Genomic DNA, 70,561 nt, shown 5'->3' on the forward strand with positions numbered 1-70,561 from the left:
ATGGCCCGCCCTGCATGCTGCAGTGTGGACATGAGGGCCTCCAGGTGGAGGTGGCAGATGGCCCGCCCTGCATGCTGCAGTGTGGACATGAGGGTCTCCAGGTGGAGGTGGCAGATGGCCCGCCCTGCATGCTGCAGTGTGGACATGAGGGCCTCCAGGTGGAGGTGGCAGATGGCCCGCCCTGCATGCTGCAGTGTAGACATGAGGGCCTCCAGGTGGAGGTGGCAGATGGCCTGCCCTGCATGCTGCAGTGTGGACATGAGGCAAGGTGGATGAGACGAGACACGAATGTCAGGAAGATCCTTCAAGAACCCAAACATTTTCCAGGGAGCAACAGGGAGCCCCCCAGAATATGCCAGCAAGGAGGCAGCTTGTATTCTAGAGGGTTCCTTTGGGCTGTGGGTGGAAGGTGGCAGGTAGGTGAGGAGGCTGCGTGGAAGAACAACGAAGGAAGTGACTGGTTTCTGAGGAGGTCAAAGTATGAACCTGCCTTGCCTGGAGGACAGACAGGGGATAGTGGACATTATTACCACATTTCCACTTTCTTGGCAAGGGCCCCCCACAGGTGGCATCCAGCTGCTTGTAAGCCTGGCTCCACACCGGGGCAGAGCATAGGTAGAGGTGGTCTGGGTGGCCTGACGGAGAGATTGACAGAGAGGAGCCCTGCTGAGCGCGGGTCTTCTGCAAGAAGGCCAGCCCAGAGAGAGGGCAGTGTTCTCCTCCTGATGGGAAACAAGCTAATGCTTGCCTCCGCCTCTCCTCTCTGTACCTCAGATCTGTCTTCCCTAAACCAGGGACCTGCCGCTGTTGTGTCTGTCCACTGAGCTGAGACTGGAGTCTTGGGTATCTACCTGCACGTGGGCTGTTGGTCTACGTTTGGACAGCTGAATGAAAAGAGCTGTGGCCTCAAGGAAAAAGGAGAGGTCACACCAGTGGCCAGCCCAGCCTAGCCTGTGGCACTACTGAATAAAAAGAACTTAGGGAGGGGGCGTGATGCTACAGGAAGCCAGTGCAAGCTGACTGCCTTGAGTTGAGGCTGGAGGTTATGGTGGCACCAGCCTGTATTTCACTGTAGACTCAGAGACGGCTCCACTGCTCACATCAGCACCCCAGAAAGACAAAGGATGCCTTCCACACGTCTGGGCTGGGTGGGTCCTCTGACCCAGGCTGCCAAGTGTCATTAAGAGCTGGAAGTATCAGAGGACAGTCGGCTCTGTCTCTCTGGTCCCTCCTCTGACCGGCCCAGCCCTGTGTATGGTCTCTGGGGGACCCAGCCTTCCAAGAAGAGGAAAAAACAAGCGCTGTTAGTGAGCTTCAGGGTCAGCTTGAGGAGTGTCTGCAAGAAGAAAGGAGGCAGAGTCTGAAACCTGGACAGTGCAAAGCAGACGGGACACTGGCCGTGGGCAGGAGTGGACACGCGGAGTGACTGGCAAATACACTCTACGCAAAACCGAACTGGTAGCTATTTCAAAGTGAGCAGTTCAGGGGCATTAAGTCTACATATAATCCTCCATGTTTGGTTCTAGAACTTTCTATCAGCTCTAATAGAACCCCTCACAAGCTACCACCGATTGAGGACCTCCTGTGTGCCAGGTGCTGTCTTCGGTGCTTTACCCTCACAGCCCAGTTAGCCCTCCCCAGAGCTGTGAAGGACTGCTGCTTCACACACAAGAGGAGTTAGGGATATGTCTGGATTTGTCCAACTTAGGAGGGTCCAAAGGCTCATGGTCTCAGAGGCGACAGCCCACAGGTGGCTGGCTGGCCCCAATGTCATGGTCCACGTAAGGCTACTTCCTGGTGAGACCATGTGGCAGAGGACATCTATTCCCATGGTGGCCAGAAAACAGAGAGAAGGGAGTGACTGAGACCTCAGCATCTCTTTTAAGGGCAAGTCCCAGTCACCTAGGCTTCCTTCCACTGAGTCCTGCCTCCTCAAGGTTCTTTTATCTCTCGGGCTTGTCACTGGACGTAAACACGTGAGACTTTGGGGAACATTCGTCCAGATTGAGGTGTGAAGGATGTTGGCCATGTGGCACTGTTTCTAGCTACTCACTGTAGAGGCATCTGGACCAATTCACATACAGACCCCGAAGACATGGGTGGGTACATGAGGAGCTCTGACATACCAAGGAGCCACCTGATTGGCCAAAGGGGATCTATATAGAGACAGGGCTCTGCCGTCAGAGCCAAGGAAGGGATGGCGTGGTGCCAGGGTCCTTGATTAACTAAGGATGTCCCTGATGAGGTGCTGGCCTTTGTCTTGTCCTTAGGGGGCAGTCCCAGTTGGAGTTCAGCAAATGACAAACAGGAATCCGGAAAATCTGCTGGCCAAGGGTGTGGAGGTGGAAAGCCAGGGTCAGGAGGGCCTATGTGGTCAGCCAAGGAGCCACGAATGGCTGCCAGGAACACCAGAAGAAGGCCAGGCCTGGCTCTGCAGCTAGTCCCGTTCTAGCAGGGGTTTGAGTCCAAAGGGGGAAGTGTTCAAGGCTCTGGGGTTCTAATGACACTAGTGGACTGACACAGAACCATTGGGGTGGCACCAGCAAGCCATCACTGCCCAATAGGAAGACAAGGAAATGCTGCCCCTTTTTCACTGTGCACATCTGGACAGCCTACACTCATGGAAAACGGGACCCTCTGATATGGCTTTCTCGGGCAGCTGTCTTGTCTGTCTGCCCAGAAACATCACTGAAAGCTCTCAAATTGTTCCACAGGCCAGCCTTCCCAGACAGGATACAGCACTGCCTTGTGTGGCTATGTCTCTATGGATGTGACCCAGTGGGCCTCGTCTAGAAGAATCTAGTTACGTTTTGATGGTCCTAATCCAGGGGAATAGAAGTTAGGGGTGCTGGTGGGCACCTAGTGAAGAGTTTTCTAGCATATCAACTCCCCTGCCAACGTGTAGCATTTAGGCCGTATCTAGCGACAAAACCCTTTGCTATCATAAGGTTGCCATTGGGTGATGGTTTATTGGTGTTAACTGCCAACCTGACAGAGTCTTGAGTCACCTAGGAGACAGGCCTGCGGGGATGTCTTGGGAGTCTATTGCTGTGAAAAGACACCGTGACCACGGCAACTCTTATAGAGGATAACATTTAACTGGGGACTGGCTTACAGCTTCAGAGGTTTTAGCCCATTGTCACATGGCGGGAGGCTTGGCAGCGTTTAGCCAGACTTGGTACTGGAGGAGCTGAGAGTTCTCCATCTTCACCCACAGGCCACTGTAGAAGGAGACTGTGTGCCACACTGGGCACAGCTTGAGCATAGGAGATCTCGAAGTCTGACCCCCACAGTGACACACCTTCTCCAACAGGGCCACACCTCCTCATAGTGCCACTCCCTATGGGCTAAGCATTCAAACACACGAGTCTGTGGGGGCCATCCCTACTCAAACCACCACACAGGGATGATCTCGATTAGTTGATATGGGAGGACTATGTATGGGTGGGACTATCCCATGGGCTGGGATCCTGCCTTGAAAGACATGGAGAAAGCAAGCGGAGCCCAAGCAAGCGAGAGTGTGTTTGCCATGCTCTGCTTCTGTGTGGCCAGCTTGCTCCCCAGGAGGCACACAGCTGGAGTCCCGTGAGCCTTTGATCAGATCTACAGGTAGCCTTTATGGCACGCCTATTTAAAGAGCTTATTCCGAGTCAGTGAGGTGACTCAGTGGTCCTGAGCCCTGGTCACACGTCTTATGATCTGAATTCAGTCGCGGGAACCCGTGATGGAAGGAGGGAACTGACTCCTGGAAAATGTCCTCTGATTTCCACATGCCCATCATAGCATGCATGTGGCTAACCATACACACATCATGATGATGATGATGATGATGATGATGATGAAGAATGTAAGAGATTATTTAATGTAAGTACTGCCTCCCTTTCTCTCCCTTTCCCTTCCTCTCTTCCTTCCTGTCACCTTTCTCCTTTCCTTTTCTGTTCTCTTTTTCTGCCCCTTTTCCATCCAGGCAGCCTGCCTTAGCCTCCCCACACTGGGAGTCCAGGTATTTGCTACCCAATCCTGCCAAGCCACCTTGAAGTTTTCTTTTCAGGACGGCCGAGCTGCAGCCACAGGCGAAGGCAGGTGGCTAGGGTGAATCTCAAAGCATCGTTCAGACATTGCCTCATGGAGGCTTGATGTAAAGCATTAGACAGAATCATTAGAACAAAGGTCCCTATTGTTGTCCCTTCAAAAAGGATTCATTGAAGTCTTCTTGGCTGTGATTGTTCCCTCAGAGGGACCTCTGTGCTAGATGCCCTGAGAGAAGACTATTTTGCCGGCGTTTATTCTGAACGTCTTACCAGCTCAGGCTTCCCTGAGCTGCTTCTGGGGGCCAGCCTTTACTACACTGTGTGCTTTTTTTTTTTTTTTGTAACTGTTGTTTGCTGATTTGGTGTGCGTGTGCGTGTGCGTGTGCGTGTGCGTGTGCGTGTGTGTGTGTGTGTGTGTGTGTGTGTGTGTGCTGCTCTGGCTAAATTCCAAAGCATTTGGTTCCTGAATCTACACACTTTCTTGCTCGCCCTTCAGGTTGTCTGGCGGTACTGACACTAGCCCTGTGGCAGTGGACTTCGCGGTCTCCTGGGCAGGACTCTATGGTTTGCCATCTTGTTCCTTACTCCTTCTCTGTCTGCTGTCTGGAGCTTCATCCGTGCTTGTCAGTGTGCTCAGCTGATCACTTCCATGAGGGAGGACTTACCTACCGGGCCTGTGCTTGAAGCAGTTGCCAACAACACATACAGTTCTCACAGAAGCCCAGTTCTGGGTTTGACTGACAAATTGGCAGTCTAGCGGCCCTGGCCTGTTTCTACAGGATCATGACAGGTCTGTCCCTCTAGGCGCAGTCTCCCTGGGAGCCTTTCTTACATCTTCCTCCATTTGCCTTCGTAGACTTTGAATTTTCAGTTCCTGCTTTGGCTCTGGTTGTTTTGCTTGTGTGTTGGGGTGCCCAACCACATGTCCTGAAGGAATGGTGGGACTGGGCATGGCTTTGCACTGTCGTCGGCCCTCCCCATGTCTGCTGTGGCTAGCCTGCTCACGTTCTCTACTCTGTTTTTACTGGATTGCCCTCAGCTCTCTCTAGCCCTTTAAAGCTAGAAGAAGAGAGGAAACGCTTCCCTGCTCGGAGTCAGCCTGTGTGGACAGAAGGCAAATATCTGTCACCTCTTGCCTTCTGGAAGGCTTCTGACGTTGCATGAGCCCAGATTCATGGGGCAGGAGTGACAGGTGGGCAGCCATTAGCCATATTTGGATAGGGCTTGGGCCAGAACTGAGCCACAGACAAAGCAGAATCCTGGGGAAGTGCTATTTTCAGCCAACCTCCCATCCTTTGATGCACACGCCGCTTTACAGCCAAAGGAGACTTCTTCAGGCACAGAAAGCTGCACGGGACAAACGGATTTAGGTCTCTACCTAGCTCTGTTATCACCTCGCTGTGTGGTGCCTGGGTAGGTGACTTCACCTCTCTGAGCTTTCCCCCCCCTCCTCCATACTGCCTCAGGATCTTCCGAATGCTAGCAGGACTATGTGCACTCATGGGTTCAAAAATGAAAGAGGAGCCTAGCAGCAGAGTGCTCGCCGAGCATGTGTGAGGCCTCGGGTTCGAGCCCCAGCAGGCAGAGGGAGGGGAAGGTAAGGGAGGAGAAATGGAGATGGGGAGAGAAGAAGAGTCAGAACCTAGAGAAATGAGTTCTGTGATACAATCCCAACTCGGATGCTCACTATCTCTCTTCCTCAGTTTCCCCATTTGGAATGAAGGGCTAGGATGCTCCAAGCTATGAAGGTCTCATCTCTGGCAGGGTTAGGATACAAAACGCCTTCTGCTGAATTCTCTGCACTGTGGTTAGCCAGTCACACTCCAGTATGAGTTTGGAGGGGTTTACCACACTGAGCCAGGGCCGCGGTGTCCTCGGGTTGCAAAGACACAAGTGTCGACGCATCGGAAGCTCTTGGCTGAGGCAACCGGTCCTGGCCCCCGCATGGCAGTTCACCAGCTTGCAGCCAGCAGGGAGCTCGCTGTCTTGGCACAGCGTCCTTGTCTACAGACTGACGGCGATGGTGTCTGTGTCCCTGACGCCTGGCATGTACTGGTGATTCGGCTGTGTTCCCCTCCGTGACGCGCTAGCTGGTGTGTGGAACTGACGGGGAGCGGCTCCACACAGGTTACATAGCAACTTGGTCCCGCTTCCCTGGGCAGCTAGCTGCCTTCAGAGCAGGCCTTCCTCTGACTGTGTGACCCAGAGCAGTGCCCAGGGAGCTGTCCCCCAATCTCCCAGGCAGTGTTGTGGGTGGCTCTTCCACTCCTATGGCCTGCGGGAAGCTCCTGTTCTGAAAGAGGATAGCACCGTGCCTTGGGGTGAGGTGGCTTTTCCTCACCAGCGCAGCAAGCTGGACCAGTCAGGACCATTGTGTGGCCTTGGAGGTTCTTCACTGCATAAATCCCCCTGGGTGGGAGGTAACAGGATTGAAATCCAGCCTGCACAATTTCTGCCTAAGAGGCAATGTGCCATCAACACAGATGACACTGGGGCTTTAGGGCCTGGCCACTGTCCTCTCACCTTCTCTTCTGACAAGAAGGAAGGAGGGAAATGGTCTCCTTAGGGAAGTGGGCAGGCCTGGGGGGACTTACCCAGAAATCCTGGGGGCCAGGAAAAGAGTCGCCTAGAGGACACCGCTGTATGACCAGAGAGCACATCTGGGGAGGTTGTAAAGGCCTCCCTGTCCTCTATGCCAAGCACACCTATGAGACATGCCACACACTGCCCCTGTCTCCGATCTGAGCTGGTCTCTCAGGCTTTGCAGACACCTGTGGCACAGCCTAGAAGAGGACGTACGTGGGGCTGGCTGGTCCTCATGTGTTGTTTACTCATTTGTGCTCCTTAGGATCTGACCGTCTCCTCAGGGTGGTGGTGGTGGCATGTGGGGCCGTTCAGGGTTAGTGGATCAAGTCATTACCGATGGGCTAGGGACTAACGAGAGGATTTGTCATTGTGTGTGACTGCTGAGTGTCTGTATGTGTCTCTTTTAATGAGTGTGTGTGTGTCTGTGTGTGTGTCTGTGTGTGTATGTCTTCTTCTATGCCTGTGTTTGTGTGTGTTCTCTGTGTGTGTGTTCTGTATGTGTGTCTCTCTGTGGTATATTTGTTTGTCTCTGTGTGTATATCTGTGTGTGTTCTGTGTGTATGTGTGTGTGTATATGCAGCTTTCTGTGTGTGTTCTGTGTGTATGTGTCTGTGTGTTTGTCTGTGATATGTGTGTATGTATGTATGTATACACGTATGTGTGTTCCAATACTGTTCTTGACCATGTGGTGACACAGCAGACACAGCAGGCCTCACTAGACATGGCCTACGGCTCTTCTCAACCTCCAGAACAGGGATAAGTAAATGTCCTTCCTGAGTTCTGCAGCGTCGGCTCCTGTATCACAGCATTGCATTGCGGACTGAGGCAGCTGCCCTCAGACCCCTGTGAGAAAAGGCCGAGTGAAGCAAAGGGGCCCCAGAGAGCTCTGGGCTCATGGTCACATGGAGCAGGGGCCAGCCAGGCAAGGTGGGGAGAGCGGCAGGATGCGAGCATATGCCAGGTTGTCCCTTCCTGAAGCCCAGGAAGAGTTGCAGGGTGGGGGGGTGGGGGACCAGAGACAGCTCATCACCCCTGCTCCCTCTCCCCTCTCCAGGCACCACAGACGGATGGACTCATCCTGTTGATAAGCCTTCCCCTAATCAGAGGGCTCAAAAGCCTGCGTCGTGCCCTCACAGCTCAGAGTGGGCTGTGACGAGAAGGGAGTCTAAAGGGCAAGCAGACACTCCAGCCCAGTTACCAGCCTGTCCCTCGAGGCACCACTGAGGCTGGAAGGGCAAAGCCTCACACTCAAGGTCGCCAGTGGAACCACTGGTGCAAGGATGGAAACCTTAGGCTGGAGGCATTTGCCCACCCGCTGGGGGTCCAAGAGCTGCTTGCTTAACTCACTCTGCACGTCTGGTCTCAAGATTTCAGGAGCAGAAGCGAGATGCCGGGACCGGAGCAGGGACTTGTGGGAAGGTTGCAAGAGAGAAGCTTTGAATGCAGTTGCTGAGGGCAGGTCGGGGAGAACCTAAGTAGTGAGGTGGTGGGAAGGAAGACAGAGAGCCAGGGAAGAGCTCAGAGAAGCTCTGTGCTTGCACAGCACACAGCAGATCTGGATAGAACCTGGTGGGGGTAGAAGTTCCCCCCTGGCCAGTGGTGTGTGTGTGTGTGTGTGTGTGTGTGTGTGTGTGTGTGTGTGTGTGTGTGTGTCCATCATCAGGGGAGTGAGGAAACAGGGGACACTTCTTAGTGGACTATAAAGGATAAAGGAAGATCAAAATGGGCCTGTGACAGAGAAACTCCCAATATAGTAAGCGCAGAGTCAGCCTGCTAATTAAAAAGTGAGACTCTGCTTCTCTTCATCTGGGATGAGGGTGTCCCAGAGGTCAGAGGACAATTGCGGGGGTGGGGGTGGGGGAGTTGCTAGAGAAAGGATGCTGAGCAAGGCAGGCGAGGAAGCAGCAGGGCAGTCCCTCAGCAGCCGCACAACCCAGTCAGTCCACTCCTAGGTATAAGTCTAGGAGAAAGAAAAAGGAAAGGAAAGTGTAAAATTAAATGTAATTTTTAAAAAAATAGAAAAGCAAATGTCCACATGACAGTTGCTCATTGGCAATGTGGAATCACCCTAACATTTAAAATGTGGTCCTTCCACACAATGGAATACTATTCAGCCATGAAAAGGAATGTAGTGTTGATACACAACAGCGCATAGGAAGGTCCTGGAGAATGTTAGGAAGTGAAGCCCATTCGTGAACGGTCATGGGTGTCCTCTGAGGTGTCTGGGAACTCTACAGAGACAGGAAGCAGGCAGACAGCGGCCTCCAAGTGGAGACCGTGGTGAGAGTGGGAGTTGCCTGCTAGAATCCTGTTTTCGTTTTGAGGTTCTAAGACTGATGGCGGTGACAGTTATGAACCTGACGAGACTGACAGCCAACAAATTGCGCGCGCTTCGAATGGGTGGGCTCACGATACACAAACTGTACATCAACACATCTGGCTTTTAAAAATTGAGCTGCAGAAAGATGAGTGGTGACTGCGTGCAGACCCTGGGACACCTGGGAAGATATCACCCACATCTGTCTGCCGTGGTGACACCGTCTGCAGCTGCCTGCTGTGGTTCTCTCAGGGACTCTGCCTCCCACTGTAAAGGGCAGAGAGCCAAGTTCTCACTGCAACAGGACAGAGAAGTTGCGTCTGCAAACAGCCCTTTTCCCTGGGTTAGCCCTCCATTAAGAGGCAGGCTTTGCTCCGGTGGGGCCGTGGCACAAGGGTTCAGGGGCTCCGCTTACAAACTTAGAGACAAGTATCAGAGCACAACACCATGGGCAAGTCAAGGGGGGGGTGGCTGGTCTTCTGGAACAATACGAGAGGCAGCACTGTTAGAAAGGCAGCCATCTTGCCTGTCTCCCCTCAGCGAATGGTATGAGGACTGGCAGCATCATGTGTAAAGGAAGGGGGACATGGACATGGTCACTGAAGCTTCCATGGCTGAGGCTACTGCCTGACCCTCCCACACTACCTGTCAGTCACAGACTTCTGAGAAAACAGAACTAGGTGAGGCAATACAGGCTCAAGAGCAATGGTTCTCAACCTGTGGGTCGTGACCCTCTTGGGGGTCAAACAACCAACTCTTTTGGTGGAGTCAAACAACCCTTTCACAGGGATCACCTATCAGAGATTTACAATTCCTAGCAGTAGCAAATTCACAGTTATGAAGTAGCAACAAAAATAATTTATGGTTGGGGGGGGGGTCACCACAACATGAGGAGCTGTATTAAAGGGTGGCATCATTAGGAGGATTGAGAACCACTGATCAAGTGTCTGAGATAGGACTGGGAGTTTAAGCCAGCCTGGGCTACACAGCAAGACCCTGCCTCAAAAAATAAAAATAACGACCCAAATCAGGCAAGCGCAGGCATCTGGTGAAGTTGGATCGAGGCTCTGCTCCCCTCCTCAGCTGTGCTCAGGACGGCTCTCCCTCCTGTGCCCACACCAAGTGTTCCACATGTGGTCCCGTGGCTTCTGGCATCTGTCAAGGAGACTGTGGCCTGAGTACCTCCAGTGGGAGAGCGAGTGTGGTTGCTGCAGTGCTGCCAACAGACCCCACACTCCATGGCTGGGGCCCTCCATGCTGCCCACTCCTTGGAGCAAAGCGCCATGGCCAGGAGTCCAGGCCTGAAGAGCCCAGAACTAAGTCCAGAGATGAGAGGACGTTGGCTTTGGGTGTAATGGAGGACGGGAAGTAATAACAGGTTGCTAGACACAGGGATTTTGTAGAGATACCAAGAGCAGCACAGCAGGACAGGCTATGCTACAATGGCGAGAACTCACAAGCCCAGTGCCAGGGGTGGGGGTAGCAGGGGCTGCTACCCACTGCTCTTAGCGAATGGTTTAATACAATTCCTAGCACACTGGGCTAGATAAAAAGGCTTCTGTGCTCCTAACTACAAAATGAAAAACAGACCAGGCATCTCTAGAGACCTTTCTGTATAGGACTATACCTGCGTGGCTAGACTGATGGAAGCCTGTGTGCTAGCCTCTATTTTCCCTGATCTACCTCAATGCCCTCTGACCTCCCCAGTCCCTTGGGGCCCAGCCACCTGACTGCGATGACCACCATCACCAAATGGGGACAGAGCCTGCACCCAAGGGACGCAGCCTTCCCCCAAACCTCTCCTGTTCCAGGTGGTCTGGGACAGGGAATGGTCACCAGCCACATGCTGAGCCTCACTCCCTGGGGTCACGGAGTAAAGGATGGTGACAGGCCAGGGTGGGGCTCCACCATGCTCAGCTAATGGTTTCTCCTTCAGCTCTCTCGGCTCACCACCACCTCCTTGAGCTCCCTAGATAGCCTCATCCTGTTCCCACTCCACTCTGCCCAGCAGCCCTTCACGGGCCAGGCCAGCCCCATCAGTCTGCCCAGCCAGGGGGCTTCCACTTGAACCAAGGGACTGTGAACCATCTCTGCCAGCACCTTAGAAAGTAATAGGAGAGAGGGCACAGGGAGGGGACAGAGAGGCCAGGCGGGCAGTTTCCATGAGCAGCTCCCTGCTACTCCCCAAAATAACCACCGTGTATATCCATGGCCTCACGCTGTAGAGGCTTAGGATAAACCCTCGTAAATCTGTGTCCAGACCAGAAAGCCAGAGGCCAGACCCTCAAAGCGTGCCTCCCCTCCCCCCTCTCTCTCCTTCTCCCTCTCCCCTATCCTCTCTTACTCAGCCTGCCTCCTCTGTCTGTCTGTCTGTCTGCCTCCCTCCCTCCCCACTACATCTCTTTGGTGCTTTCCTCATCACTGAGCCGTGAGGCCCCAGCCCAGCTCACGCCCACGGACCACATATTTTAATGCGCCTTCACAGTCTTCCAGAAAAACAGCTACAGCATCTACGGGCATTCTTCCTCCTCCTTGGAACAGCAGTGAGGGATGGGCCTGGGGGAGGAGGGCCTGGGAGACGTGGGGGAGGAAGAAGCCAGCTTCCTGCCCTCCTCCCCTGAGGAACCAGAGAGAGCCAGGCTCCTGCCTCTTTCCAGGCCCCAGGAATCTAGAAAAGCACCCAGAGGGCAAAGGTAGCACAGAATACGTGGGGGGCATCCTTATGAAAACATTACGGGGTGGGGGGCGGGGCTCAAATTCGGGGTGACCAGGATGCCTACCTAGTTCTGCTCTTTTGGTCCAAGTGAACCCAGATTACCCTCAAGCATTCTTTTACTTGAAACTCAGTCATTCGTTTACTATGTGTGCCTAGGATTGGAAAAGGGGCCATACCACTGAGTAGAGTCACAGACCACAACGGAATGTGTAAAACTGACCCTCGGGTGACCACTCAGGTGACCTTCAGGTGGCCCTTGGCGGGGGTGGGGGTGGGCGATGAGACAGTTCTCAAGAACTTCGCTGAACAGGGCTGGGAGGAGGAGCCCAAGGATTTGAGTCCCCTGCCGGAACTACAGCCCGGCACGCAGGAAGCTGAAGGTGCTCACAGGACGGAAGGCCCATGAGGGTCATAGGCTAGAACCTTCAACCAGAGTTCCCATGGCAAGTCCCCCCCATTCCCAGATGTAGAGTATCTGGGAGGAAAGTGGACAGCTGTCTTTCTAATTGCCTTGCTCATGATTCCTCTCGGTGGCTGCATTAGTCAAACATCGCCTTAGTCGCTCAACGAATCCACCTTCAGGTCACACCCTGAAGGCAGCCTGCATACCAGACAGTGAAAAGATGCTCATTGGAAAGGTCCAGGGCCAACCTGCCCCACCCAGGGGGAGTTCTAGTCGAGTGTAGGTGGAAGAGAAGTGATGCCCGCGAGGTGGCCAGGGGCCAGAGCCTGCGGGAAAGGACATGGAAAGCTGTGCCCAGCATGCAGGTTAATTTCCTTCTTGTTAGCCTCCCCGGAAAGTACCGTGATTTTCAGTGACTGTTGGTGAGAGCCGACCTGAGTCATCAGTTTGTTAAAAGGATGGACGCGTGAATGGATGGGCAAGATGGATGGATGACGGGGTGAATAGATGATGGCTGAGTGAGGAGGGGATGGGTGGATGACTGGGTGACTGGGCAGTGGATGGACGGGTGGTAGATGGGTGGTGGGTAGGTGACGAGTGGGTGCTGGGTGGATAGGTGGTGGATGAGTGGGTGGTGAATAGGTGCTGAGTGGTGGACAGGTAATAGATAACGTATGACGGATGGATGAATAGAAAAGGTTATATGCTGAAAGCCTTAAGAAGCAGCCCAGGCCAAAGTTACTGACTGGAGGCAGGACAGGAGTCAGGTGCCCTATCACAATGCTGTACCACACACACACAGGGCAGAAGAGACCAGGATGTTGGAGAAAACCTGTAACAGTGCTCTGAAACGAATTGTTGCATTTGGTCAGATGGATGCTCTGAAGTGAGCGTGGTGACCAGTGCATTCTCAGGAAGATTGTTCGGAGCTAGCTGCGTGAGGTTTGTGGTGCCCACGCTGATCTAAATCATAAGGCTTGCAGGACACCTGGAAGATCAGGTGCCAGGGACGTTGGGCTCAGGACACTCCCACAGTGGGATGGACGTCATTAGTCGCATACCCACTGTGTACCACCAGACCCTGGGTCAATCGCTGAGAGCTCACTTGCTCTCCCACAGACTGTGCTGTCAGGGGCCCTGCCTGTTCCCATTTTGTAGACGAAGGCAATGAGGCTCAGGCAGATGATCTAACTTGTCCACAGCTGCTGAGAGCTGAGAAGCCTCCCCTAGGCCATGCGGTGCATGGACACCAGCACAGTGTGTGCGCATGCTCGTGTGGAGGTGTACATGTATGACTGCAAGCAGGCGTGTGGAAGCCAGAGGTCAGATGCCTTTTCCTATGACTCTCTAGCTTTTTGCTTTGTTCTGTTTTTGAGACACGAAACTGAACCTCATTGAGTCCACTAAGTTGGCCAGCCGATGAGTAACAGGACTCCTCCTGCCTCCCCGCCCCCCTCCACCACCCCAGCACTGCAACACATAGCCGTGGCCAGCTACTGGGAAGTATACGGGTACTGGGGATTTGAACTCAGGGCTTTATATTTGTATGACAAGCGCTTTGCTGACTGTAGTATCTCCCCAGCCCTCATCCTTCCGTTTTGCAGCTGCCCTGGCTACACCTCTCTCACCTGACTCTCAGGCAGTACAATTTCCCACCGCATGCCAAGTGGCTGCAGTGGCACTGCCAGGCAGCTTTGCCTGAAACAAAGGTAGGAGGTTGGTGATGGAACAGAGGGTGGGGTGACCATGACAATATGGACTTGAGAGAGACAGCCAGGTGTCTTCTGGGAAAAGCCAGGCACTGTATGAGGAAAGAGCAGCTCTCAGGTTTGTTCTTATCAATGAGTGAAGCAGGGTTACCCTCCCAAATCCCTCCTGAACAGTGACCTCAGGGGCCCCATGGCCGGAAGGCTCCAGATGGCCTTTTGCCGTGGCTTAAGACTTGATGCTGTCTGCTCAGAGCGCAGCAAATGAACACAGCAAGGAGGACCGCTGATGGAGGACAAAAGGAGAGCTGGCTCGTTGGAGGTGGGGCGAGGCGAGCAGCTGTCACTCCCTGCAGGCTGATGGTGTGATAGGTGATAGTACCCTCTGAAGCTGGCTCTGTTCGCTGCGCCTCCGACTGTGTTCCGAGGTGACATGCCAGCTTGCTGCGGGGAATTCATGCTAAGGGAAGGAAGGCAGCACACAGTGCCAGATTGCGCCAAGGGCGGGGCTTTGTGTGCCAAAAGCAGCTCTCCCGGATGAGCCAGGACCAAGCGCCTTTGGGCACATGTTGGTGGCTTGAGACGGATCCATCAATCAATTGATGCTGGTGTGGGCACAGACAGTAAGGATCTCAGAAGTCCTGTGGACCTGGACCCTGGTCATTCCTGTCTGACCTCACTGGATGGTCTTGACCATGCATGACTGACCTCAATGGAAGTGTCCTAGTAATCAGAGACTGGTGCTGTAAGGAAAGTTCAAATCCCACAGAATGGCAGTGGTCAGGAGGTGCTCTGTGCTGGTCAGATGGCATGGGGCAAACAGTCCTGAGGGAGGCTGCGGGAAGAGGAGTTTTGCAAACACACACCCGACAGCAAATCGGCCCGTGGAAGATGAAGGTGAAGGCCCACCTCCTGCCGCTGGCCACCTTGCCTCTCTCGAGACTTTCTTATGCGGTGCCTTCTATGACCATTTTAAAATTAGCTCCTCCCTGGCATGTCCCCCCGCCCCCCCCCCCCTGCACAGCCCCAGCACAGGAAAGACAGATACGCTTAGCTGTCAGCTGGGCTTGCCACCACCTGGACCTCAGAAATGCTTCCTTATGGGCTGTCTTGGTCAGTGTTCTATTGCTGTGAAAAGACACCATGACCTCAGCAGCCCTTATAAAGGAAAATATTTAACTGGAGCTGGCTTACAGGTTCAGAGGTTTAGTCCTTTATCACCATAGTGGGGAACATGGCGGCATGCGGGCAGACACGGTGCTGGAGACAGAAGCCGCTGAGAGTTCTACATCCAGATCCTCAGGCAGCAGGAAGAGAGAGAGCCGGGCTGGTTTGAGCTTTTGAAACCCCAAAGGCCACTCGCAGTGACACACTTACTCCAACAAGGCCACACCTCCTCATCCCTGTCAAACAGTGCCACGCCCTGATGACCAAGCATTCAAATATATAATCTTATGGGCACCATTCTTATCCAATCCACCACACGGCTGATTGGTCGGCTGCGTTTCTATTTCATTCTGTTGCATTTTCTGGGTTCTCTGTGAGTAAGCAGCACCCTGCATTTGGGAGAATGACCATGTGATTCGTGTGCTCAGGTCCTTTTTACTGAGGAAGGCAAAGGAGAGGTTCCAAGGGGTGAGTCCAACGATAAGCCATGCTGAGCCTCACCCTTGCCAGGAGACGATCTGAGAACCACACCAGACACAACTCCAGCCATACAAAGGCAAGAGGTCTGGGCTGAGCATGAGGGCAATGGGATGCCTTGCCTCAGCGGCGGTATGTGCACATATCAAGAGGACCGTAGGTGCACCGGTTCCTCCAAGAAGGCCAGAGGTTGGTGTCCTGGAGAGATGGTAACCCTCTGTGCTGACTGAGCACTTAACAGCCACACCATAGAGTCAGCCTGCATGCCTGTGGAACACAACTCTGCCCTGAAAGCAAAGGAGCGTCCATCATCAGCGACAACGTGCATGAGCCCGGAGGACATGGTGTCAAGTGAAATAAACCAGACGTAAAGAGACGCGTGTGTGGAGTGTGAAAAGGCCAGAATAATCCGTTCACACACACAACATGACTATTATACAGTTAATAGCACTATGATGTATTTGAAAAGACAAAAAGGAGATCATAAGTGTTGATCATCAAAATAAAAGAGTGAGTGTGCCAGATGACCGGCTCTTGGTCGGCTTACTTCAGCTGCGCTTCCACAACGTGACGCATGTGCACGCAGTATATGTCAGTTAAAAATTTCAAAACCTAATTTCAACAGATGCCCCGCCCCAGTTATTCTAAAGAAGAAAGCTTCAATGTGCATGACACAGGATGGGGGTGGGGGTGGGGAAGGGCACAGGACTGACCTGGGAGAGGGCCTCCGGTGATCACGTGGCGGGCTGAGCAGGCCCGAGCCCTGAGCTGGATCCCCAGCACGCCTCCAGTTGTTAGTGACCCTGAAGACCGAGAAGCAGAAGTTATCCAGAAGGAAACACACAGGTGACTTTCATTTGTCTGCTGCGCTGGGACCGAAGGCTGAGAGCTGGGTATGCGCTCTACCACCCAGGCACAGGCCCAGACCCTCAAACGTAACTTACAAGGACTCCCGTCTCATTGCTCAACACACGTGTGATTAAGAGGGCAGCAGGAGGGAAGAGCATAGAAGAGAAGGAGCCCCAAATTTCTACACCCACATAGATCACAGAGTTTACCGGGTCCCTCTGCCCCTTGACTCCATCATTTACTCCTTCCAGCGCTTAGGGACCTTACCGGCCACTTGCCCTTCTTCTAGGCCTGGCTGTACTTGTGTCTCCCCGGTGACCTCTCCCAGCCTGAGAAGCTGAGGCTGACCTGCTGCTGTCTCACAAAGACGAGAGTAGAAGACAGAGGCCAAGAAACTGCTCAGAGGTGCCAGGCTCTAAGACATGAAACGAGTTTTGGCCCCCAGAGGACAGAAAGAAAGGGAACATGGGTGTGTGCCCAAAAGGGCCACAGCCGTGTGCAGCCCGTTCACCACACAAAGTGCACCAGACGCATGGCCAAGGGGAAGGCCATCGGGAGAAGTTCCACCAGGAGCAGAGCTGAGGCAGTGGCACCAGGGATGCTCCTGAGTAAGCGTCTTCCGTGCCTGCGTACTTCTGGTCTCTGTGTGAAGAAGCAGAGTTGCAGCAGGTGGACGGGACTCCATCTCATGAAGGCTAAAGGGACAGGACTCCCACCAGGATTTAGACCTGCTTGTGTTGCTCCCACAACCTTCATCAAAGCCCATGTGGAAAGCTGGATGGAGGAAAACCCAGCATTGGGAGAAGTAAAGTTAAATACAAATTGAATAAGAGAGAGGTGTCCATGGTGGCACATGCCTGTAATCCCAGCACCCAGGAAGGCAGAAGCAGATCTATCTCTGTGAGTTCGAGGACAGCCTGGTCTACAAGGTGAGTTGAGGACAACTAAGGCTACACCGAGAAAGCCTATCTCAAAAAAAAAAAAAATACATGCTCCTTGAGCCGTCTGCCAGCTGTGACATAAACCTGGGATGCCGGGGCAAGCAAGTAGGAAGTGTCCTCACACATACTTGACAAAGCAACCATTCCTCGGCTTAAAGAGGCTGTTGCTCTGGTGACCTTCCTCCCTTCCTTGGTGGGTGGGTTCAGCACGGGTCTGCTCGCCGTCCCCCAATCCACTCACTATGTGTGCAGAGCCCTCCACCGCTCCCTGCTGTCCTCAGAGGATCCCTAGAGGAACAGCAGAGCCCACGTGTGGGGCTCACTCCCCCTCCACCCTAGGTGTGTTAACCGATATTTGAGAATCTGTAAAGGACAACCCAGGGCAAGGCTGGCTGTCCCCTTTTCTGTTGACCATTGGTAGATCACCTGTTTAATGCCAGAACTTGCTCTGTTCACGGTGTCCCCACGTCTCCAACCGTACCTGGGTATGGCCTGAACTGTCAGGGATCAAGCCATTCCTTAGCAAGGAAAGCGTTTCTTTTCCAAACATCTGGACCACACAGCTGAGCCCCAGCAAGGGCACTGGGGATCCAGTTTTGCCTCAAGACAAAGTCAGCCTGTCAGCTGCCTGTCAGCCTCAGAGGGAAGGGATTGTGTTAGTAGAGTGTAGCACAGAGGTGATTATCTTACCCCTTCCCATGATTCCCTGCTAGACCAGCCTTAACTGCCATTGCATGGGGCAACCATGGGGTCATGATGAACTCAAAGCAACCCTTTCAACGGCCCACAGCAGGGTGAGATGAGGAGCCAGACCTCCTTCAGCCCTGCAGAATAAGAAATTCCAAAGGCCCACACCTCCTGCCCCTCATGATGCTAACAGCCACCGAGGTCCCAGACTCCCAAGGTGATCCATCTAAGTCTGGGCTGACAGACAGGAGCGGTTAAGCCCCGCCCTTGATGCATTTACAATTCTGGTTCCCAGGCACACACAAGCTACAGACCCATCCACAGAGTCAGGTGGGGAGGGCCATGGCACGGTTGCATTAGCTACTGGGAAGGGTGGACAGGAGTTGGGCAGCTGAATGGCAGGTGGGCAGCCCAGCCAGGTAGAGAGACAGCAGCGCCATGGAGACGTCGGGGAGAGCGGAAGCAATGAGGTCAGCATCAGAGCCCTTACTGGACCTCTGCATCTCAGGCCCTCATTTGTAAGTGATGGTACCCTGTACATCTCTCTGAAGCTCTCTGGTCCTCATTCCTAGGGTGGGCTTCATAGTGGCCGTGTCATAGGCCACGGGTTTGGGGCAGCAGGGAGAGGGATGAGTGTAAGGGAAGCGTCTGAGTGGAAGGGGCTACTGTCCCTGAAGCTGGTGACAGACCCTCGGAGTCGGCTTACCGTGCTCTAAATGACACCTCTGCTTTCAGCTGTCAAAGCGACACTGGTGCTCAGTATAAGCTGACTTTACAACAAACCAGATAGTCGGAGTTAATGGTCACAACGACACACCCTTTATGGATGCGGATGGCATTTCTGGTCCCTTCCCTGTGGACTACGATCAAACACTTGTCCTCACTGTATGGTGCCCGACTCAGCTAATTAAAGGCGTTGCTCTGTTGTTCGGCTCTCCCTGCCTTCCCTGCCAAGGGGTGTTCACCGTATCCACAGAGGAGCAAAGAAGGGGTTGGGCTTAGTGCAGGGGGCGCTCCCAGCCCTGGACTCACTCTGGATCCCTACGCACAGGTTGTGTGACCCTGGGAAAGTCACTTAACCTTTCTGAGCCTCAGCTTCTTCATCTCTGAGGTAGGAAGGAGCTTTTCTGGAGTTGGGAAGAACTGCTCATTCATTCATTCATTCATTCATTCAGTAGCGATTTATCGAGCATCTACTAAGGATGCATCAAAGACAATGCTGGTAGTCAGTGAAGATGAAAGGCCCGCCTTCACCCTGCTAGGTTCAAGGGGAAAGGAAGGTAGCTAGCAACCACCCTGTCAGCATGTGACAGAGAGCCTGGTATGAGAGTAAAGCGGAGCGCGGAGAACCCCGCCCCCTTCCGTCACGCTTAGGAGAGAGAAGATGGAGCAGATTGCGTCAGCCTAGTCAAGATGGTCAGGACTGTGGGGTTTTCCAGAGGAGATAACATGAGCTAAGACCCCGGCCATGAGGTGAAGCCCTGGTTGGGGGAGGGGCACTCCCGGGGACAACAGGCACAGGTACCCTGAAGCTACAGGAGGACAGGAGGCTCAGCGTAGCCATGGAGGCCTGGGGGTTACGGAAGTCCCCAGGAGCCAGGCCAGGGAGGGAGCTGACGGACAGGTGGGACGGCGGGCTTTACCCACTAGTACACCACAGCAGAGGCTGTGGAGAGGGAGTCGGCCCTGTGGGCTGAAGATTAAGGGAACGTAGCACAGTGGCCTCCAGGCCTCACTGGAACCGCCTTCCCTCTTTAAGGATCGGGAGAACCCAGTCCCTGAGGCAGACCACCAGCGCTGCACACGGCCCCGCACATCCACGGAGCCCGCCCATCTCGCCCCCATATCCTGACACCCCAAACAGTGACTCATGGAACAAGACAGCAACCATGCACTCAGGTTAAAATTATGCAAGCCACGTGCGTGATATTAAAAACCCAGGGAGCGTGTGTTTCTAGCTCAGGGGATGCCAAAATGTAGCTGCTTTATTTAAGGAATGTATTGGGCTAGTGTGAACGGATGTTTGTTAAAGGTTTTTTCTCCTAGTGGAGGAGGAACAGGTACCTGCAGCATGGTTGCTAAAAATAGGGGGAACCTCAGCCTGCTTCATGTGATGGGTCCCAAAATACCACCTGTCCCTTCCTCCCCAGCAGTGGCTCAGGCTAAGTGGCTAACCCAGCTCCTGGCAAAGCCTGGTTTGGTGATGACCTGAGACCCCAGGGCTTCTCTTCAGAGTTCCTCACATATTTCCTGACTCACAGGCTTGGTGTATGCTTGTCCTGGGTGCCTCTGAGAGGCAGGCTAGGGTCTATGCCAACTATTCCACAGCTTGACCCTGATTCTGTCTTTCTGTGTAACCTTGACTTCAGATTCTGGGGACCTCACTGCAACGCCCACTTTTGGGGACCCCTGAGAGGCTGCAAGCACAGCTGTGCAGAGCAAGGATGCATCAGCAAAGAGTGGGTTACAAGAAAGGATACTGGGGGCCGAGTGCAATCAAAGCTTATCACAAAGACTACATAATGTCCATGGGGCCTGTTATTTCACACAATCTATGTATGCTATTTTTTTTCTTATAAAAAAAAAGAAAGATCTGCTATTTTTTTCCCCTATAAAAAAGAAAGATCTGCAGAGCCAGGCTCTTCTTGTCTTTCCCTTGGACCCCCCCACTGCCAGGCAGCCCCAACCTGTCTGCCTGAGTGGCCTTTAGCTACTCCTCACAGCCATTCCTCTCTCACTACTATCCAGCCTGATCTAGAATTTATACTAAGCCCTCATTGTAGGGGAGACTAGACCTGGGTTGGGGGGTGAGGCTTTACCCCTTAGTGACCTGGAGTGATCTGGTGGTTGAAGGAGCCTCTCTGGAGGCCAGCTCAGAGAGAGCCTTGTCTTTGCACAGGAAAGATGAGGGATGCTTGTAGGGTAGCTCCTGAGCTGATGGCTGCTGCCCTTTGGGGACTCTAGGTATGGGGGGCAGGCATTAAATTCCTTTGGGACGGCATGCCAGGTAGCCTGGACACCTCATGGTCCGGGGCTTGAAGGTCAGAAGGACTAGCTGAAACCTCAGCCTGGCTCCTGAGCTCCTGGGTGGTCTTGAGCTGATTTCCGTGCCTTTTTGTAATGTTCTTTTCATAGGAATATATGTATGAGCAAAGCCTGGTGGTGCACACCTTTTATCCCAGCACTAAGGAGGCTGCAGCTGGTGGATGTGTATGATTTAAGGCCAGGCTGGTCTACACAGGAAGTTTCTGGACAGTCAGGGGCTACATATAGAGACCCCTGTCTCAGCAAACAAACAAGTGGCTCTCAGATGATACCCTGCCCCAGGAGAGCAGCCCCCAGTAACCGTTTAGCCAAGTGATACTTGCTAGCATATCCACCTGCTTTCTTTCCTCCCAAAGCTCATCTCTTCCCTGTGTGGCCCTGAGAAACCACTCCGTGCTCACGTGGTTCTTTTACCCATGTCACCGCCCTGGTGTTACATCACCTGTGTCCAATTTTTCTATCATCCACTGGCAGGGACCTCCCTCGAGAACTTCAGCTCCCTTCATGGGATGAAATAGTCACTAGGGTGTTCTTTCCTCCATCACGGGACATAGTGCTAGAGAGACTCACACCACGAAATGTCCTGATTGGTAGGTACCATTTTTCCTAGCTTCATTTAGCAGATGTGAAGATGAGGTTCACAGAGGTAAATAATTTGTCCATCGTGTCTGTAGGCACCCACACAGCAAAGCTGAGACACCTCTCCCTCACCCCAGAATGCCCCCCTCCTGCTGCCCAGTTTCCCTGTCAGTATCTGTTCCCTGGCCAAATGATGGGCTAGCCTTCCACCTCCCTCTCCTGCCCCTGATGTGATGCAGACAGGCCAGTAACGCTGGGAGACTGAGGCAGTCAGAGAAGTGGACAGGAATGGGCCCCTCAAGGCAGCTACTATAGGGAGAAGTCTGCACTGTTGTTTTTGGTTTTGTTTTTGTTTTCAAGAGGACAGCCTCAAGTGATGGGACCTCTTTCTTTGCTTTCCACCACACCCCTAGGCCACCTGTTCCTCAGAGGGCTCTTCCTGTTCACTCCAGGGCCTCACGATGGCTCTGTCTCCATTCCCACTTCCAAGGTGGCCCACAGCCCAGGCAGACCTTCCCTGGGGCCCACTTCTGCAAGCATAGCTGTCACTTTCCCCAGGCTGCCCAGCCCTGGTGTGCCCTGTGAACACTTCCTCTCATTTGCTAGTCTTTGAGGTCCTGCAGGCCCTTGAGACTTGGGAAACCACTCCTGACACACATATTTGTAGCAGGATGTGAACAGACCCTTCAGTATAAATGTGAATAGTCTCCTGAGTTGCTTGCAGGAAGTGGATGTCACGAGTGCACACACGCACATGCACACACACACACATTTGGATGAGCCCAGTGCTTGGATTCTGTTTCTCCACAGAAAAGCCCTCTGCAGCACTCCAGGACCCTGCCTTCCACCCTGGCCCGGAAGGTGCCAGCCAAGAGGACTGTGCAGTTTGGGGTAGCTCTCCTCAGCCCCAGCTCTGACTCTGTGAGACCACCTTGCCCTCTCTGGAAGTTGTCTGGCTTGGTCTCTGGGGGAGTCTTTACCTTCAGAATAGTTTCACTGTGAAATTCAGCACAGAGACACCAGAGCTCAGGAGAGACCACAATGCATGGCTCTGAGATTTCTGTAAAAGGCAACAGGCCTCCCAGATCCTAGCACCCCCCGCCATCCCCCGACCCCCAGCCCGGGTCTGGTCTTGACCACCGCACCATGCACAGGAAGCCATCACCTAATGCCACTGCCCTCCTCACTCCATGCCATCTCTCTGTCAACCTGGCTTGACCCAGAGCTTGCTTGCGTACGGTGGTTGGTCTAAGCGCTGCATCATAGGCTTAGTTAGAGATACCGCTAAATAGGTATCTAAAAGATGCCGATCAATAGAAATGCAATGCTAAGTAGGCGTAAATAGCCACTGGATATAAATGTGCCAAATATATAACAGGTAGTGCTAAATGGTTCTCCATCAGCCACATAGGATTCCCTGTTTTTCCACAATCTAGTCAACACTAGTATTTTTAGCATTTTATATGCCTGTCAGTTGGGGTGATGTGGCTATCTCTTCATAACTTTAATTTTTGTTTCTCTGATCCTTGGTGCGATTCAGTACCCTCATGCTCAGTGGCCACTGAAATATTCTTGTGAAATACACGGATTTCCGCTCCCCCGACTCCCTTGCCGCTTTTACTTTGCATTTATTCCCTCCTCCACCGTGTGTGTTATGTACCTGTTAGTCTGGGTGTAGACATATTTTGGGAGCCTATTTTGGGTATTTTCCCTCAATCTCTCCACTTTATTTCTTGAGACAGGCTCTTTCACTGAGCACCCAAGCCACTCTCCCAGTGCTGAGCATCCTCTGTTCTGCTTACCTTTTCACATGGGTTCTGGGGACCAAATTCAGGTCCTTGGACTTGCATGGCTGTCGGTTAACACACTGAGCCATCTCCACATGTTGTTGTTTGCTTTTTAACATCATATGAACAATAAAACTTTATGGCGTGGGCACGTTGGGATAAGGGCTCATTAGGCTGGTCTTGGACTTGTGGCAATCCTTCAGTCTCAGGTTCCCCAGTGCTGGAATTAGATATCTGAGTCACCATGTCTAGCTATATTTTTGTTTTATGGATGAATTTTTTCTTTGGTTTTACTGTTGTTGTTGTTTTGGTTTTGATTTGGTTTGGTTTGGTTTGGTTTTTCAAGACAGGGTCTCCCTATGTAGCTTTGGCTATCCTGGACTCGCTTTGTAGACCAGGCTGGTCTTGATCTCACAATAATTGGCCTGCCTCTGCCTCCTAAGTGCTGGGATTAAAGGTGTGCGCCACCATGTCCGACTACTGTTGTTGTTTTTGAACTTCCCATGTAGTAGACTTCTGCTTCCGCCTCCTGGATGTGGGATTGCACATGTGTGCCATATAGACATGAAGACATTCTTTTTATTTATTTATGTATTACATATACAATGTTCTGCCTGCATGTACACCTGCACACCCGAAGAGGAAACCAGATCTCGTGATTAGATGGTTGTGAGCCACCATGTGGTTGTTGGGACTTGAACTCAGGACCTCTGGAAGAGCAGACGGTGCTCTTAACTGCTGAGCCATCTCTCCAGCCCTGAAGACATTCTTTTTTGTACCCATGTGTATGGTTTTTTTTTTTTTTTGCAAGTGAGAGGGGTAGGGTCTCATGTAGCCCAGGCTGACCTCAAACTCTGTGTAGTCAAGGATGACCTTGAACCTCTGATCTTTTCACCTCCATCTCCCAAGTTCTGGCGCTGGGATCATGGGTGTGTCACCATGGCCAGTTTATGAGGTGTTGGGGTTCCATCTGAAGCCTTGTACACGTTAGACAAGCGCTTTACAGCCTTACCGGCACTCTGTCTCTGAAAACATTCTTCTGTGTCATTCCTTTCTAACCTAGATCCTTCTGCCACCATTGCTGTGATAGTGCGGGGCAGGATTCTGTTCCTATATGGATAGCCAGCTGGACCAGCACTAGTCATTAAAGACTGTCTTTCTCCTGTGTGCTTGGCACAAACCGCACGTCTGTTTGTGTCTGTTTTCTGTCTTCTACCCAACAGGTCTGGTCATTTATCCATGCACAATGCCATACTGTTTTAGTTAGTCTTATAATTGGCATTAATATCCAGTCAAGCTAGAGAGGGCTGCGGACATGGAAGGGGGGGGGGGGAGAAGGGAGAGAAGAGGAGATGATGGAGACTCAACCAAAGCCAAGTAGGTACATAGAGAAGGCATTGTGAAACCTGCAATCTTGCATGCTAATTAAAAGAAAATTAAAACAGCACAAAACCAAAAGGTACTCACTAAAGAAACTTCTCCCATGTCATTCTTCTTCCTATCCCTCCTCCTCTTCTTCATTGTAAATAGCTGTGGCTTACCTTTCCATTTCTACAGTTTTTCTCTATTCTCTCTCTCTCTCTCTCTCTCTCTCTCTCTCTCTCTCTCTCTCTCTCTCTCTCTCTCTCTCTCTCTCTCACACACACACACACACACACACACACACACACACACACGTCAGAACTGTTAGGGTTATATGAACTGGATCCGTCAATCAACTTGAAGCTGACTTCTTTAAAACGTTGAGCCAACCAGGCCATGCGTAAATAGCAAGTGCCCCTTCATTTATTTTAACCCATGTGGACTCCTCTTAGTGGTGTTGATCGGCAGAGTGAACAGCCGTTTATTCAAGTGGGGGAATCTTGCTGCAGCCCAGGAGCACCGTGAAAGCCAATGCCTCCTGTTCTTAGGCATGTAGTGCCAGGTCCCACGAATGACCTGGCCAATTACCCGGCCAGAGGAGAGCAGAGTGAGGACTCTGAGCATTCTGCTTGACCAATCTGGACCTCTCGACCGAGGACGCTGCAGCAAGCAGGCCCATAGCGGCAAGTCGAGAGGTGGCTAGCATCCTGAGTACACACCCTGGCTGAGGATCCACTCCCTGCAAGAGGCATGCGTGCCCGAGCCATGTCCACTTCACAGACTCAGAAACAAGGCAGACAAGAGGATGTGACCCACCCAAGGTCCACCAGTCAGTTGGGGAAAAGCTGTGTTTGAAGCTGGGCTCTTAAGTGTCACGCAATCCTTTGTTCTGGTTTTCTTTCAAAGTCCATATCCCCCAGGGCCAGTTTTCTGTAACTCCAGGAAGTCATCAGGACTGGAGCAGGACTGGCTGCTCCAGTAGGACAAGCTGGTTCCTCTGCAAACTCTCAGCCACTTGCGGGCCAAGAACAAGAAAGCACAGACGCTGGTGTCAGACTGGGTGGGGTTCCAGGTCTACTTTTGCCTCAGCTGGCTGAGTGACCTTAGATATGTTTCTTTCTCTTTCTGAGCCTCCCAACAGAGAGCAGAAATGATCATAGCTCCTACCTTGCTGAAGGAGATGAGGAATAGAGGGAACAAAGATGGGGCCCTTAGAAGCAAGTCCACAGCCCTCAGCCCCCTTTCTTACCTCATTTGGAGACTTGTCCTGGGAACGAACAGATCAGAGCCCAGATGCTCACTGTCTGTCTCTTCCTGTACGGCCACAGGCAAGCTACCCAGGTGTGCTGGGAAGGCTTTAAGACGCCTTTCACTACTGCAATCTTAGCATGTGCAAAGGGCCTCAGAGGGCCTGGCACACACTCAGTGGGGAGGTCACCTTTGTGGTGGACCTACCTCAGTGCTTACAAAGCCAATCAAAGCCAGGATCATGGATCGACTCCAGTCCACCCTGCCTCAGCCTTCTGCCCTGTGCCCACAGAGTGAGGCAGATCACCTCCACTCTGACCTTGTATCATGGAGACACCAAGTCTAGACACCCACAACCGAGGTCCTAGCACAACCACCTCCGTTGGGTTTGAGGTAAATTCCCACCCTGGTGTCTACATCTACCTGGGCACAGTCAATGTGTCTTTGGATAAGAACAATCTTCTTGTGACCCTTAGATAAGCTCCCCACCACAACTATCTTCAGGACCAAGCGTACATCTGTAAGTAAACAAGGAAAGCCATGGCACAAGGCTTCTTTCCGTCTTTCCCTTGGCTGCCAGGTTATGTGGCTGCTGGGTTTTGTGCTACGTAGAAGTGGCTTGCTCGTTGAGGGCCATGCAGCAGGAGTGGATCCTGGAACCGGAAACATTCAGTGGCCCTGGCTCCTCTGTTTAGCGCTGTGGTGGGCGGCTTCATGCTCTGAGCCTTCTTCCTCCTTTGTAGAGAAGTGAGAAACCTCTGAGTTCTACCTCATACTGACTAAGGAAGCCTAACGGATATCCTACCTCATCTCCGATACCGTTTCCTTTCCTGGGAGGCCCATGGTCACCTTGGCAGCTGCCAGGAACCTGCTACCCAGTTGTTGGCACTTTGTACGCAGCAATTGATAAAATGAAGGGTTATGACCCTGAGGTTTGCAAATCAAGGCTTTTTTTTTCTCCCCAGTGCTGAGGACTGAATCTACAGCCTACAGTAAGTGTCAGGCAAGCACTCTGTCTCAGAGATAAATCCTTTGGTGTTATGCGACAAGAGCTTTGCTCTGGAGCCCCAGCTCACCAAGAACGCACGGCCCTCCCACAACCTCCCGGTGCCAACATTTAAACAGCGTTGTAATCCAACTGCTGCCTGGATTCTGTTTCCTGAGCTGGTGGGTGTGTCTGCAGCGGGCATCCCCAGCTCAGGTGAGCCTTTGTCAGTGTACCTACTGCTCCCACGGCTGGATCTCTCAGAGCTGGCCTCAGAGGAGCAGAGCCAGGACCAGGCCTCCCACTGCCTCCTGCTCTAGAGGCTCCTGGCATTGTATAGCCACAGTGACATTTACCTAAGGCCTACAGCCCAGGCGTGGCTGGTGCTAAAGGAAGGTGGCATCACCGTGCTGGGTGGGGCAAGTGACTGTGTCCTGAAGCTACATTGGAGGCTGTGGCCAAAGCCTGATGGTACCCCACCTGCCCTGTGTTCTGGGCCCTGTAGGGATACTTCTACCCACCACCCACTCCTCTAAGCTCCAAGGCCCTGGCCCGTGTCTTTTCTCACTTTCGAAGCACACTGGTGTTGGTACCCATCCCCACTTCTCTTAGCAGCTGAATGCCTGGGGGAAGGGACTCTACTCTCTGAGGCTCCGTGTCTACCGCTGAATTTACAAGCTGTCTTCTTTGGGGTGGCTCGATCCAACTGTCTGGAGAGGCAGGAGAGAGTCACGGGATGCCTCAATGGTCACAGAGCCCCGGGCGCAGCACATGACCAGGGCCCCACATTCCTCCTGTGCTTTCATGCTTCTGGCTGCAGGTCTGGTCCCAGATCTCCTAACCCATGCACAGAGAGGTTCCGCGCTACCTCGGCTGGCCCTGAGGAGGAGCTTGATGGTAGGAGAAACAGAAGCAGGGCCATGGGAGATCAATGTGGACCAGGGGAACACTCTAGAGGGGGTTTTCTAGCCTGGGGTTCTAGAATGGCCTACCGCTAGGTCTCCCCAACCTAGCCAAGCCACTGGGCCCACCCTTGTTCAACAGCAAACTATCTCAGGCTTGGGCTCCTGTGCCAAAGCACCTTCTAGAATGAGCAAAGCAGCCCTGTGCTAGAGCAGCCGCACCCTTGGTTTGTGCTTTACCGCGGTGCTTGTTCTGTTTGCTTATTTTGCCCACACCTGTCACTCAAGACGAGTAGGTGGGACTCCTGTCACTGCAGCTCATTCTTTCACAATTCTCTTCCTCCTCTTCCTTCTTTCTCTTTTGCCCCCCACCCCCCCACCCCCTTCCTTCATTTCTGTCTTCGCCCAGTCAGAGCCAGGCCTCTCTGCAGGTATTTTATTCAATGTGCACTGAATGGAGGCAGCTCTGTGGGGGGGGGGGGGGAGGGAAGGGGAGAGGTGAATGTGTCCTCATGGAGTGGGAATGAGAGGAAGGCAAGACCTGCCATTAGGGGTAGCTGAAGGACAAGACAAGTTGCAGAGGGACCTCACTGAGTGAGCAATTACCGTACATACCCAAATATAAGACAGCCTAGAATCTATCTAGACTATAGATAAGAGGGCAACCTCCATTCTTCCCAAGAGCCTGTGCTTGTGAAGCCCAAATAGTCAGAGGGGGAGGGGCAGTCAGGTTTCCACTGAAAAGGCTAATTTATTATCTTACTTGCACAGCCATGGTTTAAACTCATGTCATCTAACACAGTAATTTGGAACTCTGGCCTGTCAAGATATTCTTTGGTCCCAGTTCTTTCTGTGTGGTTTGTCACGGTGTCACCATGATGTCTCCAAAGCCCATCTACACGGGGCCTGAGACGTTCAGTCTCAGCCTTTCAAATCTGCACATGCCACTTGGGCAGACAGTCAGGGTGGGGTGGGGCGGGGTTCAGTGGCTGCCGGTGAGCCGTGAGCACCCAGGGTCACAGCAGGGCCACTTGTTGGAGTGTTCTGAAAGCGACCTTTAAAAGGCCGGTGACCAGCAGTTTCCCACCCTGCCTCCACAAAACCATTTTATCTGAGTGAAATCCCTCAATTCCTTTTATAGCAATGGTGACCTCTGTTAAGTACCCCCCCCCCAGCTCACTGAGAGGGAAGGCCCACCCAGCTAAAGTACCTTTCCCCTGACCAGAATTTGGGGTGAAATTTTAAATAATTGAGAGCTCTTGTGACACAGCACAGGGTAGGTCTGGACATGGCTTCCCAGAGGTGGAAAGTTTGTGGATGACTGAGAAGTCAAGGCAGGAAGACCTTCACTGAGCACCTCGGGTTCCCCCCCCCCCCCCACACACACACACAGGGCTTCAGGGGGGAGCTTGCCCTCTTTAGGCATCTCTTCCCTCTCGGAGCCCCAGTTACCCTGTCTGTGACGGAGAGGTTAATAACCTTGTGTCTTAAGGCTATGGGAATACAGGGTATGGAACCTAGAGTCTGAAAGCAATGGCGAGGGTAAGGGGCTGGGTCTCCTCAGACAGGTCATAACACCTCCCCCATCTGGGCACTGGCTGGCTGGCTGACAGGAGAGGAATCAAGGCAGGAAGGTGCTGAGAAAAGACCTATACAGTGGGGAACGCTTGTCACCTCACACATAACCCCCAACCAGTGTGCTACCTGACACTCTCAGTGTTATTGTTGACTTTGATCACTGTGTGATCTTTAATTGCTAATCCTTCCTGTCTCCTCCTGGGCAGACACTGTATCTGGGGCTCAACACAAGGCCTGTTATATAAAGTGTGGCCAGTGTTTTAGTGAAGGAGTGACTGAGTTAATGACTGGCCTCTCCCCTTCCCCACCCCCCTTGCACACCACCAAAGTCTCTCCCCCTCCCTACGTGGCCTAGGGAATGGAGAAATTCCCACCCATTCCCAGATCACCCTGGCTGGACTGTCATGGAGCCCTTGACATTATCCGGCATGACCTGCATGTGTGTGTGTTGCCCCTGGAGTAGGGGCACCACCCAGAGTGGCCCAGAGCCTGGAGGAGGCATTGGACCCTCCCGAGTGGCAGAAAGAACTCCGGCGGCCCGCGCGGGAACGGGCGAAGGCGGGAGACCAGCCCCACCTCTCCAGCGCGCTGCCGGTGCAAACTTTCAAAAGACGCGGCGGTGGCAGCGGCCCCGCCCCGGCACGGTTGGCGGCGGGCGCGGGGGCGGGGCGGGCGCGCCCGGGCCGGTGGCTCCGCCTCCTCCCGCCGCCGCCCGCGCCGCTCATCTGCCGCCCGCCGGTCGCCGGTGCAGCGGCAATGCCCCGCAGCCCGGTCGCGGCCCCCGGCCCGCCCAGCTAGCCCCGTGCCGCGACTCTCGGAGCAGCGATGGGCAACACGGTGCACCGGACCCTGCCAGGTACGCCCGAAGCCGCGCCCCGAGGTGGCGGGGAGCGCTCGATCCTCCCGGGGCCGCTCCTGCCGCGGAGCCGGGGTGCACGCGGGAGCCTGGCTGCCCGAGCCTGATCCTCTGAGCCGCACCCCTGCGGGGCTGTGCGGACCCCGCCTGGTTCTTCTGGTCTTGGCCGTGCGCTCCGCGCCTTTGTTCCAGCCCTAGGTCGCTGAGGAGCAAGCCGAGGGGCCATCGGGGCTTCCCCCGGCCGGAGCCTCCTGGGGGGCTGCCGGGCGCCGGCATCCTGGGTCTCCACGCGCAGCCCGCAGGCGCCCCCGCCACACGTGCTACTTCTTGGCGGCGTTCCCACGCGCGCCGGGCTATGCCCGGCTCGTGTGTCCGCTCAGCCTGGGACTCTCCAGCCCCATCTGAGCCGCTGCTGCGGAGCGCATCGCCCCCTAGTTAAAAGCGCCCTAGAATTTCCCAGACCCGAGAAAGGCTGTGGGCGAGGGGCGTGGGGCGGGCGTGCGGAGGCCGGGGACGCCACGCCTCGCTGAAAATACCTAGCGATGGTGGAACAGGTCAGCGCGCTGAGGCTGTGTCACTGCCTGTCCAAAGAAGCGTCCTCCTAAGGAAAGGCGCCCCTATTTAACACACGAAGTTCAAGCTCAGAACCGAGGAGATGACTTGATAACAGGCAGTGGTGGGAGATGGCCAGGGCCCTGTCAGCTCGTCTGCCCCGCCCCCCACGGCCCAAGTCTTCGGAAGTGTTTGGATATAAAACGGGGCATTCGGAGCATCCTTGGGCAAAGGCTGAGTGTGTGCACTGGGGGAGGGTAGCTCAGAGAAGAAGCAAGTTGGCTCTAGGTCAGATTTAATGCATCCCAGTGGACACCCCATCTCTTCTCCGACGACACCCCCACAGCCCTTCCTCCAACAGTTATCCAAAAAGAATTGTCTCTTCCCCCGTGGAAGGGAGCGTCTGCATAGTGCCAGTCTGAGGCCCAAGCGCTGCTTGGGAAAGAAGACCGCCCCTTTCACTAAGAAGACCCTGGGTATCTTTCCCTGGATAGGTCCTACTGTCAGCGAGGTAGAGTCACAGGCTGGTCGTCTGCAGCGGTTGGCATTAGACCCTGGGTCTGTACTAGATAGAGAGTGACAGCTGCTGCTTGTGCACGTGGCTATTGCTAGGGATGGGAGACCGAGTCGCCAGTCTGGAGGGACCAGAGGTCTTGTCAGGAATGGCAGCGACAGAAGGCCACGGCTGAGACACCGCTCCGTACTCCGTTTCTTAATTCAGAATGGCTGTATTATTATTTCTAGCTGGTTTAAAACCATTCTGCCACCTGTGGGTCACACCTGGGGTAAGGGAAGGGGCCAGGCAGTCTCACCAGGTGGCCACAGTTGTGGAGACTGGTGCTGCAGTTCACACCCCTTGGGCCTGGCACTGTGAGTGGAGCACTCTGGGCTGGGGGCTCAGGGTCAAGGCAGGTCACCCCATGCTGTGTCTAAGTGTGGGAGCCTCCTGCCGTTTGGGCTGGGGGGGGGGGGGGGAGGGGGAACTAATGCTTGTACCAGGAGTGACAGGAAGAGGAGGGACCTCAGACAGCAGGTGCCAACAGTGTGAATGGCTGTGTACTGTTCTGGGATCTATCTGCCGTTAGCCTCTTGAACCTCTACACTCAGCCTCTCCCACCTAGAATGTTCTTTCTTGTCCAGTCAGTGTCTCCGCATCAGGTTCCTTGGTCTCTCTTTTCCCAGAGACGCTTTCTGCAGCCACAACTCTCTGCTCTGTCGCTGGGACGCCCTCCCAAGACTGCTTGTTCATATGACCGCGCTGCTCTGTCACTGCATCTTGCCTTGACCGGCTTGTTCCCTGCCCCTTCCCATCCCGGAGCCTGGTGCCTGGCGCAGGCTCAGAACCGGGTGGTGGAGGAGTGCAAATGGAGCCTGCATCGTTGGCTGAAGGAACGCTTGGCTCAGGCTTGCCCTGAGGAAGCCTGAGCTTCCCTTCTTGGGGAAGGGACACGTGAGTGGGGTTCATTCCACGGGACTAGAAATAGAGGGCTGGCATTTGCTGGGTACCTGGGTCCCGTGCCAGGCTCCCCGCATGTGTGGCTGCATCCACATGCGGAGCAGGCTTCTTAAGGCTGCTGCCCTCCCACCGAGCTGTCTAGCAGACTCACTCTGGCCTCCCGGTGGCTCCCCTTCCCTTCCCTCAGGCCCCTCCTCCAGACTGGGTCTTGACATTGTCATTGCCTCCCAGGCCCCCTTTCCTTGCTCTGTGGTTCTCCTGAGCAGATGTCACTGTAAGTGCGACACAGCGCTGCTCTATACCTGGAGTAGGGCCCAGGACATACTGGATGTATTTGGATGGTCGGTGAGTGAACGGATGAGTTTAATTTTCCCAGCAACCCTGCACAGCTGCCTGGGCCATCACTCCCATTTCATGGATGGGAAAATCAAGGCTCAGGGAGGTCAAATGACTTGTCTTTGCCTACGGCACTCCTCTGGTTGGCAGCACCAGAATTGAAATCCAGGTTTATTTAGCTCCAAAGTCCTCTTCTTCCTGACAGGCATTCTCTTCTCCAGCGAGGCCTAGATAACACTTATTAAGTGCCCCCGTGGCTTAGATAATGTTTATTGGGCGTTCCACCTTGCACATGCCGTGCTACAGGGCACAATAAGGAAACGCCAAAGAGAAGGACGTGCCCTTTGGCTGCTGTTAGTACCCTCCTTGGCAGCTCTCAAACTGCACCAACATACTCTGATGTATACCTTTGACCCAGGAGTGAGTAAAGGTCAGCGGGAGACCGTGCATCTACTGAGCTCCTGCTGTGTGCTTCAGCGTCCCTATCCAGACGCAGCTCCACCCTGCAATGTAAGGTGTTAGTCCCCTCCAGTTTAGAGGAGGGGACACAGAAAGACCCGGTAAGCCCAACTCACACAGGCTTCCAGCTAAGCTGGCACTTAGCTGACTGGGATCCATCAGGTTACTATGGCCACACCGCCTTGTTCTTTTCACTTCACGGGCCTTACCCTGGGTTTTTATAAGGGGAAAACAAACAGGTAGAAGCGGGGGTGGGGTGGGGGCGTGGAGGGGGGAAGGGCAGCATTCCAGGATTGGGTGGGAGGAGGAGGAAGAGTCCCCCTCCTTTTCTCCCAACTGGCACGTTCTAACTCCTTTCCTGTGCACCTCAGGGGTCACCCACCACTCTGGTTGTGTTCACCCACAGCACTGGTTGGAGGAGATGCTGAATTCAAAAGTATAGACTGGGTTTAATCATTAAGTTGGCCAATGCTTGTCCAAGCCAACAGCTTTCAGTGTCTGGGAGTTTTGGTTGAGGAGGTCTGCTGGGCTGTCACAGGCAGTCTGGGCCGGCCCTTCACTCTGTGTGTGTGTGTTCAAAATGGCTATTTTTGATTTTATAGGCAACAGATGGAGGCTTAGAGAGGTCAAGGGCAAAGAGGGGGGTAGGGGGAGTGGAGAGAGAGAGAGAGAGAGAGAGAGAGAGAGAGAGAGAGAGAGAGAGAGAGAGAGCGAGCCTAACCTATTATATAGTTTGCAGATGCTAAGTCTAGACAGGATGTACTCGCCCTGGCCATAGAAGACCCTTTCCCACAGAGTCCCTCTCTCCTCATCACCCTGAGACAGGGCTCTTCTAGACGAGACCATCTTGAACAAGGTACACTCCAGCAAGAGTCTCCCAGACGAAGCCAACCTGGGCAGAACCCTATAGCCGCATAGCATCCTGTCCGATCACTGAGATGATGTTCCCAGAGCAAGCGGACGCTAGTGTCCTTGAACCCTCAGTCCCTGGGAAAGTAGCAGTCATGGTCACCCCTGCAGTAGGCAGCCAAAAGCTAACAAGTGACAATCGCTTTTCTTTTCTTTTTTTTTTTCTTAAGATTTATTTATTTATTTTATGTATGTGAGTACTCTATCTGCATGTACACCTACATGGCAGAAGAGGGCACCAGATTGTGTCATAGATGGCTGTGGGCCACCATATGGGTGCTGGGACTTGAACTCAGGACCTCTGGAAGAGCAGACAGTGCTCTTAACCTCTGAGCCACAATCACTTTTCTCTCCACTCCTCTTCTCTTAGCTGTAGTTTGGAGCTGAGTTGAGCTTCCTTTGTCCTCTTGGGCATATATACACCTGTCCCCCTGGGGCCATTAGAGTTTCCTTTGGATATGAGCTGAACTTCTCAAAGCCACAGCAGCTCCTTCAACTGGCCTGAGACCTTCATGCTGTCAACTAGTGCTCACGGGGACAAGACCCCTTGGTGAGGTCTTGCAAGGATGCTGTGGGCCTGTGCAGGCAGGGACAGGAACTGGGGTGTGTTCTGTGTGAGTGCAAGGGAGGGAAGTGGTCTGTGGTCTGAACGGACCAGTTGGGCTCCTGGTGCCCCATTCCTCTCCGTTTCCATTCTCACCCTCCCTTACCCTGGGTGGTCAGGAAGGCTTCCTGGAAGAGGTTGCCTGAGGAAGTCCTGCCGAGTGTCTGCTTGCCCTTGGGGGCTTCTGTGGCTTTGTGGCTTGGGTCCTCGGTGGCCACCGACATTTGTCATGTGCCAGGCATGGGGTGCAGGCCTGAATGCCACAGCCAGGAGGGCAGCATGCTCCCATAGAGTAGAGCCTGCCTATCGCCAAACCAAGCTGGGCCAGCAGAGTGCCTGTCTACTGTGAGTCTGCTCCGGCTCTGAAACACTCTGTAGTGACACAGCACACACTGGCACACACTTGTTATAAGAGGATTATCTTTTAGAGAAAAGTCTTATTTATTTTAATTATGTATATGCATGTGAGATTGTGCCTATTGATGGCAGATGTCCTCGGAAGTCAGGGACATCAGATTCCCTGGACCTGGAATTATTGTGGTTGTAAATGGTCTGATGGAACCGGGTGGTGGTTATGCACACCTTTAATCCCAGCACTTGGGAGGCAGAGGCAGGTGGATCTCTGTGAGTTCGAGGCCAACCTGGTCTACAAAGCAAGTCCAGGACAGTCAAGGATACACAGAGAAACCCTGTCTCAAACAAACAAACAAACAAACACAAAAACAAACAAACAAAAAAGTGTCTGATGTGGGTGCTCGGAACCAAACTCAGGTCCTCTAGAAATGCAGCGTGTGCTCTTAAATGCTGAGCAGTCTCTCCAGCAGTAAAGGTTTGTTTTTATTTACCTGTTTGTGTGTGCGTGTGCATGTGTGTGTGTGTGTGTGTGTGTGTGTGTGTGTGTGTGTGTGTGCCAGGAAAGAAGAAACTTTGTTGGGAAAGTGGGACTGACTGGTGAGGGCTCAAAGACCCTAGGTTGGGGGAGAAGATAGTGGCGGAGCTGCAGAGTTATGGGGACCAGTACTAATGGGGTGGCAGGGAAGGTCTCAGTGGTAGGAAGGTTTGACAGACAGATACAATCTACTCACTAGCTCCCCCATCAGGGCCAGGCTGTTTACTCCTCCCTGGGTGGAAAGGGGTGACTCTGCACTTCCTGTTGGGGTGTAAAATAGAAGCCTAGAGCTGGCAGCAGCAGGAGTGTTTGAAGCAGAGGGCAGGTGCTAGATGAGGAAACAGACTCAAAACGATATTGAAACCTGCCCTCAGGAGCCTTTGGCTGTCATCAAGTGGCTGTCCCTTGTCCTCATCCTAAGCATCCTGGGACACACCTTGTCTGTCACCTGAAGGTGACTCACCTCCATCCCAATTGTCTAGGGCATAACAGTCCCTCCCAGCACCCATGGCCCTGCAGCCACAAAGATGGGCGTGGCCCTGCACCAGGGGAACCTGCACACCCAGGCCACGGCTGACACCACAGGTCCACATTTGCTCACCTGAGCGCAGTGGGCAAAGCAGAGAGGCTGTATGCCATGCAAGAGCAGCCTGTCCCCATGCCGGCTGTCGTTGGCATGCCACAGGCCAGGGTCCGTGATGTCATCTGCATACGTGGCCCGCCTGCCCTTCAGCCAGCCAGGTAGCATGACCTTCCAGGCCCCACCCTCTCCTGGAACATTGAGGTGATGGTTGTTTCATCCGAGTGTGCCAAGCTCTGGACCAGTAGCCTTAGAGCTGTGAATCCAGCCAGGCAGGGTTGCTCCATGCTGAGCCTGGATCAGGTGCTCTCAAAGGAGACAGAGATGGAGATGCAGAGAGTAATAACAACCGCTAACGTGTGTCCCGCAGCTAGCCTGTGCCAGACACTATCCTAAGTCAGCACATTCATTTAACCCTCAGCACAGGGGTTAATAGCCACTGCTGTTAGCCACATACAACTGGTGAGAAACAGGTACCAAGAAGGAAGGACTTGCCCTGGACACACAGCTACTGCAGGTTGGAGGGCAGGAATGCTTCCCTGGGGCTGCTGGGTAGAGGAGGGCACCCCCTGCAGGCCAACTCTCAGCAGTTCTGTGTTCTTTGCTTGATGGTCCTGAATCCTCCTGCCTTGCAGGCATGGTGGGTTGGGTAGGCTCCAGGTGGCCTGTGAATTCACCACGGGGGACCCGCCTGAGGATCCTCCCTGTCTGACGTACAGACTCCAGCCCTTGCCAAAGCCAGTTAGGGGACAGCCACAGCCCTGGGACTTTCTGGACAGCACAGCTGGGAGGTGGCCTGTGCCATCCCATTGGAAGTGTGCCCATTAGCAGCTTGGGGCATCCAGGACCTGTAAGGCACTCTCAGACATGGTGGCTAGGAGAGCGTGTACACAGGCCCGCTATGTCCAGAGAGACAGATTTTAGTGCTGAAGGGCTTCCACACATCAGGGCCACCAGTGCGAAGGTAAGGGAATGCCTGTCACCAGAGTGGCTCAGCACAGCCACATATCATATGGGCCCAGAGAGGACAGTCCACTCTGAAGACTTGGGAAGGGATTTCCTGGTGAGCCAGCGATGCCTTCTTCGGCCCTTCCAGCCTTGCACTTAGGTTTCCCTGATAGTCCTACAGGGATTAGGCCCCTTTTACAGATCTGGACACAGAGGTGACGGGAAGCTACCTGCTTCAGCTAATGCAGCCAGCCTCTGTGTGGTTCAGCTCAACGGCAGGTGTTTGTGAGTGTGTTCCGAAACCTTCGCCCAGGCACGCTAATCCGTCCTCATTCCTTCTTCTCACCGGGGACTCCGCTGGCACTTGACCTCAGACCTCACCTCCCACTGGCGGGGGAAACTCTTTAATGAGTAAGCCATTTGGGGAAGTGGGTGGGTAGGGGCATCTGGCTATGGGCTGGCGGAGTGCCCAGGGCATTTTGTTTACACCCGCAACACCACCCAGTTTATACCACAGTTATAGCCCCTGGGCATGTGTTTTCTTCCCCCCTCGGTCCCCCAGGATGATGGATTTATGAGATGAGTAGGCACACACTCCACCTTGTGCCTCCAAAGCCGGGCTCGGTAATTTTCCACTGTAGACAGCAGTTCCTTGGGCCTCAGGAGAGCTTCCACTCCCTCAAGGTTCTTGGTGTTCAAGGGCAGGAGGTGGCGGAGTGCGATTTCCATGTGTCTGGGTCATGGCGTAGGACTCCATCTTGGAAGACACGGGTCTTTGTTCTCAGAACGAGGGAGCTCTGCGTCACCTTACCCCATCTCCCATTCATCAGACGGGGCACTGAGGGCTGGAGCCTGGCCCAGGGTCTCAAAGCAATTACAACTGGACTTTGGCTAGAATCCCAAGAGAGACGTTTGAAAGAACCCTGGGCTTGGAGGGAGTACTTTCAGACCTCTGTCCTCTAAGCTCTGTGTCCTTGGGCAAGCCAGTTTCCCCTGAGCTGAGCTTCCTTCCCCTCCTTATCTTTAGGATGAGGATAAGGATGGCATCAACTTCCTTCTCAGGGTTTGGAAATGAAAAAGAGGTGTAAGTCAGAGCCACGCACACAGTGGGACTCCACGAGTGGCCCTTATACTCCCCCACCCACCCCCCAACCCCCCCACCCCACCCCCGCGCGGAGACACGGTTTCTCCATGTAATCTTGGCTGTCCTGGACTTGCTCTGTACATCAGGCTGGCCTCGAACTCACTGTGATCCTCCTGCCTCTGCCTCCCAAGTGCTGGGATTGAAGGCGTGCGCCACCACTCCTGGCTGAGGCCTTTATTCTTGGAGGCAAAGAATCTGCATTCCCAGATGTGTGGAGATGAGGAATTAGAACCAAGTTGCCTTGTCATGCCCAACATCTCCATCCCTGTCCCACGGAAACAAGCGTGGGCTTTCACTAAAGTGTGGATTAACCTGTGCCATGGCCCCACTCCATCTCTGGGCCCACTCCATCTCTGGGCCTGATCTTCCCATCTGTTAAATGGGCTTTGAACTATTGACCAGGACCCAGTACAAAGAGGCTCTCACAGGCCCAGCACAGGCCTTCACCTCTTGAGGCAGCAAGCTGTCTCCCTGGGCCTAGGCACTAGAAGAGCCAGCGTGGGTTGCAAAACCAAGCACACCATGGCCCTACTATGTGCTAGGTGCTGTCTCCATCAGGAATTCTGCTTTAGCTGCTCAGAGCCCCACCATCAGCCCACCTGAGTCCGCTGCGCCTTAGGCATTTTCCTCTACCTCTCTAGCCCCTCTTCCTCAGGGCCAGGGCTTCTAGAAGCCACCTCTGTCTCAGAGGCAGGTGATGAGCCTGGGCTCCTGGAACCTGCCACCCAGCAGGCACCACTCTAGCTCTTTTCAGACCTCAAGGTTGCAGGCCCTTGGGGCTCCCCTCCCCCACAGCCACCGCTTTCCTTTTTTAGATACTTTTGCCTTTGTTCGGCCCAACTTCCGCCAAACTGCGACTTTTTTTTTTTTTTGAGGCTGTGAACCAGCTGATTGATGGTTTCCACCGCCACCCTCCCAGAGTCCCTTTCTGTGCCAGGCTCCACAACGGGCCTTGCCTACATCTGCATGGTCCTCCTCACAGGTTGGGATGCTAAGGACACCTGGGGTGAGCCTGCTGTGCAGTGCGAGCCTGATATTGCACCTCACTCCATGTCCACTCTGCAAGGTGATGTGAGTGGGTCTGTTTGTACAGACAGCCAACTCTTTTTTCTTTTAATTCATTTATTTTTCTTTCATGTACGTCATTTGCGTTTGGCTTCCATGTATGTCCAGTCCCTGTGAGGGTTGTCAGATCTTGAGCGCCCGCAGGTGCTCGCCCGCGCACAATGCCTCTGCTAAGAGCACAGCCCAAGTCGGGGGAGTGGCTGTCCGCAAAAAGAGAGAAGGAAACCCGGGCCTGGGCGGCTCTAGCCAGCTTATCAGTGAGCAGCTGCCAGGGCCGCCTGGAGAAGCGCCATTGGTGGTTGGGGGGGCAGGGGGGCGGGGGGGGGGGCACGGCGGACGCGGCAGGAGTGTGTGTGGCAGTTAGACGCGAGGTTCAAAATCTTGGCTGCCCTTCTCACGCCTGTCCTACTGGGCTGTTTTGACAGGCAGGGAAGAAAGAGAGGCTCACATTCCGTACCTTGTTCTTCAGAGAGGTAGATGCGCTGGGGACACTGTCCAGCTTCATACCCCTCAGGAGCTCCCAGGCTTTCTTGACGATCTCCTTCCTGGCCTTTGAGACCCTTCGTGATGCAGCCCTTGACATCCCCTGCATCCTCCCGCTCCGGTCTCCACTGTGCTCCTCGAAGGCCCCCATGTAGTCTGCGTACTCTCTCCTGCATGCAGGGTCTCCCTTGCTGCCCTTCCTGTGCCTGAACATATTTAGCTGTCCTGCACCACGCCCCAGCTCTTCTTGCTGTCTGGGGTGGGGGGGTGGCTCCCCTGACTTCCCTGTGCAGTTTGTCTGTGTGTCCTTCCTACTGCCTTCAGCTCCAAATCTACGTCTTGGGGGAGAAGGAGGTGGCAGGGGAGTCCTGTGTGTGACTCACTGGGACATGTACCCCACAACCCACACAGGCGCTGCTGGCACAGAGTGGATGCTTCAAAGCTGTCAGATGGAGGGGGAAGTGACGTACTAGGGAAAGAATGAGGGACATTCCCTCTGGCCCTCCCAGCATTGGGGCTCTCAGCCTGAAGCTGGCGCCTGTAAGGCTGGAGTTTCCTGGGTCCTTTCATCAAGAATTAACCCGACTGAGGGGCCCATGCAGTTGGAGGGACAGCAAGATGACTCTGCCTGGGCTCCTGTCGAAGCCGGCACAGCTGAGGGGCCGCTACACTGCACAGGCCCCCAGAAAGCACACAAGCTCTCTCTCTTCTCCAGCCGCCCTGAGGGACCCCCAGCTCCCCACAGCTGTTGACTGTTGATAGCTGTTTGCAGAGCAAAGGGGAGGCAGCCAGTGGCGGTTTCCAGCGCGGGCTGGCCCTCGTCCACCCAAGGGGCTGGCTGGCCAGCCAGGCCTCTGAGGCCAGGAACAAAGTCCCCTGTGCGCCTGTTGCTGTGTTTGGTTGGCAGGGGAGCCAGCACAAGTTTGTCCTTTTTCTAGCCACTTCAAACCCACCAATGGGAAGGTCTCCTCTGCTGCCAAGGACACCCAAGTCCTTGCCCTTTTGGTATGGCGGGAAGCCTCTGGTTTTTGCTTTTTTTTTTTTCTACTTATCTCTGAAGCTTGCCCTACACACACCTACCCACCTTCCCACCCTCCCTCCCTCCCTCCCTCTCTCTCTCTCTCTCTCCATGTTTTGTGCAGAACTGATTTATGTTTTGAACTTGAGCAAGCATTTTTTTTTTAATTTGCCTTTTCAAGACAAGGTGTCTCTGTGTATAGCTCTGGCCATCCTGGACTCGCTTTGTAGACCAGGCTGGCCTCGAACTCACAGCGATCCTCCTGCCTCTGCCTCCTGAGTGCTGGGAGTAAAGGCGTGTGCCACCAAGCCTGGCAAGCAAGCATTTCTTGAACCAGATATTTCTCGCTCAGGGTCTACAGCCTAAGGGTGGATGATCCAAGGGTCCAGGAAGCCTCTGACGTTGAATGTCAGATTGTGTGCATGGGGGTGTGGGGTTATTTCTTGGGACAGAAGGCACGGAAGGCCTGTGACTCCATCACTCTTACCCACGCATTTAACCAGCTGCTCTGAAGATGGCCGGGTGGGAGGAAGGACCCGAGTCTGGCCTCACGACCTCACTCTCTCCCGTGTTGGAAATGGAAGGTAGTGAAAACTGACTCCACAGGGGTGTTTTCAGCCTCAAGTCCAGTGTGAAGGCCTGTGCCCAGCACATCTTAGGAGCTTGCCAGGGATTCCCAGTAAAGGACTTGCTCTTGTTGAGACCCCTGCTCCTGGCTAAAGCCAGAATGTATGTCATCATTGCTACCAGCACTGTGGTGGCTTCCAGCATGCCTGGCAGCAGATGCTCTTTCCTCATCGTGGTGTACATCAAAGGCTCAATGGTGTGAGGACTAGCATAGCACACCTGAGCCTGGCACAGGATGGCTTAAGAGTAGGCCTCTGGCCAGGTGCGGTGGCACACACTTTTAATCTCAGCACTGGGGAGGCAGAGGCAGGCGGATCTCCGTGTGTTTGAGGCCAGTCTGGTGTACAATGTGAGACTAGGACAGCCAGAGCTACACAGAGAAACCCTGTCTCAAAAAAAAAAAAAAAAAAAAAAAAGAATAGGCTTCTGTCTGTGGCCAAGAGAGGAGGTAACCTAAGGGTTTGGGGTAGCATTTCCTGGGCCCTCTGGGAGAGACTGTGTCCCTAGTACACTGAGTAAAGAAAGGGCTAAATGTTTCACAGACACCCACTATGTGCTGTACAGCGCATGTCACATGAACCTGTGCCATCCTCCAGACAACCTTAAGGTAGACATCGTGACTTCACTAGTCTCATAGGTTTTCCTGAAGCTCAGGGATGTTAAGCATGGAGTTTAAGGTCACACAGTAAATACATAACACTGCCTGGTTTAAGCTGAGGCTGTCCGGCTACAGGCCTATGCTTCTCTGGAGCCACACCAAGATCTAGTTGGGGGACGGAGAGGGAGGGGCTTGTCCACTGGTTGCACTTTGATGGAGGACATGAATATTTACTACCTTCCTGATAGGGGCCAGAACTTTGGAAGGCATCTGTGTATGTTCTCATTACTCATGGCCAGCCGCCCCGGGGTGGATATGTAAGGTCACCCACTATTTGCGGCTGGCAAAGCCACATCATTGAGAGGTGAAGGGACTTGCTCAGGGGCCCTCGGGCAGATTAGTAGCAGAGCACAGACTGAACCTAGAGCCACAGCAGGAGCCATCCAAGGAATGTTCTTAGGCTTGCCCAGGACTGGGCATTGGAGACGCCTAATCTGCATACATACGCCTCCCCCCAGCCCTGAATCTGCCATGGTTTGGTGTCAGGCATTGTTCCTCTGGCTGACCTCTGGGAAACCCGCACCCCTGGGTGGGGCCAGAGCTACTGGCTGTGAGGTTCAGGCAGAGACTGTCCCTGCTGTCAACCGCAAGGGTGACTGCGGAGGTCAGCTCTGTCCCACCACTGGAACACCCCCGCCCCACCACCATCCACCCCCACCCCCACCCCATGGTGACTCATAGATCCTAGTTGGACCACACTAACCTCAGGCCTTGGCTGTGTGTGAGTGTATGAGGAAAAGGACATGGCTTTGTCCCTGGTGCAGTTTGGGAGCCTTCATCCTAGCTCCCATGGTGTCTGAATCTGGTCCTGATGGCTGTGGCTGGGAACTTCTGTGCTCAGGGCTGCCTGCAGCTCAGGGGCTGTGACGGGGGCGTTCCACAGTGAAGTGCCAGGAAGGCCTGAGTCAGGGCAGGTGTTGGATGCATCTCAGCATATCTGTTTGGCCTTTATCTTAAGTGTCTCCAGTTTGTGTCAAGAACACATCCAGCCTGTCCACTCTGGGTTTCTTTGTCTCCCATCAGGTCTCTGGCCTCATGGCGGGCGGGGGTTGGGGGGTGCTCAGAGTGTTTATCCCTCATTCCCTGAAGGAAGTCGGGTTGTGTAATCAAGATTAAACAAATATATCAGCCTGGGGCCTTTGGGTGAGGGCTGTCCCGAAAGTACAGTGGTGTCTGCAGGGAAAGTAGCAGAGGCTGTGTCTCCTGGTGTGTCTGCCCTCCCACCTGCCCACAACATCAGACTGGGCTCCAGAAACACCTGCTGAGGCTCCGTGGCTGTTTTGAGAGGCTGCCATGAAGAGATGAGAGTGGTGCACAGAGGGCGTGACCCAAGGTCACGGTGCACTTGGGTGCTCTGAAGCTTTGATCTGGAGTCCTATTAATGCTTCCTGGGGACCTTGGTCTTTGGGCACTGGTGGAAGCTGCAGACCATGTTCTTCCCAAGGCTGCCAACACTGGGCTTCCTGCTTCCTGGGATTTTTTTTTTTATCTTCTGAACTCCTGTAGGTCTTGGTAGTTCTCACCACATTGGTTTCAAAGATGGCTGCCGCTCTAACGCCAAGCCAGGCAGTACTGGCTGGCCAAAGGCTGGCCAGCTGGAAGCCTGTGCACACCCCCTTCTCCTCTTGAGTTGTGCCATCTGGGCTGAACCTCTTGGCATGGCATTTAGGGCCATCCAGCTGAGTCCTAGCACAGGGACACTACCAACCCTTCACATCAGTGCGTGCCCAGCCTTGGCACCCTGAGCCACCGTGACCACAGGCCTCTGCTTTCCTCATAGCGACCAGCACTCCCCTCTGATCTTTTGTTGTTGTTGTTGTTGTTGTTTCAAGACAGGGTTTCTCTGTGTAGCCTTGGCTGTCTTGGACTCGCTTTGTAGACCAGGCTGGCCTCGAACTCACAGAGATCCGCCTGCCTCTGCCTCCCAAGTGCCAGGATTACAGGCATATGCCATTGCACCTGACCTCTCTGATATTTCGAGACCTTTCTCTGGACATCACTGCCACCCACAGGTCCCGGGTTCCGGGGCATGAGGTAGCCTTCGTTACGCTCCTTGTTGGAATGAATATGGCTGTGACACTGGAGAGATGCCAGCGTCTGCAGAGAGGAGTAGTGGAAGGGACCGCTGCCTGCCGCTCTCTCTCTCTCGGGTGTCAGTCTTCCGGCAGCCTTCCTGCTCAGGCTCTTGTTGCTTGAATGGCGGAATGAGAGAACGCAGAACAAGCAGTAGGGAATAGGCGACCTCTGGATGATTGCTGGGTGTAAAGATTTTAAAAAATAAGAAAATAAGATGATAAGATACTTAGATATAGAGGAGTTTATTAAATGAGCATGGGGGAGAAAGGGGGAAGGGTGAGAGAGAGAGAGAGAGAGAGAGAGAGAGAGAGAGAGAGAGAGAGAGAGAGAGAGAGAGCCACGAGGAGGGTCTGTCCTTTTATATAGCCCTGGGCAGGCCCATGCCCCCACGGCAGGTAGGCAGTGACACAGGTAGGTTGACTGAAGCCGAATTCTAACATTGGGCGCTTGGTGACTGTCTAGTTTATATGTAAAAGCCTGCCCCAAGCAGAGTCCACCACCAGGATTGCATCCCAGCTTCTGGATCTGAGTGCACTCACCCCAGTGGCTGGACATGATAATGAGCAAGGAGGGCGATTATGGGCACACACAACAGCAGGTCCGCAGGGTGGACTGTAGGGGGTGTGTGTGGAGATGGTGTCTTAGTGAAGTCCAGATCTGCAGCGCGGGCCTGGCCAACCTGGGGCAATAGCGGCCCTGTCATCTGCGTGGGCGCACTGAAGTAGCCTAGAAGAGTCCACAGAATGGTTACATCCTGGTCTGGAGCCACCTGAGCTTAGAGCTTGCAGCCCCTCCTTTAGCCCATTTACCTCTCTTCGAACAAGGTGACCCCTGGAGAAAGCTTACCCCTGGAAGTGGCTGACCTCTAGGCTAGCAGGCAGCAGCTAGCCTTTATCAGGGACCTGGTTTGGCCAGGCCTTTGTTGGGCATGGAGAGTGACGGAAGCCCTGCCCCTGGGCCCACACCTGCCGTAATGTGCTTCCCCTTCAAATACACTCTAAAGAACCAAAACACCCTTTTAACAGGTTCTGTTCGTTGAGTATTGTTTAAACATTCAAAGCACATATATTAGTGGGTTTTTTTTTCCTGTGTGGAAAGTTTATCAGAACCTTTTTATTTTATTTTATTTTTTTATCTCCCCTGCCTTCATGACACACCCAGAATCTGACCCCTTGTCACCACCTACCGACCTGTCTCCAGTCTGAACCTGTCTCGTGATCCAGCAGGCTTGTCCAGGCTGTGGCTCCCCCAACAGATAGCCCTGGCCCACTATCCAGGGTAGCCTTCCTCTCTGCTCTGAGCTTCCAGTAGTGACGCTCCCTCCCGGTTAGGTTGTTTTAAAAAACTTAAGGATCTATAAGCCTCCCCTTCCTGCTCCCCAGCTGTGGGCTCACACAGAACCCACTCTCCAGATTCCCCACTCTGGCTCATTGTCACTCAGTCACATCAGTGCTTTTCCTTTCCTTCCTCCCTCCCTCCCTCCCCCTCCCTCCCTTCCTCCCTCCCTCCCTCCCTCCCTCCCTTCCTTCCTTCCTCCCTCCCTCCCTCCCTCCCTCCCTCCCTCCCTTCCTTCCTTCCTCCCTCCCTCCCTTCCTTCCTCCCTCCCTCCCTTCCTTCCTCCCTCCCTCCCTCCTTCCCTTCCTCCCTCCCTTCCTCCCTCCCTCCCTTCCTCCCTCCCTCCCTCCCTCCCTTCCTTCTCCCTCCCTCCCTCCCTCCCTTCCTCCCTCCCTCCCTCCCTCCCTCCCTCCCTCCCTTCCTTCCTCCCTCCCTCCCTTCCTTCCTCCCTCCCTCCCTCCTTCCCTTCCTCCTCCGTCCCTTCCTTCCTTCCTCCCTCCGTCCCTCCCTCCCTTCCTTCTTTCCTTCCTTTTCTCCCTTCTTTCTTCACTTTACATTCCAACTGTAGCCCTGTCCCTACTCTCCTCCCAGTCCCGCCCTCCCTCCCTGTTCCCCTATTCCCCAGTACTCCTCAGATAAGGGGAACCCTGCCCCAGCTACCAACCCACTCAAGTAGCATCAGGACTGAGCTCATCCTCTTCCGCAGTGGCCTGGCAAGGCAGTCCAGCAAGGTGGTGGCAGGGTGGGGGGTCGGGGGTTGGGGGAGGTGATCATAAAGCAGAGACAGCTCCTGCTCCCCTTACTAGGGGACCCACATGAAGAAAGACCAGTACTTTCTTTCCTTGGGGGCCTTTGCACTGCTGTCCTTGCCTGGAGTCCTCCCCAAACCCTTACGGCTCACTCTTTCGCTTCCTTTAGGGTTCTGCTCCAGTCACCCATCAGAGAGGCTCTCCCTGAAAACCCCAGGTGTACCCTCCCCCTCTCCCCCCCCCAGCACAGAACTCTTCATTTGTGGTCAGACTTCCCTGGGATGTCAGCTCATCAGGGGAAGAACCTTTGTCTCTCCTGGGACGGTTGTATCCACACAGCCGAGCAAGCTGTAAGACCTATAGTAGACCCTTGCTTTATGGTGTTTGCTAAGCAACTGGTTGACGGCATTTAAAGACGCCATGGGTGTTTTTCCCTTTGTTTCCCCCACCCATCGGCCTCCTTGTTAACCAAACCTTCCACCCTCCATACCTGAGAGGACCGCAGCACAGCGCCTGCTGGGTTGAGCGTGGGAGGTGGGCCCCACAGTGGCCTGTCATTCTTCTCAGAGTGTACTGTGGTGGCCTGCTTTGAAAATGGCCTCTGCTGCTGTAGTAAGTGCAGGACTCCTTCCTGTAAAGGCCACCCACCTGCCACCTCCCCTGGGGCGGAAAGAGAAAGGAGGAAAAAAAATGACTCCCACTCCATTCCGGGCCACCTGGGTTGTGACCAGTGGCCAGGTTCTCTGAAAAGCCTCTCAGAGCAAATCTCCTTAAGAAACAAACCCCCAGAAGGTACAATCTAGAAGAGCTATTCTGACTATGAGAGAAGAGGGAAAGCCATAGTCCCAGCCTTGGAGGCTCTGGAGCCTCAGACTGTGAGGCTACGAGTGGACAGCATAGACGTTAGGTGTCCCCTCGTATGTAGGCGTCTCAGCAGCAATGGGAGATCCCTCAGGTGGAGGGAGTGACACGGGGGCCACTGTGGTCCAGCTCCAAAAACCACAACCTGGGACTGCAGGCCACCTTAGCGATCCCAGGGGAATGTGTGCTCCCCAGATCCCTACCTCACTGTGAGCACACATTTTAAGGAAAGCAGTCAGGCGTCCCCACTGACCCTCAAGAATCTAGGCACTCTGGCGCTCAGCTGTGGCCCTAGCTGGAAGCTTCTAGACTAGATGGGGTTTGCTGGGGATGAAGAGCTCATCCGCCCACTGGAATTGAGGGGGGTTTGCTATGCCCTCGCTAGCTTCCACAAAATGAGATGGAGACCTGCTACGTTTATCAATAAGCTTCAAGCACCATAACTGGGCAGATATGGACCCAGTCCTAGCTCCACTATATTGGCCTGGCCTACTTCCCAGCTATGTGTCCTGTTACCTGACCTCTAGGCTTGCCCTGGCCCCTCTGCTCCATCCCTATGACTCCTCCATAGTGACCTCCTCCTTATGGCATGGCGACCTTCTCTGGCCCAGCAACCTTCCTCTCCCCACCCCCCCCACCCCCACCCCCCGGCCCTGCCTCATAGCCACATCCATCACACTACCCCCAGCCCCAACCCCCACACACCCAGACTGGGAACGGAAGTCATGCCTACTGTCTCCTCTGCCCAGTCATTGGCTTTTTAGCTTCTTTATTAACCAATCAGAGATAAATGGGGGAATGATTTTTACACAACTTTGAGACAGGAGATTCCTTACTAGCAATGACAGTACCAGAATCTGTTAGCATTTAGCTCACTGTGGGTTCCGCAGTTAACAATCGAATATATAGATACACATTAATGCAATGTGAATGAAGGCCTCCTGTACATCTGACCCCAAGCTAGGTGGTGACAAACTGGGTATGGAACCGAGGGGGGCCCTTCAGTACACACCCAGCATTAAGCCTTGGCTTGCTCATCTGTGAAATGGGTGCAGTGACTTGCCATGGTTAGGGACGGGGGGTGGGAGAGGAGCTCCTTAGGTCTACCAGAACCTTCTAACTTTAAAATAAAAAATGTGTCCATACCCAGTTTAAGGTGGAATTTATGGAAATGGTTAATAAAATCCATGGCCACAGGCATTCCAAGCGCTGATACGCCTCCTCTCTGCCCACAGACTCCAGCCCTCCTGCACGCCTCCTGGCCTCCCGGCCTTGCTACGGCCCAGGCCCGGAGAGGCGAGCGGTCCTGGGCGAGGCGCCGCGCTTCCACGCGCAGGCCAAGGGCAAGAACGTGCGGCTGGACGGCCATTCGCGCAGGGCCACGCGGCGGAACAGCTTCTGCAACGGTGTCACCTTCACTCAGAGGCCGATCCGGCTGTATGAGCAGGTGCGGCTGCGCCTGGTGGCCGTCCGTCCTGGCTGGAGTGGCGCTCTGCGCTTCGGCTTTACCGCGCACGACCCGTCGCTCATGAGCGCGCAGGACATCCCCAAGTACGCCTGCCCCGACCTGGTCACGCGGCCCGGATATTGGGCTAAGGCCCTGCCCGAGAACCTGGCGCTGCGGGACACGGTGCTAGCCTACTGGGCCGATCGCCACGGCCGCGTCTTCTACAGCGTCAACGATGGCGAGCCCGTGCTGTTCCACTGTGGTGTGGCTGTGGGAGGCCCACTCTGGGCGCTCATCGACGTCTATGGCATCACCGATGAGGTGCAGCTGCTGGGTAGGTGTGTTGGCACAGCCTGCCCGTCCCAAAGGGTTCACAGCTTCAGGAGCGTGGCTCACCTGTGGTCACCCAGCCACCCATTGTGTCCCTGTGTGTCTTGATTCTCACAAAAGCAATGGTGTCCAATTTCCAGAAGAGGAAACAGAGGCACAAGGAGTTACTTTTGTTTCAGAACCGGGAGGGAACCCATGAGGGCTTGGCCCCAGAGTTGATGCTTTGGCTAGCCACTTCATCACTCTTAGACCATTACTCATGCATCTATTTTCTCCATCTTCCACTCCTTTGTTCACCTACCGCCTCCCTCAGACCTGGCATGCATTTTCTCTGCTGGCTCTCACTCACTCACTCACCCCGCAGATGAGCCTATGCCAGTGGGCAGTCAGATGCAGCAGCTAGAGCCGGGCCAACTGTGACGGGGCTCAAAGTGGTTGAGGAAGGCTCTCACGGTGCTGAAATTCTGAGCATTCGTTTGGAGGCACTGTATGTGGTCTCATATACACATGTGCATTTGTGATAAATATGTGTGCATAAATATATACGGCCTGCTCCCCACTGAGCATGGAGGAAAGACATACACACACACACACACACACACACACACACACACACACACACACACACACACACACATCTCCTAAGCACGAAGGACTTCCTAAACACATTCCTGACTTGACCTGACCTGGTCATATGGCTACAAGGACTGCCTAAGAGTGTGTGCGTGCTGCTTCTTTTTAAAGTTGCTGTAGAATTTGGCTGGGAGTGAGATAGTGCACGCCTTTAATTCTAGCACTTGGGAGGCAGGGGTAGGTGGATCTCTGCGTGTTAGAGGCCTCCCTGGTCTAGTTTGTGAGTTCCAGGGCCAACTGGCCTATAGAGTAAGAAGCTTGTCTCAAACACAAAACAATGATGTGGAAAGAACACAAACAGGAAAGTGGCCGTTTCAAAAGGCACAGTTGAGTGGCCTTGAGCTGATGTGGTCACCTGTGGTTTCATTGTAGTTCCTCATACCCAAGGGACCCCAGATCTGGTCTCTCTTCCTCCCGTGAATGGCAGTCACTCACTTGTTTTCCTCTGAGCCGGCAGCCTGCACTTGAAACAACCCGACCTAGACTCGGGAGGTTATGAAGGGAGAGTAGGTTCCTTAGGGAAGCCAGGCACAGCCCTGCGTGCAGCTTGCCTGCAAGGAGATACACAGGGTAGAGTGGACAGACAGACAGACAGACAGACAGACAGACAGACAGACAGACAGACACACTTACCCACATGTCAAGCTTCCCTCACTGAGGCTCTTCTCTGCTAGAGGTAGCCGCTGTTTGATCTTTCTACAAAGCTCCTTGTGAATGGATGGACACATCACACTGGAGGATGCTTTGAATTGTTTGCTTGTTTTCATGGGAAGATGGTTTATATAGCTACATAATTGGGCTGTTCTTGGTTTTTTGTTTGTTTGTTTGTTTGTTTGTTATTTTTTGGAGAGGGCGCCCACTCCTCCACTGGACATGGAGCTGACTCTGTTGTCTCCCCAGAAAGGAAGAGGCCACAGAAGATCTCAGTGTTGAGCAGCAGCAGCAGGCAGGGACAGGAGAGGCCGTGTGCCTAGGTCTAGCTCTCCACATGCCAGCTGTGTCGGGCCCTCTCTGAGCTTTGTTTCTTCTCACCTGTAAAGCGGGTTTATGATGGTGCCCACGTCGTGGCATCATCAGCAGGGTTATAGGAGATGGTGTCTGATGGGTGCGTGGCCTGAGACACCGAAGGCGCTTGAACAGCAGTTGGGAAGCAAGGGCCTCCGCTGGCTCCCTTGTCGGCAGGGCCTGTGTCCCAGGTTCAGGCAGTCAGACTGCGAACAGCACTGCTCCATGCTGGGGCCTCACTTGGGCGTTCTAACCACTCCCCCCAGCCCACCCTTTTCCCTTAAAGGTTTCCCATGAAGGCTCTAGAACCTTCCCAAACTTCCCTCCACCCTCTATCCTCCTCTCCAGCCCATGCCGCTGTGAGCAGACAGGAAATGGTAGCCACACAGGAGCAGGGCAAGTGGGCTAGGGTTTTTTTTCTTTTTACATACAGATTGGAGGCTGGCCTTGATGACTGGCTGAAGTAGGGGGACACACAGACCCCCTCCTTTCATTTTGTCATTCAGAAAATTTGCACGAAAAGCCCACCACAGCACCGCAGTCTGTGACCCTTAGCGGGAAGTAGCCAGAGCCCACCTGTGTAAAACAGCGAACTTCAGCCTCCGCTTCCTTATTTGCAAGTCATCCCCGAGCTGTGCCAATTGGTGAGATGCCACCCCCACCCCCACTCCCCTGGCACAGAACAGTGGTCACACTACCCTTAACAGGGACAGTGAGGTCAGGAGGAGCTCTGTCTCTGGGACATGGAGGTCATGTAGCTGCATGGTAAGAAGGTGAGCCTTCTAACCAGCCTGGTCTCAGATGGCACTCAGTATGGCACTAGGGTCCTGAACAAGGCTGAACTCAGTGCCCAGGCATGTGAAAGACACTGGCTTCTTTCCTCTCTTGCCCCTTGTTGACATAAGACACATACATTGTCCCTAGGGCCTGACTCCACCTTTCAGAGCATGGGCAAACAGCCGGCTTTTGAGAATTTCCTTCCCTCCTGTGTGTGTGTGCATTTGTGTTGCTTTTTTTTATATGTATGAGCGCGTGCCTGAGTGTATGTATACACATCACGTGTGTGCGTACGGTGAAGGCCAGAAGAGGGCGTCAGATCACCAGGAACAGGAGTTACAGGCAGTTATGAACCACCGTGTAGATGCGGGGCACTGAGCCTGGTCCTCGGCAAGAGCAGTAAGTGCTCTTAAACACTGAGGCATCTCTTCGGCTTCAGCCCCATTTACAGTTAGAAAGAGCAACAAAACCATTTCCGGGGTTGGATCCGTGGGGGAAGCATCTGGCTCCATAAGTGTGTTTTCCCCTTCCTATGGGAAAAGCAAGTTGAATTGCTTACATGTGAGTAGAGAGATGGGGGCGGAGGGGAGGATCAAGCAGTTTCACAGACCTGCCAATCATTTCCGGGAGTGAACAAGAACGGTCAGGGCCACGGAACGCTCAGGTGATGCCCTGGGATGTCTGGGGATTAGTAACAGTTTGTGATGCTTTCTTTCATTTTTCCTCCAGATTTAACAAGGTTGCGCGGGTTTGGGGAGGGATAGTTAAAAATAAGAGGAGCCTGGTGAGTTGGTGTATGCCTTTAGTGAGACAGAGGCAGGTGGATGTCTGTGAGTTCAAGGCCAGCCTGATCTACATAAGAAAGTTCCAGGCTGGCCAGAACTACATAGCAATACTTTTGTCTAAAAAATAAAAATAAAAATAAAAATAAAAATAAAATCAAAGGCTGTAGCTCAATGCCAGAACTCTCTGAGCATGTAAGGCTCCAGGCTTGACCTCAGCACTGAATAAAACTTTTCAAATAACAGTCAATCAGTGGATGTTAAGCCTCCGTGACTCAGTATGAAGAACAGGCACTGGGTGTGGGATGATGTAATGTACGACCCTGAGTGATCCCTGGGAAAACTGGGCTTGGGGAGAGAGGTACAAATAGGGACCGCGCGACAGCCAGTGTCTGATTTACCCTGTGTACCCCAGACTTCTGAGGAGGCGACTTAATTGCTTTAAAATCCTCAGCCATAAAAATCTCAGAATAAAAAAAAAAAAAATATATATATATATATATATATATATATATATATATATTACCCTTCATCGCCTCCTCACTTCTCATACCCTCAAAATAAGGCCTGAGAAGCCAGACCCAAAAATGACATCAGGGTAGGGCCATCAGACAGCGCAATGAAAATACAAGACGTCTAGTTAGACTTGAACTTAAGATAAACAAAACAGAAAATTTAGTACGAGTACGTCCTGTGGCAGGATTTGGGGCATGCTCATACGCCACCACCACTACCACACCACACACCCCCTCCCGCAAAAAAAAAAAAAAAAATTTGTTTATCTAAAATTCAAATGCATCCAGGCTTTATTTCATCTGGCACCACAGGCCTGGGAAACACAGTCCTGGTCTTTGGGGACCGTGTCTTCACTGCCCCAGAGCTCGAGCCAAGTTAAAAAGGGCCTGCCTACGCACTGCATACAGCTTTTGGCCTGGTGGAAGTGTGTACCCTGGGTCTTTCTGCAGTGGGTCCAGCTACCACACTGGAGAGGCCAGGCCCAGAGCACAGTTACCCCCCCCCCCCCGCTGAGGTAGAAATCCAGGTTCTGAGAAGGGAAGCCACTAGCCTTGAAGCTCCTGATCTGCAGGGGCTGGATTTGTCTGTATTTGGCTCAGCAGCTCTGAGCCCTGGCTGTACACTGAGTCCCCTGGGAGGTCTGTTAAGTCTCTGTTTAGGCTGCACCTAAGCCAATGACAGCAGGTCTGGCTCCCAGCACCCAGCGTACCCAAGGCTCTCAGGTGGCACAGGCTGTGGCCAAGACTGTAATTCTGAGGGAGCCCTTTGCATTACAGTACCTGCTTTCCTCCCCTACCCTATAGTCGCTCTGAGATGAAATTTCTTTAGACCTCATTTCCGCCTATTTGCGTGTGTGATCACTGGCCCATGCCACACACGCCAGGCCTGTCTCATCAGTTAGTGCGCCCGGGACAGCTTGCAGATAGGGGACCGAGGCTTCACATGTGTTCTCTGCTCTCTCTTCTCCCAGAAGAATGCTGCAGTGTCCCGGGATGCTGGCTAAAGGACATCCATCCCTCTTCCCAGTGCAAAGGGGTCTGGGTCCAAGTGGTCATCCTTCCTCTGGCCAGAGGCTGGTCAGGTTGAACATATACCACACCAGGGCCATAGCATCACAGGCTAGACAGTCTGAAATATCTGGTTGCTTTGATACCATGTAAGGGCAGGAAAGGGCACAGAGCCTTGCAACTACCTGGTAAAAAGCTGTGCCTGGGGTGGCTATCTTCACTTCTTGCTCTGCTGCCATTCTGCAGGCTTCTTCCTCAGCTTGGCTGTCCCATGGGGCCAACAAGGGGCCCTCCTGCTGTGACAGTCCTGAGTCCTACCAGCTGCTTTTTCTAAGTCTCAAGACTTACTGGCCTCAGCCACCCATCAGGGTTCACACCCCCATCTCTTGGCTTGTGGCCATAGGCAGGGGGTGGGGTCCTAGTGACTGACCAGGTTGAGGGACCCCGGCTCCTCAGGTTCTAGCAGTGACAGTAGGTTCTCTCCGAGGGAAACCTGGGTGTGGGTGCAGAAGCCAGAGCAGCAGTTCTCCACGGGCCTTGCAGGGCAGCACGTCCCTGTCCTGAAAAACTACACACCCTCTGCTGCTGAGGCAGAGGCCCTGGAGTCTGTGCTAGGTGCACTCACTTTCTTAAGTTGTGTACTACAGCATACATGAAACACACGTAAAAACAGTGCACACGGGGCTGAAGAAATGGCCCAAGCAGTTAAGAGCACTTGCTGCTCTTCCAGAGGACCCTGGTTCTATTCTTAGCACACAGTATCTCAAATATCTCATAAGTATCTCTTCTAGGTTCTGTGGGCACCAGGCATCCAAGTGGTACATATATACATATATGCAAGCAAAACATAAATAAACATAAAAACCACAAAAATATTTTTAAAGTACATATAAACATCTTAAATATACATTCAGCTCTTAGATCTACCCAGCCTCTGTGTGTGTGTGTGTGTGTGTGTGTGTGTGTGTGTGTGTGTGTGTGATATAAAGATAAGTATGTTTGTATGTAGCAAGACCATTTCCCCTTACCGACCGCCCGGTCTGAGAACATCCGCAAGCCTTGGATGCCAAGTCTAAGCCAAGTCAATCTTCCACCCACTATAACAAAATACCCGAGGCTTTGCCGAGAAGTCTGTTTAGTGTGCTGTGCAGGTAGAAAGACCAGGCCAGGCTGCCTCTCTGATCTGGCCTCTGGCGGGGCCTCTGGGAGCTGCCATCATTGTGACAGCCGCGCAAGCTGAAGCTGGAGAGAACCCAGGTGGGAGGGGGGCCGGGGGGCCATGCCTGTTCTCCTCATAGCAAGCCATTCTCACAGGACTGAGTTACTCCTCAGCCGAGCATGGCATGCACTGAGCCCCGCCTCTCAGAACTTGCGCTACTTCTTAATCTAGGTCCCAGCACGGGGAACCCCAGTGGACTTAGCAAACGCTTGCTCCCGAGCTCCCAAACGCACGCCCCACCCTCCAGCCGCCTACCTACCTCTCTCTCACGCCCCAGCCTTGCACTGAGCCTGCTGGGTGGAACCCTTGACTCTCCCCAGTACCCCACTGTCAGCAAATGGCACCTTCCACCCTCACGTCCTCCCCCACCTCCATTCTGTCATGTGTCCTGTCACTTCTGTCCCCGGTGGCATTGTGTTAAAGAACCCTGAATCTGAACAAGACCCGCTGGGTTCTGTGCCAGGTCCTGCCCCCTACCCCTTGTGCCCCAGCTCCCGTCTTTGCTAAATGGCAGTGGTAAAAGTTCTTACCTGCCAGCTGCTGTATTGAGACACATGAGCCGAGGTTACCTGGCCTGTGCTGGAGCCCTGATATGGCTGATGGTGCCCTCTAACCAGGGAGACAATAGAGGGTCTTCAAATGTCCAGATGTGCAAGTGTATGAAAACCTCTGGAGGCAGAGAGAAAAGGACAAAGGAAGGAGGCAAGAAGTTGGGCATGGTGCATGACCCCCAGGACTTGGGAGACTAAGACAGAGGGTCACAAGTTCAAGGACAGCCTGGGGGCGGGGGAAGGCAGAGTCAAGGTGGAGAGAAAAGAAGACCCTTCCAGAGTAAGAGGAGGTCAGGTACAGCAATGACGGAAGTTGGGAGCATTTAATCCAGTCCAACGACCACCCTGCAGGTCAGGGGAAATGGGGGCCTGAGTCTGGGGCCAAGAGGATTTGGGGTGCGGTCCAAGGGGGTTATGAGTCAGAAGTCAGGTAAATCTGGGGTCCAGGGCCTTAAGTCTAGGGGCTCAGGAGTGGGGCTTGGGGTCAGGGATATGAGATACTGAGGAGCTAGGGTCTGGAGGCTTGTGTCTGAGGTTGGGCGCTGTCTAAGGTCCAGGTCTGAGTGTTGGAGTGTTAAGTTGGAGGTCGAGGGAGCTTGGGGTGCAGGATCTGAGGTCTGGGGATGGCGGTCAGGGGCAACTTGATTCCAGGGGCCTTAAGGCTTCAGGGACTGGGTCTGAGGTCGGGAGGCCTCCTGATGCCCCTCCTTTGTCCCACAGAGAGCACCTTTGCAGACACCCTGACACCTCTGCGCCTGGGCCAGGCCCGCCTCAGCGCCTGCCCCCCTCCCGGCAGCCACGATGCCGCCAACTTCGACAACAACGAGCTGGAGAACAACCAGGTGGTGGCCAAGTTGGGTCACCTGGCTCTCGGTCGCCCCGACGCCTCCGTCCCGTGCGTGGCCCGCGAACGCGCAAGGCCCGCGTCGTCGCCCGCTCTGTTGGACGCCGAGCTGCGCTTCCACGCCACGCGTGGCCCCGACGTGAGCCTGTCCGCCGACCGCAGGCTGGCTTGCGCGCCCCGACCCGAAGGCGGCCGCACGCTGGTGTTCTCCGAGCGGCCGCTGCGGCCGGGCGAGAGCCTGTGCGTGGAGGTGGGCCGGCCGGGGCTGGCGGCGCCCGCGGCTGTAGCCTTCGGCATCACGTCGTGCGATCCCGGCGCGCTGAGGCCGTCCGAGCTCCCCGCCGACCCCGCCGCGCTGCTGGACCGCAAGGAATACTGGGTGGTGGCGCGAGCCGGGCCGGTGCCCAGCGGCGGTGACGCGCTCAGCTTCACCCTGCGGCCGAGCGGCGACGTTCTGCTGGCGGTGAACGGGCGCCCGCGGGGACGCCTGCTGTGCGTGGACACCTCACAGGCGCTCTGGGCCTTCTTCGTGGTGCGCGGTGGCGTGGCGGGCCAGCTGCGCCTTCTGGGTGAGTGTCCCGGGATCTCCCAACAGGAGTTCCCTGTAGTAATATGGGGATTACTAGTAATAGCAGTAACCGGCTGCTGTCGGGGCTTGGCCGGGAGATGTAGTTTTTATTTCCTTTATGATGAACTTTACTAGGATTTTTTTTTCGAAAATGCATAATGCATATTAACTTTAAGAGATGAGGGCAATTCACTGACACAGAGAGGAGCAGCTTGTGGAGAGAGAATAGAGGGAAGGTTTGAGCCACCTTGCTTTGAGAAAATTCTTATCTTTGCTCTTAGCAGGAATACGCAAAGAGAGCAGAAACTGTGGGCCAGGCCAGCTGAGGACAGGATACACACTTACTGTGTATGAGATGCTGTTAGGGACCCCTGCAGAGTGTGACATTCTCTGTAGCAGAGGGGCTACCTTCCGAGTTTAGGGGAGTGAATGCAGTGGTCAGGGAAGTCTTCCCAGAGAGCACAGCGCCACCCTCCCTTTCCAACTTATAGCAGAAATGGCCGCCATGCTACTGTGTTGCCGTTGACTCAGTGACCTGTGAATCCACATGACATCTTTACACAAGACAACAGAAAGGCAGATTTCACAATCCAAGAGTCACACAGCCCTGAAGTGCTGGGCAGATCCCACTTTGCCACAGTCCCGGGTCTCAGTGCCCTGCTGGGTGGAATAAAATGCTGTGTACCCTGTGATGTTGCCCTGAGGATGAAATGCCCCCAGCAGGTGTCTGGCGCAGTGTACCAAAGCTACAACCTGGGTGTCTGAGGAGGGCAGAGTAGGGGCAGGGTGTCCGTGGCCTTTGGCTAGGATACGCCAGGTTTTTTGTTTGTTTGTTTGTTTGTTTACTGTTATTATTGTTGTTATTGACTCACCTAATGCAATATTGCAGCCTGAGACACGTTCCCCAAGTCCCTATTACCACAGCTAATGTTCCTTCAAGCAGAGTAAAGGAGGCATCTCTCTTTCTTCCTAAGAAAGGACATGTATTCTGAATTAGCACTGAGCTTGGGCAGGGAGAAATGCCTGCAATCTGGGATCCTGGAGCCGTGACAAAACCCCGTTTCTAAGGTCCCTAGGCAAAAAGTGTAGGGTAACTCAGAAGTCTGGGAGTCTCTTGGACGGATTCAGGAAAGCTAGGTGATGAAGCCATGCCACCAGGACAAGCCTGTGCTGGCCCCACTCTCAGCCAGCCCCTTGCCTCTCCCGTGCCAGGATATGTGCCCTTCCTTGAATCACCATCAGATTAAATCGCCTTTGGGTTTGGCCTGGCATCCCAAGGCTATTTTTGAAATAGGAGCTATATTAGAGCTGTAATGTAATATACATACATTGTACATCATATAAATTATATAATATACATTATATTATATAGTATAGTATAATAGAGCTATGGCTATTATATATGCGCCCAAATAGGGATGGGGGCTGGGCAGGCAAAGCACAGACATCCACCACATTGACAGAGCCCTGGACAGTCACCTGATCCATTATGAGACAGAATGGGTGCAGGGCTATGAGAAGGAGCACTTAACAGGGCCTGTGCCACCCTCACGCCCCTGACAGAGTCCCTTTGACTCCCAGGTACCCTGCAGTCCAGCCCTGAGACCACAACTCCATCAGGGTCTTTCAGCGGCTCTCAAGATGACAGTGACTCAGACATGACCTTCGGTGTCAACCAGTCTTCCTCTGCGTCAGAGTCGTCTCTGGGTAAGGAAATACAAGCCCCACCCCCGAGGGCACAGGGCTTCCTCGTGGCATGGGTCCTTTGGCTATGCCAGTGGCCTTGGCTTTTGCCGGCTGAGCAGGCCTACTGTGTGTTTCCGTTGCTCCTGCCCCTTCTTTCCACTGTGCTCAGTGGAAGCCCAGAGGCTGCTGCTGAAGGCAGTTTACCTCTGTGCTTTGTGGGAACAGTGCTATGAAAAATGGGTAAGGCCCGAGAGGCAACTGAAGACGGGACTCTGTCCACCATGGGAGCACTGCATCTGTGGGGTTTCCCAGCAGAGCCTTCCTGAAAACCACGTCATTAATGATGTCCTATCTCCCTCCTGGCAGTGACAGCCCCCAGCTCCCCACTGAGCCCCCCAGTGTCCCCAGTCTTCTCTGCACCTGAGCCGACAGGCAGCAGGAATGGAGAGTGTACGGTGTGCTTCGACAGCGAGGTGGACACGGTCATCTACACGTGCGGACACATGTGCCTCTGCCACAGCTGCGGCCTGCGGCTCCGAAGGCAGGCACGGGCCTGCTGTCCCATCTGCCGGCGGCCCATCAAGGATGTTATCAAGATCTACAGGCCGTAGTAGCCGTGCAGCTGGCTCGGCCAAGGCGAGGTCACCTTTCTGAAGCCCCTGCTAGGTGGGCGACACCATGGCTACCAGGGAGCCCAGGGTCGGGAGCCGTCGTCTCTCGTCTGCCACTCTGCAGCGATGAGCAAGGCGGGACAGGTGTGGAGGTGAGACCCTGGGGGCCAGAGCCCAGGCAAGCATTGCTTCTGGCTCAAGACACGCCATCGCCCCCAAAAGCCTGTCCCGAGATTCAGCTCAGGAACTGCCTGGCAGATCACCTGCCTCTTGGTGACCTTCAACTGGGAAGGGGTGCCCTCTGTCTGTGCAATGCTTCTTTGGGGTTGGGTTGAGTGTGTGTGTTGGGGGTGGGGGGTGGGGTGGGGGGGAGACAGCACAGAGAATGACTGAGGTAGGGAGAATGTGCAGGGATCCGTCGTCTCCTGGCGGGTATTTAACACTAAGGAATGTGCAATCGTGGCCCAAAATGTTAATGTGATGGCTGTCCACTTTTCTGGGCATGTGGTTTTTTTTCTCTGCAGCGGGCTAGCTTTGAACACACGAGGCCTGAACCTACACAGAACTCCCTCAATGGCACTCAGATTTGCTACGGGAAAGCAAAAAATAATTCACTGTTTACAGCACCCGAGCAGCAGCTCCTGCTGAGGGGGAGGGTGGGCGGAGAACACCCAAGAACAGGTGGCTTTCGCTTTTCTCACTCTGAGTAGGATTGTCCGTCCCGCCTGCGGCAGCTGAGGACAGGTGCACAAAGATCTAGCCCTGTAGTCTCCTTCATCCCCAGGCAGCAGTGAAGTAAACGCCGCCCCTCAGCTCCGTCCCTAAGGCACTGGAGTTTTGTGACGTCCCTCCTATTCTCTGGGATTACGAAGGGCTGTGGGCGTGTCCCAGTGCGCAGCTGGCAGAAGGTAGAAGGCCCAGACCCCCTACCTGGTCTATGTCTCGACCCTCTCCTTTTCCCCTTGATTATTACAGTGTTAAGTAACATGCTTGTTAGGTAGTCAAGGAGAGCTGACTGAAAATGCTTCCCACTCCTGGGCCTGTTTGCTGGCATTTCCCTGGCCTTATCCCCCTCTCACTAGGCCAGACCTGTTTCCGTAAGGCTGATGGTTTGGCCAGTTCATGTTCCTCCCTTCTGAAGAGCCCGGGATTCCTGGATGCGCGTCCACCTGCCCTGAGTTATACCTTTAGAGGCGTTCTGTGGCCTCTCCGTTTCTTTGTTCCTACTTGGCCGCCTGGTGCCAAGCCACTCAGGAGACCCACTCAGTTCTCTGAGAAAGCTTGAGACACCTTTCGAGGAGCAACTGTTTGCCTCACAGCTCCTAACCTGGCCTTCTCGTGCTCTGAGGGAGGGATAGGGGAAGAGAAACATTCAGGAAGTGAGATTCATGGAACAGGCTTTGACAGGAGCCATGGACCAGCCAACAGCAGCCCAAGCCCCAGTCAGTGCCCCCGGGTGGCTGGAGGCCTTGGGCCTGCGCTCTGGCCCAACCACAGCCTCCTTCTTTTCTTCCCAGGAGCAATTGTTGAGAGCTGGCTTTTCCTTAGGGACTTCAGGGCGTACATCCACCTTTCCACTTTGTGGTGAATTTCTTCCTCCTCCTCCTCCTCCTCCTCCTCCTCCTCCTCCTCCTCCTCTTCTTCTTCTTCTTCTTCTTCTTTTTTCCCTTTGGTGGTGGTGGTAGTGGATTGGGTTTTTACTCTATAGACTGGGGTGGCCTCGAACTCAAAGATCTACCAGCCTCTGTCTCCCGAGCACCGGGACTAAGGGTGTACGCCACAGCCGTCCTGATGCAGCTGAATCTTTTAAGGAGCTATGGGAACCCCTTGTTTGCCTGGGTGAGAGTCTGCGAGTGAGGCACCTAGGATACCCAGATCAATTTGCTCAGCCATGCTTTTGGCTTCTCCATGGGCTGGGCACGGGCAGAGCCACCTTATCATCAGTGATGGTAACTGGGTTTCCAGGCAGCCATGGCCCTGTCTGAATGCACTCTGCATCCGCCTCAGTCTCAGTGGCCCAGGAGGGCGGTTCTCTTTTAACTCTTGCTTTCCCAGCTGGACCCTTGAGATTCAGCAGGGGTCACGCGCAGTTACCACCAGGACATCAACAGCTGAGGTCCTAGCCTCAGGAGGGGTGGACCAGGCATGCTCCTGGTGTCCTGCTACCAGGGCTGAAAGGAACCACAGGCCTGTTTAACCTGCTCTGCAGCCATTATAAATAAATAGCTGCCTTGTTTCCCAGAGAGCAAAGGGGGTTGTTTCTGTTCTCAAAAGCCGGCTGTTTGCCCATGCTCTGAAAGGTGGAGTCAGGCCCTAGGGACAATGTATGTGTCTTATGTCAACAAGGGGCAAGAGGGGAAAGAAGCCAGTGTCTTTCACATGCCTGGGCACTGAGTTCAGCCTTGTTCAGGACCCTAGTGCCATACTGAGTGCCATCTGAGACCAGGCTGGTTAGAAGGCTCACCTTCTTACCATGCAGCTGCAAAAGCCACGCCCCATTTTAGCCACAGGATCCAGGGATATAACTTCCAGGTCAAAGATGGTCAGGGGACACTGGTCCTCAAGTGCTATGAAGCACTGCGTTGTCCTCACTGGCAGGTGAGATCTGAGATCACGGAAACAGGAAATGGCAGGGCTGGTATCTCTGTCCCGCCTCTGGTCCTGGCTTGCCTTGCCTTGCTTCTCAGGATGCTCAACACTGCCTGAGTCTTCTTTCCCACAGCTCACCTGGAGAGCCGGGGCACCTGCACATACACAGAAGTCCTGGACCACCGTCCCTCTTCTGCCCACACCCTAGAGGGGACAGCTGTCCTCTACGGCTCGTGCATTTGCTGCCCATCTGCACCAGGGTGTAGTATGGGGCTGCTCTGGAGAGGGACCTTAGGCCACCCGTCCCTTTCTGGGACCTCGTGGCCACTCCCTTCTCGGGCAGCACCCCAGCCCCATTTTGCAGGCTCACTGCCCATTTTGTGCCCTGTGAACCTCAAAGGCCAAGAGTAGGATGAGGGAGGCCAAGTGACACACACAGCCCACCCCACTCATGGCAGCCACTTTCCTGCCCACTGCAAGACAGTTGTTTCCCAGGCTAAGTGGGCTCCTCCTCTTACTGCGTCCCCAGAGCAACCCTGGGTTTGACTTCTTTGGGCAAACTGTCCTACGCAGGCTGTGACACACTTTTTTTTTTTCACTTGGTCACCATCCACTCACCAGCATCCTCATGATCAGGACATGAGGTCGAGCCCTGGGACAAAAAGCAAAGACCGTGGGCAGGCTCTCAGACCAGAGAGGGGCAGGAGGCCGGCTCGTAAACTGATTGGATTGCTCTGGAGTTGGGTCTTGTGCTAGCCTATCGCAGGTACCCAGGAAAAGGCTGCAGAGCAGACCAGGAGCAGGTTGTGAGCAGTCGGGGGTTTAGTGAAATAGCAGCACGTATGTATGGACGCAAAGTCACTCAACAAACATTGGCTGAGTGCCCTCAGCATGGGAGCTGCTGTAAGGTGAGGAACGGAGAGCACGTGCGCCTAGCCCTGATGCCAGAGTGGTGCCATCAACAGGGTGAGGAAGCAGCAGGGTGGCACATGCGGGCATTCTTGACCTTTCTGTTGCCTTGGATCCATCTAGTTAAATGCCCACAAAGCTTCCCACACCCACATTAGATATGGGGGGGTCCCTTGTGGTACGTGAGCTCTTGCCAAACAGCCAAGACCCCACCAGTTAATGGCCACCTTCAGAACCTGCAGTGAGTCTCTGAGGGAATAACTCCTTGCTACTTGCAGGCACTGGGGTGGGGGTGGGGGAGCACAAGAGCCCTGAGTTCCAGCTGAGATGCAACCTGGGACCATAGGAGACAGTAACTGCTCACTGCTCCCTCCTTCCTGCCCTGGCTGGGGACACCCATGGCTCAGGGACACTCGGCTTCCTGGCATTTCTCAATATTTTAGTGTCTCACTGTCTCACCCAAGTCCCTAATGGAACTACCCATACGACAATCTGTCCGTGCCTTATGGAAGTGTGTGAGTGTGCACTTTTTATCCTCTAAAATGCAGCCCTTCGAAGTGGACAAGAAGCTGGCAGGTGTGCTGGCTCCAGACGACAGCGAGGAGTCCCCGAGACCCTCCTGCGTTTGCTGTTGGACTGACGGTGTTCATCCCCACCCACCCCCCTACAACCTGTGTACAGACCTTTTGAAACATGTCTGTCCTTTCTGACTCAATACTGTGACTCTCCAATACCGTCTAGTCTTTGGGGGACTGTGCTGAAGGCCTGAGGGCTTGGGGAGCGAGCCGGGGAAGGGTTTGCGCTTGTCTTTTGTGTGTTGTGTGTTCTGATATTTGTCTGTTTTTATCTGTTTTATATTAACATAACTTTCCTGTTTGAAAAACAAATACAACTTTGGCTTGATTTAAAAAAACAAAAAGATGTCTCATTAGAATTCGGTTTTTTACAATTGTGCTGAATGTCACGTTGTTAAATGGAGGGAGAACTCCAAATCCTGCCAGCCTTTAAATGGGTGACACTGTGTCAGCAGAGCCTTGACAGTCCTTGTCCTTTCACCAAGTCACCCCATATCTGCAGAACTACTGCAAAGAAATCCTTTCATTAAGAATGAGCTCTGAGGGCTGCAGAGGTAGCTCAGAGGTTAAGAGCACTGGCTGCTCTGCCAGAGGTCCTGAGTTCAATTCCCAGCAACCACATGGTGGTTCACAACCATCTATATTGAGATCTGGTGCCCTCTTCTGGCCTGCAGGTGTATATGCAGGCAGAACACTGTATACATAATAAATAAAGCGGAGGAGGAGGAGGAGGAGGAGGAGGAGGAGGAGGAGGAGGAGGAGGAGGAGGAGGAGGAGGAGGAGGAGGAGGAGCTCTGAATGTGGTGATGTTGGCAACAGCAAGAAACCAAAACCTTGAAGTCTGCAGAAAAAAGGGAGGAGGCCTCAGGGGGGAACAACAGAACCAGAGAGTGAAGTAACAGAGCCACCTCCACTGAGAAGATCCCCTGGGCATCCCACCTCACCCCCCTTTGCTCCCCCCCCCCTCAGGCAGGTTCTTAAAACCCTGCCTTCCTAGGTGGACCACCCTGTATGGTGTCTTTTCCTGGGTCCTGAAGGCTGGAAGTAGGTATCCCCCCTTTCCCCAGATGTATTGGAGCCGTGAAGAAGAGACTAAACAAACTGATGGACGTCTCTGTAGGAACTGCTGACTGAACCATGAGATGGTAGTGTGAAGCCAGGGCAGCCGAATTTAGGTACCTTGGTTTCTTCCTCTGCACATTAAGAGTCACTTGATTTTGGCATGGATGTCATTCTTTTTGGGGTCATGTTGAAGGTGCCCCAGGGACTACAGTCACAACAGGCAACAAATGTTAGGTGTTTCCAACACAGGAACGTGTTAATGTTAAGACATGGGGACAGAAGCCAGTTCAAGGCCACCCTGATCTATGTACAAATTTCAGGTCATCCCGAGGAAAACGGGGACAAAGCCACACACGGGCCAGGCGGTGATGACGCACACTTTTCATCCCAGCACTCAGGAGGCAGATGCAGGGGGATCTCTGTGAGTCTGAGGCCAGCCTGGTCTAGAGAGTGAGTTCCGATAGTGAGGGTGACACAGAGAAACCTTGTCCCAAAAAAACAAAACAACAACAACCCCCACCCACTCACAGTCTGACTTGATGAGTGTGGAAGAGCAGCCAAGCACAGCTGGCCATGTGTCACAACCATCACAGGAAAGTAGCCAGAGTGGGCTGCACTGAGCGTGACTGCCTGTGATTCCTACCTTTCCTGTAGCAAGCAGGCATGGCTGTTCGTTTAAACTTGAGGTTACCATGGCTTCTGCCAAGTCCACAAAGAGCAGCTGGCCCCAGCTGGAATTAGTTGGAATTCTCAGGCAGCCAGCACGTGAGTTTAGGATTCGCATTTAGTCATGGTGAGATAAGGTCAGGCTGACTGGCTCGCCTGGGCTTCCTGCAGTGCAGGGCTTGGGGTCCAGATGACCGGAGTGGACTTGCAGCAGCACCAGGAATGCAATAGAGATGGTGAGGGAAATGTACCTGCTCCTCCTACCGTGCCAGAACACCCCAGCTGGGCCACTGCTTTAGGAACAATGCAGCAAGAGGAATGCACCAGCCACAGAACGCACAACATCCACAGGATCTGCACGAGGTTCTTAGAGGCTCTCATTTACAGGGCAGAGGCCAAGGACCCCGCCCCCCCCAGAGGAAGAAGTAGAGCTTGTCAAAGCCAAACCCTTCCCCATTGTGTTTGCTCTCCTTTCTAAACTTAGGCCCTCCCTCCTTTCCTCCCTCCCTCCCTCCCTCCCTCCCTCCCTTCCCTTCCTCCCTCCTCCCATGATACCACCTTTTTCTTTGAGGCTGGGGAACATCTTCGTGAATATTCATCTAATAACCAGGATTTTTTTTTAATAAAGAAAAATTATTACATTAACCTGGCTTCTTTGGACCTGGACTATATTGTGAAATCATGTAAAATAAATGAATGGATAGATGATAGATAGATAGATGGATCGATAGATAGATAGATAATAGATATTTGATAAGTGATAGATAATACATAGATGATAGATAGGTAGATAATAGATAATAGGTATATATTTAGATAGATGGCAGGATAGATAATAGATGATATTTAGATAGATAGATAGATAGATAGATAGATAGATAGATAGATAGGAGAGGGAAGGAAGAGAAAGAGAAAGAAAGTCTAACTTAAGGGAGGGAGGGAAAATGCATTGACCTAACACACTGACCCCGTCAGCTCTAGCCGTCTCCAGGAATAGCTGACTCTGCCTCTTGTTATTCCGCTGTCTTCTAGGCTAGTGTCAGTCTGGGCAGGTTTGCCTGTGGCACTAACATATCATACCAACTTAGTAAGCGTGTTAGAAATCTGTCCCATGGTTGGAGACAAAATACCCAGCAAACGCAGCTTACGGAAGGAACGGCTTGTTTTAGCTCACGCTTTCTAGGGATGAGGAAGATCTGGCCTCAGGTGTAAGAGAGGGCTGGTCATAACATGTCCACAGTCAGGAAACAGCAATGGCGCTGGTGCCCGGCTTGCTGTCCTGTTTTTATTGGTCTAGCAGTCTTCTCATCTCGGTTAACTTAATTTTAAGAAATCTCTCATAGACACGTCCAAAGATTTGTCGCCAAAGTGAATCTACATCCCATCAAATGGAAAGTACGTGTTAGCTACACAAGTCCACCCCTTGTCCACTTGATACCCACCCAAACAACACTTTTTAGCTGTAGTCTTTAACCCCTTTGTGCCTGTATGATCGTGGACATCTTATATATAATACAACATACATTCAGCCAAACTTCAAGCTTTTCATAGTCTTTAATGGTACAACACTTTTTAAATGCCCAAGTCTCATTTGAGACTCAAGGTAATCACTGTGAGCTCCTATGGAAAAATAATAATAATGATTTTTTAAAAACTCACCTTCTGTTCTTCCAACACACAATAGAACAGGATAAACAGTATCATTTCAAAAGGGAAAACTGGAACACAGCAAAGAATGATTGGACCCAAGCAAGACCAAAACCCAGAAAGGCAAACACGGAGTCCTGCAGCTCCACCTCTGTCGCCTGGAGCTCACGATGGGAACGCCTGGACTCCCAAAGGGTTGAGTTGACCCACGCTTGCAGCCTTGTCCCTGCAGTACACAGCCTCCCTCTGGGGCTGGCTCCCCTCCATCCCTCTAGCTTGCCTCAGTGGATATTCCACGCTTCCAGCATCTCCAATCTCGCCACCGCGCCTTAGGCTCTCCCTTCACGCTTTGGTGCGATGGCTTCTTGGGGCCTCTTTGCAGGGACTCCAAGCCTGGCACATACTATCTGCTCTCAGCAGCTCTCTGGAACCACGGTACAAGACTCCACGGCCCGCCTCAATCTCAAATCTTCCATGTTGTGTGTGTGCAAAACCAGGACCATGTGGACGATGCCGCCTAACTCTAGCCAGAATGGAGCCTGGCCGTCTTGAACTGCAGTTGCATCCTTTCTGTGCGCTGACCCTGGGGAACCACGTCCATGAGCATTTGCCTTTCAGGAACAGGATGCCCCTTCAGCACACTCGGTTTAAGCTCTCCCCTCTCAAACGAAGGTGCATCTCACAGTTTAGAGCCCTCAGAGCAACTTTCCTGTTGACCTGGTGCCTCAGGAAGTCTCTTTAACAGTTACAGCCACTTCTGCTGTACGCACCCTGGCTGCGGCTTTAAAGGTACCCAAGATCTTTTCTCCAGCAATTAGGACTTTTAAATAGCTTTCCTCTCCCGTGTTGCCCTCCCCTCCCCACGCCCACCCCACCGGAGACCTGGCTAAGAGTACTGAGTACCTTGGGATTGCTTTCACCAAACATTCAGCCCCACTCAAGATCTCAGCATCTAGGGAAAAGCACAGCCAGATTCTGTCAAACTATCACATAAATGACCTCTAGCCCAGTCGTCAATAAGCCCATGTTCCTCTGAAATCAGGTGAGCAGGGCCTCCGCTGTCGGCGTTTCTCTCAGCCTCCCCGTCTTCCATACTCTCACCAGAACAGCCCACGAGGCCCTGCTGACATCACTCAAAGGCTTTTCCGGCTCAGACTTCCTAACGCTTCCACACTTCTTCCTACAAAACACTTCCAAAGGCCACGCTTCTCACAGCAACAGCTCCACGACTTGGTACCAACGTTCTGTTGTTAGTGAATTGTCTCATTTTTTTTTTGTGACAAAATAGTTGACAGTAGAAACGAAGGAGGGGTCATTATCTTGGCTTACAGTTCCAGGGGGGGACGCAGCCCGTCGTGGCAGGGACAATACAGTGGCAGGATCAGGAGGTGGCTAGTCACATTAAGTCCGCAGTCAGAATACAGAAAGAGACGAATCCTGGTACTTTCTTCTTTTTATTCAGTGTGTCAGTTAGGGTCTCCCCCACTGCAGCCACTATTCTAGGAAATCTCTCACTGCTATATCTGGAGGGTTTTTTTTTCTCCAATGTAATCCTAGACCCAATCAAGTTAACAGTTAATATTAACCACCACAATGACTGTATAGAAGTTTCTGGGAAAGCCTTCTTTTATTTGACTCAATGGACCAAAAGCGCAGTCCCTAGGCCAGTCTCTGTTGCACGTCCACACCTGACACAAAGCCAGCCTCCTTTGCTCTCTAAAGCTCACCTCTCTGGAGGGGCAAGCTGACCCATAAACAGACCAGTTGGGCCAGTTCATTACAGAGGCTGAGCGATGGAGCAGTCCCGATGCAAAGGCTATGGATTATTTAGTGATGCACTGGCTGTTGTTGTCAACCTAACACAAGCCAGGGGCATCTGGAAGGTGGGAACTAGGTTGGGAAAACACTTCCAGCAGGTTGGACTGTAAGCAAGTTTTCGGGACATTTCCTTCCTTCCTTCACTTATTTATTTTTCTTTTTGGTCTTTTGAGACAAGATTTCTCTAGGCAGCCCTGGAACTTGCTCTATACACCAGGCTTGCCTCAAACTCACAGAGATCCACCTGCCTTCGCCTCTCAAGTGCTGGGATTAAAGGCGCGCGCCACCACCACCCGCCTCTTGGGACATTTTCTTGATTAATGACTGGTGTGGACGTGACTATCCACGGTGAGCAGTGTCACCCCTGGACAGGTGGTCCTGGGGCATATAAGAAAGCAGGCTGAGCAAGACACGGGGAGCAAGCAAGGAAGCTCACCTCCAGGTTTCTGCCTTCTGTTCCTGCCCCAATTCCCTTCCTTACGGACTGTGAGCTGTAAAGTGAGATAAAGGCTTCCCTCCCCAGCTTGCTTTTGCTCATAGTGGCTTTAGCACAGCAATACAAATAAGAAGTCATCAGTGTCCCTCTTTCTCCTGGTCACATACCCTTCTCCCTGCCTTCCCACTGCTCTTCGAGTGTTTTCATGTGCAAAACCAGCACCCTGGCCCCCAACACTCCTGCAGCCAGAAGCTAAGCCAACCTCGACTTTGGCCATAGTCCACGTACACAAGCTTCTCTGTCCCTCGCTCCTGGGCCCTGCACACTGAGTACTCCAGTAGAGCTAATGGTAGGGGGTCATTTAGTGAGCACTTCCAGTGAGTGAAAGGTTTTCATTACACTCACTTGGATTTTCTAGAAGAGAAAACCAGGAGTGAAGACACCGTATCCCTGTGCCTTGCTGTGTAGCCAAAAGGTCTCTTTTCTGGCTTCATAACTATGCCCCAGCATGTAGTCCTGGTGATTTTTCCAAGGCAAGAAGGAAAAATTCACAACCTCTCCTCCAAGTGTTCTGGCCCTGAACAGAAGAGGGAAAGGATGCTGACGAAGGGCAGGTGCTGCGGGTGAGCTGTGAGGTAGGGTTTAAACAGGCCGGCTCTTTCACAGCAGCCCAGCTGGCCTGTGGATAAATCTCCAGTAGAGAGGAAGAGATAAGAGCGAGGAACAAAAAAGAGAGAGAAGGGAGGAAAGAAAGAAACAAAAAGACCCTGGACCAGTTTGGACTGCAGATGGCCAAAGACCAGCACTAGACTATCTCTAGACCACAGGGGTGCCGTTGTGCCCTCCCTGAGCCAGGGTCTCACCTAGGCTTCCTGGTCCTGGACGTTGTTTTGGCTCCTATATGAGGATGTGGGAAACACAAGCATTCCAGGCATCCAGTTCTGGGAACAGGGCGACCTTGTCTAGTAAGTAAGTACACCCAGGGAGAAGCTGCCAGAAACGTGAGAGCGGAGGCAGCAGCCCTGCTCGCCTTTCTCGGCCTGCTGCCCCATATGTGACCTGCCTAGGCCTTTCCACAGCTTTCCACAGACTGTGCCTAAGGCCCGTTCCTGCAGCCCCAGCTGCCTAGGCAGCACGGGGTCAGCTCTGGAGTCGCTGTTCAGGCCTGAAGCCTATACACCTGCTCTATCTCCCTCCGGTGGGAGACTGCTTCACGGGTCTCAAAAAACCACTCTGCAGGCGACTGTGCCCTGGAGCCATCTGTGAACCTCTGGGTGGGCACACAGCCTGGGGCTCTTGGTGTTAGCTAACCCAGGGGCTCTGAGGATGAAATGGAATCCAGCAGGGTGTATAAGGGGGCGTGGACAACACAAACCGGTCTAGGCCTGCTTCTGCCTGAGACTACTTCCCTCTCTCTGAGCTTGTTGGATCTCTGAGGAGAGAGGGGCATCTCCCACCTTGTGGGTTATGTCACGGGAATGTCATGTAGTCAGTGCTAAGCACAAGACTCTTTTTATCCTGCTCCCCTTTTACGGTTTTAGTTACCCACAGCAGACCTTGGTCTGAATACCAAATCGTATTAAAGAACCCCTAAGTTTAAACTGTACATTTCTTCTGCAGGTCCACAGTGTATGTGCTATGCGGCCTGTAGTCACTGTGACTTTAACTGGCAGGTCAGATCCACTGTCCTGGTAGGGCAGGGCTCTAGCTGAGTAATCCTTTTGTATTCCATCCATGATGGCCCAAGATGGACACAGTGAGGTAAAGACCACTCTGGGACAGCAACTGTGGAGGTCACTGTGACTTCCCTCCTTGGATATGAACCCATGGGGCTAATAGAAGATGTCTCTCATGGATGAAAGGATCGAGGCAGTTGCTTGCTCCCCCAGCCCTCTGCCAATGGCAGCCTGCT

At 53.5% G+C, this 70,561-nt stretch overlaps 1 protein-coding gene across 1 annotated transcript; it reads left to right on the top strand.

The window, feature by feature from the left end:
* Positions 1 to 30,068: 30,068 nt before the first annotated feature.
* NEURL1B (neuralized E3 ubiquitin protein ligase 1B) lies at positions 30,069 to 59,309 on the top strand. Its single transcript, XM_084763478.1, has 5 exons — positions 30,069 to 30,222; positions 48,207 to 48,752; positions 55,959 to 56,651; positions 58,232 to 58,357; positions 58,703 to 59,309. Exons 1-5 carry the CDS (start codon positions 30,192 to 30,194, stop codon positions 58,945 to 58,947), a joined length of 1,641 nt encoding a protein of 546 aa, XP_084619604.1. The 5' UTR covers positions 30,069 to 30,191; the 3' UTR covers positions 58,948 to 59,309.
* The last annotated feature ends 11,252 nt before the right edge of the window (positions 59,310 to 70,561 follow it).

The sequence above is a fragment of the Acomys minous genome, assembly GCF_964271855.1.
Source record: "Acomys minous genome assembly, chromosome: 16".
In the NCBI taxonomy this organism is placed as follows: Eukaryota; Metazoa; Chordata; class Mammalia; order Rodentia; family Muridae; genus Acomys; species Acomys minous.

Excerpts from the sequence above, each read along its gene's own strand:
- NEURL1B (XM_084763478.1), top strand. The coding sequence starts at position 30,192 with ATGGGCAACACGGTGCACCGGACCCTGCCAG. Across the intron at positions 30,223-48,206 it reads GGTGCACCGGACCCTGCCAG|ACTCCAGCCCTCCTGCACGC; the intron begins GTACGCCCGAAG and ends CTCTGCCCACAG. Across the intron at positions 48,753-55,958 it reads CGATGAGGTGCAGCTGCTGG|AGAGCACCTTTGCAGACACC; the intron begins GTAGGTGTGTTG and ends TTTGTCCCACAG.